This window comes from Hibiscus syriacus, unplaced genomic scaffold, assembly GCF_006381635.1.
Source record: "Hibiscus syriacus cultivar Baekdansim isolate YM2019G1 unplaced genomic scaffold, ASM638163v2 tig00111440_pilon, whole genome shotgun sequence".
In the NCBI taxonomy this organism is placed as follows: domain Eukaryota; kingdom Viridiplantae; phylum Streptophyta; class Magnoliopsida; order Malvales; family Malvaceae; genus Hibiscus; species Hibiscus syriacus.
In genome coordinates, this window is record NW_024063094.1 from 583,878 (window position 1) to 655,966 (window position 72,089).

Genomic DNA, 72,089 nt, shown 5'->3' on the forward strand with positions numbered 1-72,089 from the left:
TACCCCTTCATAATATTCAAATATTATGACCGTTGGGCTGATGAACAGTGAGGGAATCGGTACCCTCAAGGGGGAGTCGGTTCCCTCTGAGTAATCTGTTATTTCTCGGAGCCAAACCATGCAGGGGAAATCTGTACCCGGGGAATCGATACCCCTGGGGGGAATCTGTTCCCGGGGAATCGATACCCCCTGGGGGGAATCTGTTCCCCCCGTACAATCTGATTTTTCTTGAAACCCTTTAAAAAGAAAATATTTTTGGCTCGATTAAGGCTCGATATACTTTGTAAAATTGTTTTAAAATAGTTTAACTATAAAACACAATTTTACACTTTAGTAAGGATTAAAATGAACTTTGAAAGACTTGGAGTAATATTTTGATATTCGAATAATTACATCGAATATACTTAGAAAATCTTTTGTAAAATCTTAAAATTCATTTAACTTAATTTATTATATCGAAACATCAAAATATTTTCAACAACAACCCTCTCATTATCCCATTAACACATCCCTCTCTCTCCCTCCATAATTAATATTCATTCATCATGACTATGATTTGTGTGATAACAATGATTGCTTTGAACCTTAACAAAATTCCAAAATTAACATAGGGGCTACACAGAGACAGGCCTAGAGAGATAAAAACTTTTGTTATAATTATGGACCCCAAAATGAATTGACTCATTCCTTCCACAAATTGAAATTAAATGTTGTAATATGGACTTGACTTGTTTGGTATGTAAAATTGGGTTGAATTTAGTGGATCACTCATTTAAATAATTCTAAGAGTATTAGAAATTTTGATATAAATTAAAATTTATCGTACTCATCATGTGGGTATAATTATAATGAATAACTAATATATGTAAATTAGAATATATTATAAACTAGTCCATAGCTTCAATGTCTTAATGGTTAAGTGACAATTATATGTATTCATTTAAGTTCAAACTTTCTCTCTTTTTAATTATAAAAAATATAAAATATAAATTACGTTTAGTGAGATTCAAACTTGAATACTAAACCTCAAACTTTATCGATAAATCGCTCTAAACATTAAAAAATTGTTTCTAGGTTTTAAATTCAGATTTAAAATTTTAGTTTTATTTTATTTTACAGATGTGATTTCAATATAAAATTAAAATAAATTTAAAGTTTTAGGTTTAGGTTTAGGTTTTGAATAAATGCCTCAAATTTTAACAAATGATAATAGGCCCAGAATATATAATAGAAAAAAGGCTCAATTACATTTGGGCTATCGCACTTCAATTTCAATTTTCTTTTCACAATTCATTACCATTCCAAGAATTTAATATTATAGGTCTTCTGATATTTTCGAGTGAGATGAGCATCCAAACATTGAGAGTCAGGGCTTTACGGTTTTTGTTAATTATGTTAGTAAGAGGATTCGTGTTTCTTCTTTAAAGGAAGTGTTTCAGGCTTATGGGAATGTGTTGGATGTGTTCATTGAGTATAAGAGTATGAAAAGAAAATCTGTGGGTTTCACTTTTGCTTTTGTAAGGTTCAGAAATAGATTCGAAGCAAACCTGGCGGTTAGGAGAGCGGATGGTAAGATTGTTGACAAAAAGGTTTGGAAGCCAGCTTTTAGGGAGGCTAGGTCGTTCAAAGAGATTGAGGGTGGTGTGCTACCAGAAGGTGGGAAGCCAGCTCTGAAGTCTGTTGGCCAGCAGGTTGGGTATCATAATGGTTCTGCTGCAGTGGTTCATGTATTGGTTGAAGATGATAGTGTCGCTAGCTCTTCATCAAACCCTGAGGTGGGTAGCAGGAGTTTTCTAATCCCTAAGAATGAGCTTTCATGGAGGTATAAGTGTTTGGTTGGCAAAGTTAAGAACAGGTTTAATGTTATTATAATTCAATCAGCTTTCAGAGCTGAAGGTTTGGATGTGAAGGTGAGCATTTGGCATGACTTGTTCATGATCTTCCAATTCAAGACTGTTAACGACCGTCAGGCTTGTTCGCTGAAAAGAGATGATTGGATTCGTCTCTGGTTTGATGAGTTGGAGTTGTTGGAGGGTTATGAAAATAAGCTTAAAAAAAAAGTATGGGTCTCTTTGAAAGATGTTCCTTTTGCTATTTGGAGTGTGAAGCTTTTCAATGATATTGGATGCTTGTGGGGAAGAATTGTCATGTTAGATAAAGATAATTCCGAGAGAGATAGATTTGACGTTGCTAGAATATTGTTGGAAGTTCAGTCCGAAGCATCTATACCAGATAAAATCTCCATTATCTTTAATGGTCGTTTATTCACCATTAAAGTCCAAACTGAAGTTTTGGAGGAGGATAGGGTTGTTTTTTTATGGAGCCTTGGTGGATGGTGAAGTTTCGTGTACGGTAGTTGAAGAAGGAACAAACTTTCCATCCTTCGAGGTAGTGGGTGCGGCAGGTAGTGATCTCGAGGGGGGAAATGTCGAGCAGGAACAGGGAGTGTTGGTGTGTCAGACGCATGATTCTGTCGAAGGTTTTTTGGAAGCTGGGTGGGAGCATGCATATATTCTCGAGGTTTGTAGGGGTGCATCTGTAGCTGGGCTTCACGAAGCTACTTCTTCTTATTATTATGGGCTTGGTGAGCAGCCTGTGTTGGATGTAAGTGTTGGGCAAGTTGGTATTAATAGGGATCCGGTTGCTGCTAGGGCGACCCAATCCTTCACCTTCAGCTCAAGGATCTTTGAAGAGCCCTTTGTTGAGGTGTCTTCTCCCCAGGTTTTGGATGAGGTTCACTCGGTTGTTGTTTGTGGTATCAGCTCTGGGATTTCTCACATGGGGATTAAAATCCACCGTCTTCGGGTGTTGATAGTTTTTCAAAGTCAAGCTTGCTGGGAGCGAGTCTGTTTAGCCTTAAACTGTCGTCGAGACTTAAATATGGGAAGAGGAAAAAACTTGCTCTTAATGGTAGGAGACTCTAGTGGTTGTTGTTTGTATGGGGGTGGAGTTTGCTGGGCTGTAAAGCGTTTCGTTTCAAAGGTTGGGAGCTATTGTGGAATCTGGTTAGTGTTGACTTTGATTTCGTGTTCTATCTGCTCGTGAAGATGCAGTTTGGGGTCAGGAAGTTCTACCTTTGACCACTACTGATTCCAGTAGTGATCGTTTTTGTGTGCATACGGAAGCTTCATTTGTGGGGTGTTTATTTCTATTTCTGGTGTTGTGCTTTGTAGGCTTGGGTTAGCTGGATAGTCTTGAATTGCTATTGTTCTCTGGATTATGCTTCTGTTCTTGGTCGTGTTTTTAGAGCTTCAAGTCCTTCCTTATACATTGGATCTGTTTCAGCAAGTGTGTTTCGCTTTGTTTCAATGCTTGGAGTCGTTCAAGATCTGGTTGCTGTCAATATTTAGTTAGAGGTGTTGGTTCTTTTCGTTGGTTTTGTTGTATGTGTTTATTTCCCTATTTAGTTTCTTTTTATGGTTTGTCTGGGATGGCTTTGTTGGTTTGTTAGGGGGATTGTTGTAGGACTGGGGAATGTATTGTGTGTTGTAAGTCTTTGTGTTTTTAGATCCTTAAGGCTCACACTCTTTTTTCTCTATTTAAGATTAACGAGATTTTTTAACGAAATTTTTGAGATGGTGTGCTTTATAATCTTTTTCAATACAAAGTAATATTTTACAAAAAAAAAAGAATTTAATATTATATTAAATTTCATCACATTTACGATGAAAAAATATATTATAATATTTTTAATATAGAATTTATTTTCCTTTGCATCGTGAATATGATAATAATCCGTTATTAATGAAAAAAATATAATCTAAATTAAAATGATGAACTTTTTTTGGTTAATATAGAAAGAGAAAGACTAGTTGTTTTGTAAATATAATTGAAGTAGCATCCTCAATAAAATTGAATTGAATAGTTGGTCATCAATGGTTGCCGTGAAAGGAAAAATAACCCAAAATGATGAATAGTTGAGTTTAATTTAACAACAGAAAGTCAGCTTCTAGACAATTTGACTGACCACGAAAAAGAGTCATTTAGCATAGATTATTTCTAACGCTTGAATTGAATATTTTATTTGTACAGCTATCTTAGATTATAAAAACGTATGCTCTTATCAACCTATACAAAGCTCGGCTTCACCAACCACACACACATATATGAATGATTGTGTTACCTACTATAAAATTTTTAATTTAAATTTATTGAGTGGTTAGAGTGGTAAAAAAGAGTATTATTTTTTTTAATATTTCGAATTTGAGTAATTATGTCTGTAAGATAAGTGTCATCAATGATTAAAAATAATAATAAATGTATGCTATCTTATAATCGATGGCTAGTAATCTATTAAAATTTGGAGTAAAATTGGTGAATGATTAGTTTGGTATAACGAGTTTTCATATCACTTGACTGCTTGCTTGCGAACTATTTTATTTGCTTGAAAGCTCAGTATAGTTTTATTCTTTTTAATCATCAAGATATATGCCAAATAAAGAGAGTTCCTCACATTTCACTTTCAGTTTCCCTGCATCTTTTTATTCTCATGGCTATGATCTCTTCTATAATAAAAAAACATGGTAAATTATGTATTTAGTCATCTAATTATTTTCGTGACTTTATTTAGATCACTCAACTATTTTATTTATAAAAAAATTAACATGACGTTTCATTTTAGTCACCCGTCATTAAAAAACTAGCAGAAATATTGGCACGATAATTTTTTTATTCTTTAATGATAACATGGTATTACCTTATACTTATAAGTCATCATCACCGTTAATTTTTTAACAATAGGTGATCAAAATAAAACCAAAATGTAACGTTAGATATGATTTTAAAAAAATAGGTGGATGACGAAAAGAAATCACAAAAGTAATTGGAAGACTAAATACATAGTTTAACCTAAAAATTAATAACTCATATTAGATACATCTTCAAATTAATATAAATAAAGTAAGATTTTTAAGAGTCGAAATTAAATTATAACTTTTTTATGAGAGTTAAAATATAAGTATATTATTTTATAAACTTATAACATTATAATTTTTAAGACTAAATCAGAATTCTATCGTATCAATGGCCAAAGTGCAATTTATCTTGTATTAACTTAAAATTTAATATAATCTTGAGGGGACTTGTTTACAATTTTACCAATTTAGTGGCAGGGCTACGTCACTAAACAGTAATACACAGCCTAACTGCTTAACTTATTTAATATGCTACAAACTCGCTCTGATCACCTCATCAATAACTGAATTTAAGTAGTCGGCAGCCATTGGATGATTACTTTAATTTTTTTCACTTTCGGTTTTCAAAGTTTTTCCCAATTTATACGGATTAATCTGAATCACGGACATGATTTTAATGGGTGAAATTTTTAATAAAATTTTTTTATATACATAATAACTCAAACTCGAATATATAAATATACACTTAATTATACTTAAATATACCAAACGCAAATACCTAACATCAAGCACGTTTACAATGTTTTTAATGTGTGAAAACAATAAATATTTGTTTTCTTTCTTAAATGTGTCTTGAATACATTATTATTTGTTCTCTCAATAATATCATTTTTAATATTCAATTTTAAATTATTTATTTAAGAGTATAATATATATAATCATTATATCCGATGCTTATTTTGATACTACTCTTGTATAAAAATCACAAATGAATTATCCCTTAAACCCTCTAACTTTTGAAAAACAGTTAATAAAGTCCCTAAATTTATTTGTACTTAATGTGGCTCTTAAATTAAGAAAAAAAAATTAATATAGCCTTTTGATCAATAGAAAGTAACATCGATTGTTACAGTATCGATGTGACAATTTACAGTGAATGATGATATGACAAAATGACTTAATTGATTCTTTTAAAAAGTTATGGATCTTATTTAATTTGTTAGTAATAAATTAAAAATTAAGAAATTATTTAAATATAAAATGTACAAAATTATTAAAATATTTAAAAATAAATAAATATAAAAATACTTAAAAATTAAATTATTAAAAACTTTTATTTTTTTTAAAAAATAAAATATCGTAAGCTATAAAATATGATAAATTATAAATTATTAAAAAATATTTTTTTTGAATACTTTACTAAAAAATCTTTGATTGTCTCTCATCGGCGTCAATCTATTGTTATTTATTGAAAAAAAAAATTTGATAGAATCCACTAATTTTATTAAAAATAGAAAATATTCAAATTACAATAAAGGTTTACGACCACAACTATAAACTAAACATATAATAAGAATATTTTCCTAAACACAAGAAAACTAGTCACTTAAGATCACACAATGACCATAAAAGAAAATGTTAAAAAATATAACCAAATAAACTCGAACAAGATATAAATACAAATAGATATGACTGCATCGGCAAATGAACAACAAAAGAGAATAAAACTATTAAAAAACCACCAACATACCGTAAATTAGAATCGAGCGATGTGAAAATACTATCCACGAATACAAATTGCATATTCAAATTCATTCCGAGGGTCTAAAGCGGGGAAGATCACTATGATAGCAAATTAGCACAATCTTTATCAGTCATTGCGATGTCAAATCCAACCCTGAAAAAAATTAAACGAAAACAACGACCAAATAACTGAAAACGTGCCATAGAGACAAAGAAAAATGTTACATAAAGGTAGAAGAATACATGCCAAAAAGGTATAATTATTGAGAATAAAAAACAAGATAAAACAAACATATGCTATAATAAAGCAAAGGAAAATATTAAATACCAGTCGCCGACAATCAGTACTAAGACTAATATTGCCGCCGACGATCACAAAGTTGAAGAAGAAAAGAGACTAGTGGCTACTGTAGAAAAAGAGAGAAAAATATAACAAACCCTAGTTTTATTATTGTTATTTGATAAGTTAAACATTAAGTTGAAAATATAATAATATTTTTTTATATTTTTATTTTTAATATTCTTTGAACATAAAGTCAAAATAATAATTAAGAAACTCAGAAGCTAGGTTATTGCACTTTATATACTAGTTTATTATACAATGTGACATGAATTGAGAATAGTCCTTCAAATTGTCTGAAATGTGATTAGATGTGTGTATAATTACTCCAAATGACTTGCAATCTTCTCTGACTATGTTTGAATGCAAAATGCTTAAGTTTCAATTAATCTGTAAAGAATACTTTATGTAAGTGTTGATAATATGAATGTAAGATAATGAAATCATATTTAATATGCATGCATGTATGAGATAAAAGTGTGAGATATGTGGAGTGACAACTGATATATAGATGAAATTAATAGAATGCTAGCTTTATAAATTCAACTATATGAATATGCTTAATTTGCCTCTGGACCTATATGTTACATGTATAATATATAATAGGTTGATAGTGCAATCATATGATGTGACTGAAATATGAATTATATACTAAAATGACAATATGCATATGTTTGACATGCTTATATGCTTAAATGAATGAAATGAGGTTAAGTCATAAATAGGAAAAAAAATTAAAGTAATTTGGTCACAAAAGTGATTGAATATGCTTGCCTTTCTTTATGTCATAAATGGTGTGAGTAGAGGTGAATGAACAGAATGTTTGACAAAATGTTCACGAATCATTAATATAATGTTCGTTTATTAATATAATGTTCATTAAATAAACTAGTATATATGAAAAAAATTTATATGTTCATTTAATAAATGAACAAGCACGAACATAGGTGTGTCGGTTTGTTTATGTTTACGTATAAGATCGTTTATTGGCTTGTTTATCGATTTGTTTATTGACTCATTTATAAAATTGTTTACTCGATTCTGTTTTTTCTTTTTCTTTTTTTATTACGTTTTAAATATTGATGAATGTGTGGACTAAGGTGAACTTTGGAGCTCAAACTGTAAAGCATAAGGAACTTAAGGATTAGTGGTGTAATTTCATCATTTTATTTGACTTACAAATAAAAGGATTAAAAGAGAGTGTTGGTTGTTTGAATATTAAATGAACATTTAACATGCATGTTTGTGAACTTTTTTTATTAATATGTTTGCGCATTTTGAATGAGCCTGTTCGCAAAACTTAAATAAACATGTTTGTGAACTCTAAACAAATGACCAAGAACATCTTCAAAAATTAAAAAAACGAACATGAACTGAATATGAATACTTTTATAAATAAACAAACGAACATGAATACTTGTTTAAGCTCAGTTCATTTAGACCCCTATGTATATATATGATGACTATATGATAAATTACATTGGCATTCTGCCTAAATGTATCTATAAAGTATTTAAAAATAAAAATAAAAATGATGAAAGTGTTCATATTTTCTAATATTTAATTTTTAATAATTTATCTTTTATAACTTTTGATATTTTTCAACTATTTAGAACTTTTAATAGTGTAGTATTTTAATAATTTAATTTTAATTTTTTATTTTTATTTTTATTTTTATATTTGTTTGTAAAAAAAATCTTATTTTTTCCTTAAAAATAAAATAAGTTCTCAAATTTTTCTAAAAAATCAATTAAGTCTTTATGTCACATCATCATTTATCATGAACTATCACATCAATATCATAGATTACCTTATATACATCTTAGACTATCATATCAACACTGTAAATAATCACATTATTATTGTAATGATAAATATTAGTTTTCGTTTATCAAATGGACAAATTAATTTTTTCCCTCAATTTAAAAGTCACATTGGATATAAAATAACGTTAGGGGCCACATTACTCTTTCTCTCGATCTAAGATTTATATTAGATGCAAAATAAGTTTGTAGATCACATTAATTTAGAAAAAAAAAATAGAGGATTTCATGTACCATTAAATCTAAAGATATTATACTTTAAATAAAAGAATTTAAATTCAATTTTTTATGTATTATAAAACACATTAAATCTAATGATATTGTACTTTAAATAAAAGAATTTAAATTCGATTTTTTATGAATTATAAAACAGATATAAAAAATCAAATCGATTTGAAAAAAATTCACAAATGAAGTATGAAAATTAAAATTATATTAAAAGTAAATAAATGAAAAAGAATGGAATCCATTCTAAAATTCAATGGATGCCATCTTCAATTTCTAAAGGTGGGTCCTCTGAATGTAACAGGTCTTGCATAGATGCCAATGGCCTACTTAATTATATTCGACGCACCATTAATCTTGGAATTTGATTCTTCCAGAATACCACTTATATAGTAATAATTATCAATGCTTAAAGCTTAATTTTGACTTTCATGTTCATCTTTTACAATTATTGAGACTAGTAATATAGTTTTTATAAACTTTTTAATGTTAAATATTAGTAACTCTCTAGTTAAAGTTAAAGAGTAGACCAATGGTAAAATATTATATTATAATGACTAGAATAAATCCGATAAAAATTATAAAATCAATAACTTTAAGCACGTCCAAATACAAATGTAATCTTACTTAATTAAGGGCGAGTATTTGATAAAGTTGGATAAAAAATCAAATTAGTTGAGTTTATAAGTATATTTTATCATTCAAATTATATTAAATAATTTCGAATCGAATTGAGTCAAGTCAAATCAAATATATTTGTTTGAGGTTCTGTTCAAATTTAAATGTAATTGCTTATAATGGTTGTAATATATATATATATATATATATATATATATATATATATATATATATATATCTTTTTTACATGTGCAAGTAAAATTTGTAATTTATTTAATAATAAAATATCATATAAAATTATATGATATATTTGTAATGTTATTTTTTAAAGAAGAGATTTTGAGGCTAAAATGATTGATGAGAGACTATAAAGGAGTCAAGAAATTGATGAAATAAATGAATTTGTAAAGAGTTATACTTGGAGGTTCAAATTGAGTAAAATATAAAATTGAGAGATTAAATTAAAAATGAAAAAGGAGAAATGAAATTACACATGTATTTTAGGATAGTTGAAGGGCACTTGGTTTAAACTTGATCAAAATAGACTTAAGACAAATGAGAAATTGAAAGGAAAAAAATTAGGGACACAAATCGCAAAATAAATAAATAAATTACTCAGTTAGAGACCAAAATAACATGGTTTTAATTTTTATTTTTTTTAACTTTAAAAATTTGAACTCAATTCGAATTTAATTTGCGAATCAAAAATTCAACTCGACTTAAATAATTCAAAATTCAAATTAAAATTTTAAATCGAAACAAGTTTTCCTATTCTATAATTTTATTTTTACAAGTTTAAATTATTATTATTATTATTATTATTATTTGAAAAGTTCGCCTTGCTAGACAGGTAATGAATTTTTAAAGCTTTTATTGAACCCAAGACGAAGGTCAATTAGATGTGTAATGACTAAATTGTCATACGAGGATAATAAAATATCAAGGTTGGTTCTTTTACATCGAGCTTTGAGTATACTTCTAGGATTATCAAATTCTCAATTAATATATTAAATAATTATCAATTTTACTGTGTAATTATGATTAGAACGTCAAACTTGTTTAAATTTTTAATGAAAATAGAAAAATAAAATAAAGAGTGAAAATGAAACGCAAATTTAGTCTTATTTTTAAAATTGTCATTTCCGCGTCCCACATGGTGAGAAAAGTCTGCATTTTCCATTGTGAAGCTTCCATGATCATCAAACAAGCGACTCAAAAGCACCACCATTCCATTGTGGCTGCCACCAATGAACCACCGTAGAACTTACACTCTTCATATTTAAACCCCCACCACACCCTTTCTTTCTTCTCACTCTCACAAATGCTCCTTCCCTCACCATGTCGTACACCACCCACCATGGAATCTTCTCTCTTTCCTTCTTACTCCTCCTTCTCCTCCTCTCTCCGCCGCCTTCCGCCGCTCAGTTCAACCAAAACGAAGAGCGTTACTCCTACGCCCGTTTCAGCCCTTCCCTGGCAATAATCATCGTCGTTCTCATCGCGGCCTTGTTCTTCGTCGGGATGTTCGCTATTTACATCCACAACTGTTCCGACGCCAGTGGCACCAGACGCGGCGTCCGCCCCGGCAACGGAGGAACCGGACGTTCGATGCGCGGGCACGGGCTCGAAGCGTCGGTGATCGAGACGTTCCCCATCATGGTTTACTCCGAGGTTAAGGATCATAAGATCGGAAAAGGAGCGTTGGAGTGTGCCGTTTGTTTGAACGAATTCGAAGACGACGAAACGCTGCGTTTAATTCCCAAATGCGACCATGTTTTCCACCCTGAATGCATCGACGCCTGGTTGGCTTCTCATACTACCTGCCCCGTTTGTAGAGCTAATCTCATTCCTGAACCCAGTGATCCCGTGAGTCAACTCACCGCGTCGAACAACGCCGTCGCTGAGTTGGACCTCGAGGCTCAGAACGGCGGCGGCAACTCGGAACCGGGAGAGGAAAGGAGGCTAAATAATAACGATGATAATACAGAGGCAGAGGTTGAAGTAAATGACTCAAACGCAACTTTAAATAGAAACCGTACACGTGGCTCAAGATCAGACCCTCCACGTAAACTTTCTTTCCTACGATCTTACTCGACCGGACATTCTTTGGTACAACCGGGTGAGAACACTGACCGGTTCACTTTACGATTACCGGTCGATGTTCGGAAGCAATTGATGAACCGTAAGTTGAACCGGGCTACAAGCTTGGTGTTGCCTAGGGAAAGGAGTTCACGTCGAGGATATCGAACATCCGAAGACGGAGGGAGTAGTCGAGGGAAGCTGGACCGTGGAGCTAAGTCGGACCGATGGGTGTTAAGTAATAAACCGCCATTTTTCAGTCGAGCATCCTCCATGAAATCACCGAAGGTGGCCGCTCATGACGGTGAAGGAACCTCAAGTTTGCCGGTTGGACCCGTGCCTGACTCAAGCCGTCCTCCGGTTTGAAGGTTTAACGTTTCTTAATAGTTAATAAACATATTATATTCGACTTGAAATCCACAACGACCTTTGTGTAGATATGTACATTTCTATACAATGTTTTATTTATTTTTAATAAAAATTTGGTTAATTTATTGATTATCTATATACAATGTTTTCTTTATTTTTACTTAATTTTTGGGTTATTGATTTGACAAGATTGGGATAAGATAAAAAGAGGTATGGATGTAATTGAAATACCTTGTAAGTTGGTGGACTTTAAACAATAATTCTAACTTGTAATGCTAAGACTTTACAGAAAGCTGCAACTTTAGACAAAAGCCACTGCCTTTGTAACCGAACAAATAATTGGGCGTTTTTCCGGAAATATCACCCTAATTCTATATATTTTCTTGTCAGACACCGTTCAGATTATATTTTCTGATCTAACACCCTTTGCAGGAAGACATGTCTCTGCACCGCACCTTACAAAATGTGTAAAAAACTCGAATATTAATTTTGTAAATATTTTTAAATGGGTGTCAAATATGTAATTAAGTTCTATTATGGTGACATTTGTGTAAAAATGTCAGTATTTTTAATTGGTTGAGTTTATTATTATTTTAGTATGTCACAAGTTTATTTTTTATAATAATAAATATTTTATAATTTAAAAAATTATAAATTTCATACATTTTTAAAAAAATTATTACCTTTTAAAATTAATTGTTTATAAATAGAAAAAAATATTAAAATAAACTTTTAATTACAATTGAGTGATCAAATGAATTATTATTCATTAAATAACTAAGGCCACTCGATACTAAATTCGCTTAATAAAATATAATAATATTCATCCTAGATTTATCATAATTAAATGATAAAATAATAATAAAATTTATACGCATGTAAAACGATATTTATTTTTAGAGATGAGATATATGACAACTGTATTCAAAATACGCCAGTCGTGCTCCTCTGTCCATTCTTAGGAGTTTTTCCCGAAATATCACCTTAACCTTATATATTTTTCTGTCAGACAGCGTTCAGATTATATTTATAAGGAATACTTATTTATAATTTTTATTAATCATTAAATATATATATATATATATATATATATATATATATATCATGTAGACATAGTTTGAAGTAATTATTTATAATTTTATTAAAAATGAATAAACATTATTAATTTTTGTTAAAAAATAAAAATTAATGAATAATAATTCATTTAATCCTTCAATTGTAATTAAAAGTTTATTTTAATATTTTTTTCTATTTATAAACTATTAATTTTAAAAGGCAATAAATTTTTAAAAATATATAAAATTTATAATTTTTTAAATTATAAAATATTTATTATTATAAAAAATAAACTTCTAATACACTAAAATACTAATAAACTCAACCACTACATACACTGCCCACTTCATTAACTTGTGATAAAACTCCAGCTAGTTCACAACCTGGCGTGCCTTGTGTGCGGTGTCTCCACAATTCAAAATATTGACGGTTTTACACAAAAGTCACCATAATATAACTTAATTACGTATTTAGCACCCGTTTAATAATATTTATAAAACTAACACCCGAATTTTGTACACATTTTGTAAGGCGCGGTACAGGGGCGTGCCTTCAACCACGTGGCGTAAAGCGCGGTGTAGGGAAACACCTTCCTGCACAGGGCGTTAGATCAAAAAATATAGTCTGAACAGTGTCTGACAGGAAAATATATAGGGTTAGGGTGATATTTCGAGAAAATGCCAAATAATTGTACCGTAATGTTTTTTTTATGGGGTTGTGCTCGAATTAGTTATGATTAGGGATTATCATTAAATATGACTAGTTTCATTTCGTCTTATAAAATCAAATTATTTTTCATAAAAAATTGAAGTTCTAATTTATTCATATTAAATTTTTTTAAGGGTCAAAATTATGAATTTCTCATTAAACTAAAGGTTTAAAGGACTAAATTTAATTATTGATATAGAGATTAAAATTACTATTTTCTGGCAAGTGAAATGGTTAACAAACCTGGAAGGTGATTGGAGATATGAGAAGGAGGCTCTAGAGAAAACTCCACACCTTAGGACTGTTGGTAGCGTGTCATGGAAGATAAGACTCGGTCCTTTACTCTCTAAGGAACGAATATTTATAGTGCCATGGAAATGTGTCATTTAAGAGCCGTCATGTCTCTGATTCCGACTAGATATTCTAAGGGTACACTGTTCAGACTAAGAAGTCGCAAGTATCGACAAATGGTGGCTGGTGATGTAGCAGAGGTATGTTCACAGGAATATTGGGTGGTTGACATGTGGCTGTTTGCTGAATGCTCTTACTCGAGTTCGAAAGTTCACATGATATTGCATTCACGTCCCTTAAGTTCCATGTTAGAGGTGTGACCGCTATTATGAAAGATCTTAGGAGAAGAGGCTCACTTATATGAGGGTGGCATGGGTAAATAGTAACACTATTCTACCATTAAACCTGCCTCTCCTGGATTCGCCACTACAAGTCTACAACTAGCTACCTTGGCTAACAGCTAACCAGGGCTTTTCATGTGGTTTGAGATGTAAAAGAAACACCATTTAAGTCTTGTTTTTTATTAAACTTGTAGCAAATCTAAATCATGAACCTCGTGGGTCAGACTTTAGTGTTTAGTCATAATCGTCACGGATGGTGCGCATTTAGTATTAATGGAACTGCATAAATATTTAGTCAATGTTCCAAATCCCGCTGGCACCAATGACAGTACAATTGTTGATTCCAAACGGTTTATGGAGAATTCCATTCTTGATTTCAAATTGTTTAGGGAGAATGCCGATGACAATACAATTAGGGACAGACGCAAGATTTTATATTAGGTGTGAATTTATAAAATTTTAAGTATAGGAAAACTTATAAATTTTAAGGGGACGAAAACACATTTTCAATAAAAATATATAAAATATATAAGAATTTTAAATTTTAAGGAGAGTGACCGCCCCGTATGTTCCTCTAAGTCCATCCCTGAGTACAAAGTGATTTCAAATCGAGTACAAATATTTTAGGAACACAATATCGATGATTAGGGTTGGACATCTTATATCAATTATCATCTCATCCAATCACTGTTTTATTATTTCTAAGATCTTGTATGGCTTACATACTCTTATCAATCATATTTCTAGCACATAACTTTAAGATTTATTCATATTGTATTTATCATAATATAATCAGTATTATATTAATACATTTATTTAGCATTCATAGAATTTATGCATGTATTCGCTATAATAGTTGTAGATTACATGGAATCCTTGTTACATCAGGTAATATAAATAACAACAATAATAATAAGATATCCAAAATCACTTCGCATCTAGTATAGTGTGCAATATGTTATGATACCTTGAATCACGACGCATTAGATATTATAGACGATATGCTATGTTACCTGGGATAACTACGCATCATGTAACATACGAGGAACTGATATATAAAATCATTACGCATCAGATACCAGAAATCTTGACTATCTGAACAGTCTAACACATACAGACATACCACAAATACAAATAGGTACTCGTAGGCATCCATAATCACATTGCATTAAAGGCTAATCACCATAATACATGTCTCACATTTACAACCATTATTCATAAGCAAGGTTCAAGCCTTTTATCACAATTCATCATACATGTCATTCTCATTTTATAGCTTATCAATTGATAGTACATCATGTAAAATAATATATTAGTCCTTTAGTAGCCGCTGACCCTTGTAGTAGAAGTATTTTGATCATGTTTATCATTTCATGAACTAGGATCCTTTTCTAATCTTGTTCATTCATTTCATGGCGATCTGTGGATATTTGGGTGTAACAGAAGATGTTTCTATTCTTCCAATATAGATACTTAATTAGGGAGTATGGATACTCAATGTTAAAAGTAATGACCAGGAAATACTAAAATACCTCATTATCATATATCACATTTAATTTACAAACTAAGTATTTATATACACTACTGTTGAATAAGCTAAGCAAACTAACTAACCACCATCTAAAAGAATAACACACTCCACTCAACTAGGGACCACATATATTTTAGTATCGATACTTATTCAATGATTTCGATATCAAAGGAGTATCAATACCAAATTGATGGTAACACGTGTCAACAAATTAACTCTCAAATCATGTGATGACACGTGTTATAATCAATTGACATGTGGCATCTCTTTATTGGAGGGATAATTTTTTGAATTAAATTAGAATTAGGACTAAATTGTTAGAACGTGTAAGTATCAAGGACCAAATATATAATTATACCAATTTTATTAACTGTCACCTTAACACTTCCGTCAAATGTTAATAGTAGGTGGCTTGATTGAAACCACTTAAATAGTTATGTGGTTATATTGTCAAAATTGAAGTATAGTGGTCATATCAACACCAACCATATTGTTAAGTGATCATTTGGATAGTTTACCTTTTAATTTATTGTTTTCAATTAAGTCCTTATTTTACCTAATAAAAATGAATATATATATATATATAGGTCGAATTTTGACCTAAAAATCACGTCAGATTTTAGGTTGGGTGAGACGCTCCTAAGCCCGAATCGAGTCAAATGCAAATGGAAATATTTAATTGTCTGATCAAATTCAGATGGACCAAAAACTCAACCTAACCCGACTCATGGTAATCCTACTCTGGGTACTATGTCCGAATTACATGTGAAAATGGTGGAGCAACAATAATGTTAAAAACAAATCTTGAAATGTAAAAACAACCCATTCTACTTCTTCAGTCACCATCCTCACGGATTGTGTTTAGTTCAATGGACATTTTTGTTGTCTATTATAACCAAAACACAGTGTGTTTTTGGTACAGTCCTTTTTGCTGCCTTAGTTCTTGTTGTTTTCAACAGCAAATCATGATGATTTACCGTCACCATTATGTATTCAAACATCAATTATAGGTCTCTATCTTCTGAAATCACCATCGCTCCACTAACCATAACGTTTGTCTCTTACCTATGAGTCAATCAAATAGACATAATGTTGAGGGATAATTTTTTTTTTGAAAATATATAATTAGGACTAAATAGAGAAAATGTGTAAACGTTGAGGGGTAAACGTGTTATTATATCCATATAAAAATGGAGAAAAACATCAACTTATACGGGCAATATGAACGTCTAAAGGGAAAAATCACAGTTACATGCCATGCCATGTATGAACTCATCACTTCACCAGTGGCAATGTTGATTCTTATTATTCTTTTTTCATGCAACCAGAAGAACAGGAAAAAGAGTTATCTAGCTCTGCAATTCCCAAACATATTACTAAGACTTCGGACTGGTGCTTCGACGATTAAATCTAGAGAAACCGGGGGATTTAACCGAACTGAAGTTTTTAACTAAAGGGATCAGTGACTGTACGACGTCAACCATCAAAGGTCGATAATCGGCTTCCGGTTGCACACACATCGCAGCAATAGCAGCCACCTGTAGAACATATAAGGGAAGATATATCACAAGTTAAGCACCAGCCATGGGTGAAGCTGTTCAATTTGATGATATATACTGACAGTAAACGTCACCTGAACTAGATCCTTCTTGGTATACTGTCCTTGTATTGCTGGATCAACCATTTCTTCCACTTTGTCTCTGTTTGTTAATCTTGGAAGTGCCTGTCAAATTATCAGAAGTTGGAACCATAACTTAAAACAATTCTTAGAGGGGGCAAGGAATATACCCATGAAACTAGGACATGTTCTCCGGGAGGCCGCTTGATGTCGACCGGGACTCGACCGGTTAAAAGCTGTAAAAGCACTACTCCGTAGCTGTAGACATCTGATTTTGTGGTGAGCTTGCCTGTTGATGAATATCTGCAAATTTATAGAAAAGAACAAATTCATAAGATTCTGAATTTTGTTCCTAGATAGGCATTTAATGCAAAATCATTCTCCAAATGGTCCAGGGGTATGGAGTTTTTCTCTTCTCCCAAGCAACTTTATTAAATAAGAAAATGACAGCCGCCTAATAAGGACCTTTGGTTGCATATTCACTGGTATGGCACTGATAATATGCATGTGCATGAGACATGATTTGAGGCACTCACTCTGGAGCTATATATCCTGTGGACCGCAGAGTGCGTGTCGAAATCTGACCGTTGATCTTATCCGACCCCATTTTCGCCAATCCGAAATCGGACACCTTGGCTCGCAGGTGTTGGTCTAGTAACACATTGGTGCATTTAAAGTCACGGTGGATAACAGTAGCATGCTCATGGAGGAACTCAAGGGCTCTGGCACAATCAAGGGCTATCCTTAACCGGCTTCCCCAATCCAACAGCTGATATTCGTTGCCAGGATGATGAAGATGCTGTTGCAGGGTACCATTGGGCATGAATTCAAAAATCAGAAGCCTATGATGCTGGTCAGCACAGTAGCCTAATAGCTCCACTAAAAAAGGAGAGTCTAACCGGCTTAGCAGATCCACTTCCATCCTGAAAGAACGCTCCCCTTGTTTTCGGTCACGGTGAAGCTTCTTAATGGCTGCCACAGTTCCATCAACAAGGACCCCTTTATACACGATGCTCGACCCTCCGTTTCCGATCACATTTGCTTCACTGAAGTTATCGGTGGCCAATTCGAGCTCCTTGTAAGTGAAAACTTGCACCCCTCTACATCGACTTATAGCAGGTTTACGCATACTTCCTCCATATAAACAATTCGCCTTCACATCTGCTCCATTTCGCATCTGTTAATGGTGTGCGTTTCAAATTATGCATATTACACGAGTTTCAAAAACGGGTACTTACCTGGACTAGAGTTGAAGTATATGACAGTATGAGCAACGAAGCTGAAACTGGGATTGTGGATGCCACCATTACTTTCTTTGCAACTACCGCTTTTTCGGACAGATTTTAGTCTACGAAGCATTACTATAATCAGAAAGCCGGCGAGAATCAGGAGAAGCGAGACGATTGATACGACAATTACGATGATCGAGTTCAAGGGAAGGATGTTGGTGGTGCTATGTAGATGGCTTCTAGATGTATTAGAATGGAAACGACTATGCATGTGATCATAGCCAAGCTCTGGTGGCATTGAAGTAGCACTACTAGTTTTGCTGCTACTATCATCCATGAAAAGCAAATTAGCAATATATTTGTAAACAAAAAAGAGGGAGTAAAAAGAGTAGAATGAAAGAGAGATAAGAGAGCATTAAAGGTGATGGGAATTGGGTAAGGTTTTTACTGGAGAAAGGGAAGTTTGCCTTCCTCGGAGGTCAGACTAACTGATATGTATGGCCAAAAACCAGCTCTCTCTCTCATCTCATTCTTCCTTGTGATAAAGGTCATCAAACAAGTGTGTTTATGTACTTCATTCGTCCATTCTCTTGTTATTTACTATGGAATTGTCATTGTCAATTGTATCAGACTAGCATCTGAATGTCTTTGGCCACCATTTCACATCGGTTTACTCATTGGATCCCAATCATTTGCTAATAATCGACCTTTAAACAACTTTGCACCCTTGATTACTGTTTCGTAACCCTTAAAAGAATATTGTTGATAGGAACAAAATGGTTTCGTCAGCCATGAACGATTTACTATTTTAATTTGAGTAGAAAGTCGTTGCGGTGAGAGAACAATTGTTGATCAATGTTTTTGTAGGAAAAAACATTGGTCATGGAGGATGGAGAAGAAGAAAGAGAAGGGCCATCGTAAAGGGTATCTGCCCCCTCCTGGTTTGAGTCCAGAGGTTATTAATATTGTACATTAATGCAAGTGACAACCGTAGGATCATTATGATTATTAGTAGATTGATAGACTATGTAAATCTGGTAGTCAGACCTTGGATTTTACACTCAGGGATTATGTGGGTATGTTATTTGAAGGAAGGTTCTTTGGAGGCTCAAGTGGTCGGAGTGGCCGGCCTAGAACTTCTGATTGGCGAGAGCTAGTAGTTTCCGGAGGCATGACATGGATCTATAACAAATATCATATATAGTACTGCCAGCTAGAGGAAAAAAATCATAGATATGAAGTGTTCGATCTCGTTTTAGTTCTAAGTTCATTTTAAGTAGTTTGTTTGTATTGAATTTCTTAGAACATGTTTGGGGTTTGTTGTAGGACTGGGTTTGGGTTTGTGTGATGTTCGGCTTTGTGTTTATTGAATCTTACTACCTCTACCACCTCAAGGCACACTATTTTCCCTCATTTAAGATTAGGGGGATTTTTTAATGAGGTCTTCGAGATGATTTACTTTGTAAACGTTCGTAATACAAAATATCCACTTTCAAAAAAAAAATCTGAAGATGAGTTGGCCCCCAAGAAAGAGAGGCCATGCTGGATTTTGTCACCACCAACCAAATTGTAGTTTGAACATATTAGCAGGAAAATTAACCGAAATGGTCTAACCAGATGAGTCAGGGCTCAACTAAAGCTTCCTTCAAAGGAATCTGAAATGGAAAGCATTGGATATGTCGGGGCACGCAGGAAAATAGGATTAAAACATGGCACACAAGAGCACCAAGCCATAAACAGCAATGGCTGCATAGAATTCAGTGAAACCGTGAAATGAAATATTGCTGAAAACAATCTGCATGCAATTATATGAACTGAAAGTTGAGTAACTATATGACATATGTAGCTGTCTTCAACAGTGTTTTTGCATGTGAGAATGTGACCTTTTACCATTGCCTTTGAATCATGGTTTTTCAGAACCGGACCGGTTAGCGAATCGGTCATACTACCGGTTCACTGGTTCAATCGGTCGAACCGATCTGACCGGTCGGAAGAAACGGAAGACGTCATAATTATTTGAAAAATTAAATAAAAATACCAAAAATATTTAATAAAAAATAATTTTTTATATCACAAGTCATATTCAAAGCAAGTCATAACATTTATAAGTTAAAAACCATAAAATCAAGTGAAACAAAATGATTCAAATTAACTACAACATAATATTTAAGGTAAAACATATTAAATAATAAATATAATTACATAATTATAATTAAAAAATAAATTTAGGGTTAAAAAATCATAACAAAATGATATTGTTTGGTTTAATTTTTTTAAAAGACAATCTCACATGGCTAAGAAACATAGAAGAGCATCCCAAAAGTCTAAAGAGTAAAAATATGAGAACAAAACAATCTCACATTGCTAAGAAACATAGAAGCGCGTCACAACTAACTTCTATAAATAATAGAGGTAATTTGGCATTCAAAATCATGGAGCCTTTTGGTGAGCATTGAGTGAACTATTCTTTCACTTCAATCAAGCTCGATTTTTAGGCTTCAATCGAGCTTTTAATTTTTTTTTGAGTTCAAGCCTTTTTGAGTTCAAGTTTCAATATTATATTTCGAGTTTGAGTTGAACTTGCTAATTTTTAGCTTGTGAGTTTGAGTTGAGTTGAGCTTACTTTTAAAGTTTTTAAGTTCGAGTCGAGCTCAGCAATACTCGAGTTCGACTTGGCTCGTTTAACAAATGACATTGTTTGGTTTAATTTTTTTTTTTAAAAAACAAAAATCCCGGGTTTTCCCGGTTTTCAGCCGGTCCGGTTCGAACGGTTCAACGGTTCTAGCCGGTTCACTAATAGCGGTTCAAACCGGTTTAGATTGAACCGGACTAAGCAACGATTCCCGGTTGAACCGGCCGATCCGGTCCGATTTTCAAAACATAGCTTTGAATGCTCAATATCTAAAAGGCTCTCCCTTTCATATGTATATGACACCAAACCCTGAAAATCATGTGACATTATCTGTTTTGCTGATGAATACAATCAGTACTTCACTGATTACTAATTGTAATAAAACATTAGCACATATATACTCTCTTGTATGCTTAATAAAAAAAAAAGCGCCTAAACTCCACCCAGGTCAAAATTTTCATATTTTTACAAGGTAGAAGTGGCTAGTTTTATTTAAAATAAAAAAAATATTTAAATTACAATAAAAGTTCACTAAAAGATATATTGCAGAAGAAATCTTTGGGTTTAGGCCCATTGGGTTTATTAAATGGAACATCAAAATGCCCGCTACTGCAATATTGAGCAATAAAACATAGCATGAGGTTTTACCCAGTCCTTAGTTTTGTTTTCCGTAAATTTTCTGCATAAGGTTAGGCCTTCTCACTTTCTTATACCATATACACTCCAATCAATCTTCTGAAATACCAAGAAATTTGGCTACTATTGCAGCATCTGCTGGTGAGTATTCAAGGAGACACAGCGTCTGAGAGGATGAGCACAACAAACTGCAGGGTCTCAAATATGAACAGTTGGCAAACCAAAGAAAACCATAGATTTTATTTTGCTAGGAATGTAACAAAATCTAACCATGTTTCTTAGATCTTGTCATATCTGGAACAGGTTAGTGTCTCATCTCCTGCTCACTATCCATGTCCCTCTTTTAAGGCTTGTGGAACAGGAAAGGCAGACAGAATATTTGCAGTACAAGCAAGCAAAAGAAAAAAGATGCTTGGAATTTCTTAAAGTTTATGGTGACAAGGGGGACAAAAGTGAAACCCCGTCTTTGAGATAGCATGTTAAAGTGAAAAAGAAACTGAATCTTTGTTGGGATTGTTCTTTTCATTACAGCAGAAATGTTGGCATCGATTCCCATGTCAGCTGCAGCATTTGAATAACTTGAGAACCCCTTATTTTTCTCTCTCACACACAAGTACTGTTTATTGTTTAAGCTACAATTCCACCTACAAACAGGCCAATGGTCTAAAGAGAGAGGAAAAGGACTTGTCTTTCATGTCTATTTTATTCGTATTCAAAACTCGTTTATTATTCATTTATCTCACTATTTTTAATCTATAGATTCAAAGATCATATTCCTAAAGAAAGATTATATGATTTGTGCATTACCTACAGTGAAATTAGGTAACAGGAGGACATCAAGCTTCTGTTCTATCCTCGAGGATTATCTGTAAACATCACCAAAAGAAAGGTCAGTGCATGTACAGTCAATGGGTAGTGGAACACTGGATTAGTTGGGAATTAATTAATATCACCTCAAACAAAATAAAACAGGTTCAAAATGCTAGCTACCTAGCCATGGTTCATGGTCATGGGTCCAACACGGGGCTGAACCACTGAACCTTATCAAATTGCTCACATTTGGTTGTCACCACACCAACCATACCACAAATCTTATCTGAAATAAGAGGCTGGGAGTCACATGAATGCCTTATTCTCGAGTTCATAGAAAGTATTTTATAATTTGGAGTTCTTCTACGAAAATTGTTCTCAATTTAATATTGTGGATAATCTACTATCTTACCTCTCTTTATCGTATTATATAAGAACAAGAAGAAAAAAAGTGACTGTAACGGGGTACTGGTAGTCTAATAATGCCCATTGTTTAGGGGGAATATGGGGACCTTCAGAGCTTGTCTAATCTCATAAAGGGTCACTGCCCTTGAATGGGTTTATTGGGGAATGTCTCAGGAAAGGCGGGTTAATATACGGCTAATATACAGCATTACCGGATACATTAAAATGTATTTAATAAATTCGGTTTAGCGGTACCTATTATGTTGACAACTAATAATGTTTTAGGTAGAAAATATGAAAAACTATTAAAAAATTTGGTAACCGGTAAACTTTGGTTATCGGTAAGTATCTATCCTTTTTATAAAAGTGTCCATACGTTTAACATATCAAGTAAATTTTACCGGTTTTGTCATAATGAATCTGGTTTTGTCATATTTTTACCTGTTATATTGTAAATTATCTATCCTTTTTATAAAAGTATCCATACTTATTTCACTGTGAAAATATATTTATTATTATCTTTAGTTAATATTGTTAAATTTAAAATCTAAATAATATTTTATAAAATATCAAAACAATCAAATAATTTTTTGTGTAAATGAAATTATTAAATTAATATTGTAGGTGGAAAACATGAAACACTATTAAAAAAATTGAAACATAAATTACATAACTTTCAAAAAAGTATATATCATTTTTATAAAAGTGTCCATACTTATTTCACTGTTGAAACATATTTATTATTATATTTGGTTAATATTGTTAAATTTAAATTCTAAATAATATTTTATAAAATATCAAAACAATCAAATAAAATTTTGTGTAAATTAAATTATTAAATTAATATTGTAGGTGGAAAACATGAACACTATTAAATAAATTGAAACATAAATTACATAACTTTAAAAGCAGTTTTAAATCCTAAAAAGTGTCGATACTTTTAAAAATATATCGATCCAAAAATATACCAGGTAAAAATATGATAAAACCGGTAACAAAATGATAAAACCGTAAATTTAAAAGTGTCGATACGTTATATAAGGATCGACACTTTGTGAATTTAAAAGAGAAGCAGTTATAGCGCCTATAATGTGTCGATACTTTAAAAAAATATATCGATCCACAACGATATAACAGGTAAAATATGATAAAACCGGTAATAAAATGATAAAACCGGTAAAATGATACCGGATATATTGAAAGTGTCGACACTTTCGTAAGTACGTGTAATAAATTATCGACACTTTCAAAGAAATAGGTAATTATCCTTTCGAAAGTATCGACACCTGACATAAAATATCGACACTTTTGTATTTGTATCGATTAAATATAAATAACATATCCGATGAAAATATAAAGGCCATAGCTAAATATCCTCTGAAAAAAGATAGAACGGACGAGTTTTTGAAATCGAAGAGTAATTGTTGCTGCATTTCAGAAGGCGTTTCTAAAGCGAAGTTTGTTTGTTTGTTGCTGCAGTCGAATCGAAAAGTATGTTGTCGAAACCCTAATTTTTTATTATTACAGTAATCGCGATAGGGTTTTTTATGTGTTGTTTGGGGTTTTGGAGTAAGGAAGCATTTGGGACCGATTGCAGGTAGAAATAGATATTCAAGGAAAAATATAAATGTCGATACTTTTATTAAATATTATAGGTAGAAAATGATATTATAGGTTGTATAAATGTGCCGACACATTTTGGTGTGGCCATTCAAATTCTTTTGAAGAAAACCGTTTTACCACAAGAGTAGTTATCTATATTTGTATATTGAAAAGTGTATGTAACAAATAATTTGATTTGCGTAAACTGATATATGAAGGAAAAATGGAGTCAATGGTTGGAAAATTGTTGGTGGAGCAGATGACTTTGAAATTGAGGCCGAGACTCGAAAGCAACCAAAGGGTGGATATATGTACTTCTAGTAAGTATCAATGTCTTTTGTTATTATTGTTGAAATGGTAATTGGATTAAAGTATCGATAAACTTTAAATTGATTACAAATTTTAAATGTTAACAGTATGGCCGAATGCAAAAGGATGAAGGGAGATGGCACACAGAGCGGTTCGGTATGTAAAATGAAATTGACATTGAGTAGTATTAGTATTTAGTGTTAATGTATTGATTAAGAAACGTTTATGTTTAATATTAGGTGAAAAAAGATGTGAGGTCCAAATGGAATTCAATGAGTGATGCTGAAAGGAACCTTACATCACACAGTCAAGGAATGATAGTAAAGAATACAAAGAACGGAGGAAAGCACATGAAAATAAGGTATTCATTAACTTGTAAATACGTTTGATACAAAATATATAAGAACTATAACATTATATATTGTTAAAAAATGTAGGAAGTTTCGACAAGGTGCAGCATTAAAAGGGTGAATTTATTAATTAAACACCTTAAGGAGAAGGGTCAGTTGAATGTGCTGGGAGAAATAGGTTTTGGATCGTTGATCGGAGTAAGGGATCGACCTATTCGGAGGGAATTGTGTCGATCCTTGATGGCACAATTTGACGTCAGTCAATGTATGGCTAAGTATGGTGATTATTCATTCCCTCTGGGGTATCGACTGCTGCAGCCGTATTGGGGTACAAAACAAAGGCAAAAGTGTTATAGAAGTCTGTAGGAGTAAAACTGGAAAGCACTTGCCTCCAAATATGGTTTGAATCATAAGGTGACATATACTGAAGTTGAAGAGGATATCAAAAGTGGATCTTACTTGGGGATGAGCTGAAGGCCCGAGTTCTATTGTACCTTGTCGGTATATTTCTTTGTCCAACGGGTGATACGTCAACGAACAAGGAATATATGAAGCTCATTTGCGATGAGGCTTGAAGGGTGAATTCAATTGGGCTGAATATATCCATTCGAGATTGATTGAATCAATTATCACCTTTAAAAAGGGCAGCCAGAGATACCTCAAAGGGTGCATAGCAATCTTAGAGGTAAATGAGTTGAATCACTTTTTTGTGTTTTTATATAAAAATTCTAATTTTATTATAAATGCAGGTTGCACTGTTCGATTTTTGGTCGGGCTGTGAGGCAGTGCCGGCTTATGAAAGAACCGGAGTGGCACGCATCCGTGCATGGGGGAAGGAAGAGGTGGTTAGAGTGATGGTGAGTTGAAGTTGGATAGAGGGAAGAAGCAAGAATGGTAATAAATGTAATTAATAATATTAAGAATATAATCAATGTCTTAATATTGTAATTTAATTTTTTGAAGGTTATTGGCAAGGATGTAGAGGCAGTGGAGGCAGAGGAGAAGAAAGGAGGGATGGTTGTATTGGGGGATGAAGGTGAGTGGGACGACGGTGAAGCAAACAGAGTAACTTCGACATTTTGATGTCTGAATTGGCTGATATCAAAAAATCCAATTTGAAATCATGCAAAGACAATCAAGAGTCGAAGAGAAACTTGATCAAGTCGTAGAGAAACTCGAGAGGCATAAGGGGGTAGTGGAAGGAAAATAGAAGGAGTGGTGAAAGAAGTAGAGGTGTTGAGGGTGAAGTGGTGAAAGAAGTTTCGGTGTTAGGGTGATATTAAGATGGTGACGGGAGAAAAATTTGAGGGAGTGGTGAAGGAGGTTGTTGATTTGAGGAGTGAACTTACGGGGGTGAAGGGGTGGTTGATAAATACTCGGATGAAGGAGCTCAATTGAAGGGTGAAATAAAAGATATGAAGCTATGTAGAAAAAAGTACGATGAACTGAAAAAATATGAAGAAGAAAGAGGGAGGAGGAAGAAGAAGATGGAAGAAATGAGGAGGAAGGAGAGGCCCAATGTGCTTTATACACCGGAGAGTGTCATAGCAGCAGTTTTTGGATTCGGAATGTCCTGCACCCCAGAAGAAGAAGCAGAAGGTAAGTTTAATAAAGAATACTTAATTTGATTTTTATTATTTGTTGTGACAAAAATTTGTATGCAAAATTGTAGGTTGAAAAAGCGGACATTCCAACCGGAATTGATGACATCGAAGCTGCAATTTGTGATTATTTATGGAATAGCGAGTTAGAATCGGGGTAAGTGAAATATTGTTTTGTGAGTGATATTTAAATATTTCATGACAAGATATTAATCCTAATGATTCATACAGATATTCTGTAATATCAATGGGAAATCAATTCGCTACTGTATACGACGTTGCAACGTTGAAGCCTACAGAATGGGTTGGCGGTGTGGTAAGTAGAAAGTAGAAAATAAATAAAACTTATTGAATATGTTCTGATTGTGTAATTAATTTTGTTAGGTTATCGATTTGCTCGCCTGGACCATATGCTACGATTCTCAAAAGTCACACCGGAGGATTGGCTACCTTCCATACCTCTTAGTGGTGAGTTAAATTAATAAATATTGAAAAGTAGTGTTATAGACGGTAAATTAATAATGTTTGTTGCGTAATTACAGCAACAGGCGTTGGAAGCCAACAATAAAGAAAGTGTTGAGAATATTTCTACCTTCTGGGGTGTCATATTGGATAACTATGTGAAATTCACCGACTGTGAGAAGGTAAGACACCATACCAATTGCAAATGATGTTTCGGATATAGAATGTTGAATTTTGTCAAATTGGGTGTGAAATTTGTTGCAGATAATGATCACAATAAACTACCATAATTCACACTGGTATCTGTTGGTGTTGGATATGGTAGATCATGTTGTAACAATATATGATAGTATGTTTACAACTGAAGCAGCTAAACAGAGAGTGAAGGATGCTAAGAGATTGGTATGTATGTATGTATGAAAGGACATTATGTAAATTATAATGCATAATTTTTTTGGTGCATAACTTCTTCTATTTTAATGCAGATTAAAATATTAGATTCTTATAATAAGAAACGCATTTGGGTTGAGTCATGTGGATCTCTAGGAAAGTATCCCTTGAAAAACTTCAAATTTGTGGAGCATAAGAAGAATAAGCAATTGAATGGGTATGAGATGTTATCACAAATAGAAAGCTTAATTAAAAAGTGTCGATATAGGTTGTAGACCTATTCGCGCATAAAACCGGTATATTTATACCGGTTATATTACAAAATTATCTATTACATTATAATTATGGGTTCCGATGTGTAAAATGTCGACACTTTTTTAAATCGTATCGACACATTTTTCTTCCAATATGGATATAAAGTACCGACACAATATTAAAAAGTGTCGATATAGGTTGTAGACCTATTCGCGCATAAAACCGGTATATTTATACCGGTTATATTACAAATTATCTATTACATTATAATTATGGGTTCCGATGTGTAAAATGTCGACACTTTTTTAAATCGTATCGACACATTTTTCTTCCAATATGGATATAAAGTACCGACACAATATTAAAAAGTGTCGATATAGGTTGTAGACCTATTCGCGCATAAGACCGGTATATTTATACCGGTTATATTACAAAATTATCTATTACATTATAATTATGGGTTCCGATGTGTAAAATGTCGACACTTTTGTAAAAAGTGTCCATACTTTTTATAAAAAGGATCGATACTTTTTTTAAAGATATGTAATTTATGTTTCAATATTTTTTAAGTATGTTTTCATGTTTTCCACCTACAATATTAATTTAATAATTTCATTTGCACAAAAATTAGTTGATTGTGTTGATATTTTATAAAATAATATTAAGAATTTTTAATTTAACAATAATATACCGTAACGTAAAAAATTAATCATTAGACGCCTATAATTACTAAATTAATATCTTAAAACTCACTCAAAAGATAACCTTAAATTAATGTTTTCCACAGTGAAAAAAGTATAGACACTTTTATAAAAAGGATAGATACTTTACAATATATTAAAAAGTATAGACACTCAAATGTATATTACACATAGAAGCAATATGGAATAATTAATGAAAATATACATACAATATAATCACACCAAAATTTAAATACACAAGAATGTTCAATAATGTACCGACAAACAAAATTAATCCGATGAAAAAGGGTTGTTTCTAACGAAGTCCGGAACATTAGAGGCCTTCAACAAATTTTCCAAATACTCTCGTATGTTTCCGCCTTTTTCTGAGGACATACATAATAATTTCAATTATCAAACTAATGAGGTGCAATTTTACTAACATAAATTAAATTCGCATAAGCATGAATAAATTTGTGTCATACCTAGAGCTTTGTCGTTCGAATGGGAAGCAGCGTCAAAGGTACGTGGACATATGTAATTGTATTTCTATATAAACACATAAGTTGTTAAATAATCAATGTCTGAACACCTGTTCAACTGATCAGAAACATATTGCATAAATGCAACCTACCGGATTATAAATCATTTTTTCCGTTGAATCATCGACCAAAAGTGTATTTAGCTCGTTAAAATCTGGACACGCGTTCCAAACATCATTGAGATCTTTACAATAGGTAACAGAATCGTATGTTTTGCATTTTTTTTGATCCTGTTCACAAACAGTCGAACATAAATATGTAGGAATCATAGACAAGGAAAAGTCAGCAAACTGTAATGACATTCATCTTACCCACACGAATAGAAAATGCTCGGAAATACAGGTAGTTTCTCAAGTACAACGTCGACGTTATGCCTGAGATTGTAATCAAGTTTGAATGTTAACATTCAAATGTATATTAACGATTTTGACTACAGTAATTCATTGCCTCAAACATGTTCTAACCTCATCTTTGAAGACCAAGGGCAACAACAAAATTGTCGACACAAAATTGCATAAATTCAAATAATCCTCTTCTGAGGACAACATCTACAACATGAAAAAATGAGATTAAAGTTCTACGCTTATATGTTAAAATAATGGATACAAAAGAATAGAATTAAAACCTGCCGGCAGTCTTGGGATGTAGGCAAGGACACCATTGAGATCAAAAATTAAAAGTTTTCTTGAAGGCGGCGTTGCAGACACGATATACTTGTTTGGATCATCATCTTCATCATCATCATCATCATCGTCATCATCTTCATCGCCAGCTTCATCGTCATCATCATCATCATTGTCATCTTCATTGTCAGCTTCATCTTCTGCGACCGATTGGTTGTCCACATCTGTTAAAAGAAAATAAAATAAAGTTCAGAACGTGTAAATGTTAAGAAACATAGATAATGAATTACCTACTCGTTTGATGTCGTTGACGTAATTCGTTACGCACATGGAGACTTCACGTTGCAATGATGAAATATCGATCGCATTCCACTCACAAGGGAATCAATATGCTCCCGAAAATTGACCATGTATTCCATCACGGTCTTAATTGTGACATCCCCTGCAACTGTTGCTTCTTCCATCATTGCGTCTCCACTTGGTTGCTCTTCTTCATGGCCAACGGGGTCCATTTCCTCCCTCTCTTGATCTAATCCGACCTCCTTGACACCTTCCAACCGAGTTTTTCAACAAAATCATATCCCGCTTTTTTAATAAATACCATGTCAATCTTGCGGGTTAATCGAACAGGGGCGTCATGCGAAAAATCAACTTCCTTCTTCTTCAACAGATGGGTGATGACACATCCATATGGTAGTGTAGTTGAAATTGTTGCTCCCTTTGTGACCATATATACAAGCAATGTTTGGAGCCGTTTTTGGATTTATACTTTGCTATCCACCAATAATCGCTGTCTCGAAGCGTTGAATGTTTTCCCCCACTAGGCCGGATATACCATGTGAGCATTTTGTGAAACACTCTCGACTCTACATCGAGGTGAATTGGGCTATTTCTAGTAACCCGTTTAATTGTAGACCAATCTACACATTTTCATCTGAATCCCCTGTATTCGCTACACCTAAACCCTCCGCAATAGTTTCTGGAGATATATATATCCTTCCCCATGACAGTTATTAATTCCTATTATATTAGTCTTATTAGCTCGTGCTGTAAGGAAGCATTGTTGTAGAAGACTCTAACTAGTTGGGATAATATCTTGGTTCTACACCAAGGAATTCAAGCCAACCCCAAGATGTAAATGTGGATTTAAAACTAAATGCATATTTATCATCAAACAAGAAACCCAGGTCAATGACACGTTCGGGACGAATCTTCCTTACTTTAAAACTCGTCTGCCATCTTTGTTTCTCCATGTCGGATCTAAAGTTCAGAGTTTCGAAGGACCTGATTTCCTCAGAAGAATCGTTTGTTACAGAAGGAGGTGGTTGAGAAGAACTGGGTTGAGAAGAGCTTTGAGAAAGACCTCGCTTCTGACGCTGACGTTTTGGAGCCATTTTGGTTGGATGCTACCCCTATTACAATGGAACACAAACACATTCAGGATAAAAACTACAATATAGAAATCAATCAAACCCATAAAATATCGATAAATTTACCTGAATATCTGATCGTCACTTATGATAACGGTAGAAGGAAGAAAGAGGAGAGGAAGATCTGCCTGCTTGCATTTATGTTTAGGGTTTCTCGATTAAGAGTACTATATAAACGGTGGAAAACACTTGATATTTAAATTAGTATCGACACAAACTATATTAGTGTCGACACATTATTTAGACTTATTCTCTCATAAAACCGGTATAATTGTACCGGTTAGATTAAAAAATTACATATTACATTATACTTTTGGGTTCGATGATTTTGGGATCGACACTTTTTTATATGGATCGACACTTTATTGATGCACCTTGTTTTTAATTCATTCTGTAAAAAAAATATCGACACAAACTATATTAGTGTCGACACATTATTTAGACTTATTCTCTCATAAAACCGGTATAATTGTACCGGTTAGATTAAAAATTACATATTACATTATACTTTTGGGTTCGATGATTTTGGGATCGACTTTTTTATATATGGATCGACACTTTATGGGTGCACCTTGTTTTTAATTCATTCTGGGAAAAAAATATCGACACAGACTATATTAGTGTCGACACATTATTTAGACTTATTCTCTCATAAAACCGGTATAATTGTACCGGTTAGATTAAAAATTACATATTACATTATACTTTTGGGTTCGATGATTTTGGGATCGACACTTTTATATATGGATCGACACTTTATTGATGCACCTTGTTTTTAATTCATTCTGTAAAAAAAATATCGACACAAACTATATTAGTGTCGACACATTATTTAGACTTATTCTCTCATAAAACCGGTATAATTGTACCGGTTAGATTAAAAAATTACATATTACATTATACTTTTGGGTTCGATGATTTTGGGATCGACACTTTTTTATATATGGATCGACACTTTATGGGTGCACCTTGTTTTTAATTCATTCTGGGAAAAAAATATCGACACAAACTATATTAGTGTCGACACATTATTTAGACTTATTCTCTCATAAAACCGGTATAATTGTACCGGTTAGATTGAAAAATTACATATTACATTATACTTTTGGGTTCGATGATTTTGGGATCGACACTTTTTATATATGGATCGACACTTTATTGATGCACCTTGTTTTTAATTCATTCTGTAAAAAATATCGACAACAAACTATATTAGTGTCGACACATTATTTAGACTTATTCTCTCATAAAACCGGTATAATTGTACCGGTTAGATTAAAAAATTACATATTACATTATACTTTTGGGTTCGATGATTTTGGGATCGACACTTTTTTATATATGGATCGACACTTAATGCAGTATCACAAATAGAAAGCTTAATTTAGTAATTATAGGCGTCTAATGATTTATTTTTTACGTTACGGTATATATTATTATTAAATTTAAAATTCTAAATAATATTTTATAAAATATCAAAACAATCAAATAATTTTTTGTGCAAATGAAATTATTAAATCAATATTGTAGGTGGAAAACATGAAACACTGTTAAAGTATCGATCCTTTTTATAAAAAGTATGGACACTTTCAATATAATATAATGTAATAGGTAAATTTGCAATGCTATCGGTATAAATATACTGGTTTACTTATAAAATAGGTAAATATAAGCGCTACCTATTACATTATATAAGCGCTACCTAGTATGTTATTGTACTTTATAATATTTCCGGTTAAATAATATAACATAACCGGTCTAAATTTTAACCGGTCACTTGTTTAACCGGTCACGCCGTATATTAGCCGTTTTTTAGGCGCCGCACCGCAGAACGACCCGTTTATTGCGTCTCTGATTTAAGGGTAACCCTGTGGTTGGGGGGACCCAAACCAGCTGTGAGTACGTGTCACTATCCTCCCAGTAATATTTATTTTAACCACTTCTTTTAGATTTCTAAAAAAAATATCTTTGCTTTCTTGTTTCTTGCTTGCTTTGCTCAATTCCCTCTTTTTGTTTCCTTTTGCTTCAAAGAGAAGATGGCAATTGGCTGTGGCAACCATTTTGCTCCACTTATTTCAACCTTACGATTTCCAAACTTATTCATATAAACCATCATAAAATATAATTTAAATAAGATTATTTTAATTATGAGACAGTCTGATTTAAGATAATTTTTAACATTAAATATTATCATGTTCAACTTAAAAAATTATATAATTTATAGTATTTTCAAAAATAATATTATATTATAATAGATTTAAGAAAATTATACAATTTAGATAATTTTTTAAAAAGAGAATATAGCAAGCAGAAATCACATCCATCTGAATCTATCAACTTAGGTTGACTGCATCAGACATCACATAAAACATCGTCAGTCCATAATTTCTATTATAGTGAGCGTTTTTTTTTCAAAATATCACCTTCAAACCCATTAATTGTATGTCTGACATTCTCTCTCCTAATATTATCAATTTAATATTTTTTTCTGATAAAACGCTAATAAACATCCGTGCCTTAATGAGATTCTATCCGAGCTGACGTCATATAAGAAAAAGTGTGAATCGTCATCCGCGCCTTCGTTAAACCTCTAACATATACGAAAGGCGCATGTCAAAAAACACGCCTTCTGAGAAATGTTGACATGGTGCCACGTGAAAATGCACGTTTTAAGGGACACGCCTTCTAAAGTTCATATCATCCCTCAAAGCATTTTAAGAAATATATGTTTTAAAAAAATTTAAAAAATAAAACTATAAAGACTAACATCGTAATTTAATATATATTAGTTCTATAAGTTGAAAAGCTTAATAATGTTAGCTTATATAAATATATTGGACTGTTTAGGTTATGTTTCTTAACAACATGAGATAAAAGCTAAGTGGTGTATTCCTTAATTTTTTTATATTTATATCTAATGAATCTACTTATACACTATTGTTAAATTACATTAGGTTAATATTTATTATTAGGGTTTATATTAATTAAGATTAAATATTTTGTATATGTTAATATATTTAAATAATTACATTAGGTTAATATTTATTATTAAGGTTTATACTAAATTAGATTTTGAAGATGATATATATCAAAGGGGAAACAATATACTCATGTAAAATCTAATATAAGATTAATTATATTCGGGCGGCTCAAACTCCTTAAAATATTGTATGTTCTTTTGTTTTAAATCTAGATTATGTGATAATGAGTAATTTTCATGTAATTTATTTAAGTATATATTTTTGCTGTATTAATTTGATATAGAATAAGCTTAGACAGAACCTCTCGAAGACACGGATGATGATCCACGCTTTATTGTCATTTTATCAGAAAAGATGCTAGATGGGTAATATTATGAGAAACTATGTCTGGTAGATAATTAATAAGTATGTGGGTGATATTTCATTAAAAACGTTGTTATATTGAGTCTATGCCAATACTTTGTTGGTAATGCCAAGAAAAGACATATTTTATTATTTTACTTTTAAATTTAATATGAAAATAAATGTTTAAATTATATCACTTATTTTGTAACACCCCAACCCGTACCCGACCCGAATACGAGTCTGAGGTGTCACATTGACTTTTCAAACTTTGACTCTTTTGAAAAACAGAGAAATTTAAAACTTTGTTTAAAATAAAATAAGTTAATTTTACATAAAAATGACCACAAAATACAAACTCGATCAGAGTACTCGTAATTAACGAATTATTACATGCCAACACTTTATACACAACAAATACCTACTTTGTCGATTACTTCTGATCTGATCTCTTAGTAGTAATGATATTGTATTTGCCACTTCTATTCTTGTTCTTCTCGTCTCTTGGTACCTACGTGTAAATCACTTACACGCTAAGTCATAGATTTAGTGAGGCAATAAATAAACATTTAACAACAAATTCATGAATGTGCATTCTTATCATTTGATCATGACATTTCAATATGCATGTATCTATTAAACGATAACATATATAAGCATGTCATGCACATGTAAAACTTACCTTCTTGTGCCACTTTCACTTTAATTTATCTTTCAATTATATTGTTGTTGTTTTTGTTGCCCATGTATATTATTGAGAATAGAGGTATGTGAGTACATTGAGGTTGTGCACTAATGCTGTCACCACAGCTCGTATAAATTCCCTCATGGGGCACCGAACATTTGTTCAGTATTCGTCCCGAAGGACTGCTATATATGTCCCGTAGGACCACTACATCCCGAAGGACTACAATACCCTCTACTCTTGGCATGCCAACTATACCTATAGCTCTCGTATCATATACTATGGGCATTTATTATGAATATATTTCTCATCACTTATTCTTTCTCTTCTGTCACATACCACATGTATGTGTAACTATATATTTCATATCATATCACATATTGCATATTCATATGTCATTTCATATATTCACATAGCTTATTTCATTTCACATTGGTCATATCTCATAGCATATATCACATATGCATATAATCATGTATATCATATCATATATCTTATGTTTCATGCTCTTATGTTATGCATATCATGTATTCATGTACATATAGAATCACATATCAATAACATTTTAGGAGTCACTTCTTACCGTAGTAACTCCATCATTGGCTCATCGCAAGCCAATGTTCGTTCAATAATATAAGTACAATTAAAATTGCACTCACCTTAGCCTTGCTTTGATTCGATTATAATCCTTTGATTATTCCAGAACTTGTTTAGGCTCAATATCTACATAAATATATCATTTCAACAAACTATCAAAGCCTAAACTTTAAACTTGATGTTAATAACTTAAACCGATTTAATGAATCAAATTCTATTTTTTCATTTAGGGGGAATCGATACCCCCCAGGGAGAATCTGTTCCCGGGGAATCGATACCCCCTAGGGGGAATCTGTTCCCCCTGCACATACTGGAATTTTCGTCCAAGAGGGGGAATCGATTCTCTTCACAGGGTATCGGTTCCCTCTACCCATAAATTATATTTTAACCCCGAAAATCATCAATTCTTCACTTAATTCTTCTATTTTAAACCCCTATCATGTCATTAAAATCAACTACCATTACTTAAACCAACTTATATCCATGAAAATCATCTATAACTTCAAAATTCTATCATTCATATGTAATTCAAGAATCATACTCAAATTTCAATATGTTCTAAATACAATTTTAACACTTCATATTCCTTAATTAACATGATGACAAGTCAAATTTAACTTCAAATTAAACTTATCAACTCTTTCCCATAATTTCATATAAAAACTCATTTTCTTAAATCTATTATAACTTCTTCATCTTTTGATTATAAGACAACTTAAGCTTTCCTTAAGCTTAGTTATCATCTAATGATCAAAACCTAACCTTTAATTTAACAAATAATCAATAAATCAGAAAACCCTTACCTTTGCCTAGCTTTCACGGTTGGGAGAAGAAGAAAGGAAGAAGAAAGAGTTTTCAGATAACTCTTCTCCCCACCCCCACGTGATTCATTCATATTATTGGGAAAAATATCTTTCATGCTAAATGACCATTTTGCCCTTTAATTCTTTGGATAATTACTATAAAATTTTAGGAAATATTTCTGAACAAATCATTGAACTATTCAATCATCTTACTTTAATCACCAAATTCTGAAACTTTACAATTTAATCACTAACCCGTATTTTGGGATGTTACAAATCTCTCCCCCTTAAGAAAATTCGTCCTCGAATTTTCACTGTACAAATATATGGGAACTGTCTACTTATATCATATTTGCACTTCCATATTATACTACAGATCCACCTCTTTTAAAGATCCATAAGGTCCAATGAATGTAGGACTGAGTTATACTATACAGAGAATCTTATTCGGAACAAGACATTAATAAATACTTTATCACCTATCTAGAAATCTCAATATTTCTATTCAACTAACTTAATAGTTTCCAGCATTTCTTTTACACAATGTCACAAAAAAACTATTTTGATATCTTTCTTTACTTGCAAACCTACTACTCATTAAATAAACTCACTAATAACTCTTCCTATGACAACATTATCTGACTTTAAGTCTTTAACTTTCCCTTCGTGGTTGCAATTACTAAACTTATTTTCAATCAACAAGGAATTACATTCATTCCTATCTTTTCACTCATTCGATTCTACACCTTTTAATCTTTATAAATTCGTATAAATATAATGTCGTTCATCATGGAAATAATAAGGTTCCATCCATACGGTAATCTCAATCCTTATCACTCAACATCATGAGTCCGTTGATTTCTTTCATCAATCTCTAATGACTTACAACATAAACCAAACATTTATTCTTATACCATCTTCATCCAAATTATTATACACCTTTCTTTCTAAATTTTACTCATATCAATCTTGAAATTGATGCCAATACTCTTTTTTATCATCTCAAAAGTAACATGCTTATCTTTAACAACTTAATTAGAGAGAATACTATCATTCAAATATATCTCAAATTTCCTTCATACATATAAATAAATCCTTATCTCTTTTACTATATTTACATGGCTAAGAAACACAACCTTAAACCAATACATGTTACACTAGGTTAACTTAGTCTGACATTCTTTTTCCGATCTTTTAAACTCTATTATACGCTCCCCTTTGCATAATTATTTTTTTTTCTAATACGATACTTTAAGAAAACTTTATCGTCTTCATAAAATTCAATTTATTTCTGCCTCAAGTCTGCCTAATACTTCTGTCGATTAGATGTCATCTTGAAATTATCTTAAATTATCTTTACTTTATCCTCAACCACTTTCAATAAATCATGGAAAATAAAATTTTGATCCTTTAACTTGACCAAATTAATGATGTCCGACATTTTCTCCCAAATAAAACTTCATACAGAGTCATCTTAATGCTCAATTGATAATTATTATTATAGACAAATTCTACTAAAGATAAATAATTTTTCCATGATTCTTTGAACTCAATCATACATACCCTTTTTAAAGTATGAATAATCTGTTAAACTCACTATTTGTCTATGCATAGATATCAATGCTACAATTAATTTAAATTCCTAAGACCTTTTCAAAGATTTCCACAACTTTGAGATAATCTTAAATCTTCATCAGATATAATTAAGACATGCAATTTACAAAATCCAACAATCTTTTCATATAACCTTACATACTTATCCAAGAAATATTTACCTCAGTATGATAAAGGATACTAACTTAATCAGTTTCTTCATAAACCTCCAAATTTAGTCTCTACTGAAATTCTGATACAAAATTCATAACTCTTTATCCTTTCTACTTAGAATTGAAAAATTCTTACTTTTATACCAAACTTATACTTTACACCTTATCATAACCCTTTTCATTCTTAAACCTTTAAACTCTATCATTTAATTTCCTTATCTCTTTATTCCTTCACAAATCAAAATCTCCTTGCAATCTAATTATTATTTTTTATTCCTCAAAGCGCCTTTTAAAACATGTAAATACTCTTCTCATTGCCTTAATCATATATATATATGATCCAAATACCTAACCATATTCAAATCCATATCATACTTGATTAATTCACCTTTTATTTTCTTCCAATCAGAATTATCTCAACAATTGTTTACTTAACTTATCAAATCCACATTCATTCTCATGTATCATGAAATTTTATTTGTTCACTCTCAACAATTCAACATCTTCCATCTTATAAAATAATTACTGACATATCTATTTATTAAACTTTTTCCGAAACAATATTCACATCAATAAATCTTCCATTATTCCCATTACAACATTTATTTACCATATTTTAGCTCAACTGCATAGCAACTAAATTATCTCATCTAAATTCCCCACTTTATAATAGTGGATATCCTTTAACATTATTTAATAGCACCTTAATTTTTTTAAACGAAATCTTTAATTTTTAATCTAGGGTACAACCCTTATCCACTAAATCATATACCATATTTTCAATCAAATTATATATATATATATATATATATATATATATATATATATATATATATATATATTATATATATATATTTTTCCAATGATATCTTACTCAACTTTTCAAACTTGGACTTTACTCACACGCAATATTATTTCTCTGATTAAAATCGAACATTATAACTTCCTTTATCTTATAAATTGTTCACCGACTTACTCATTCTCAAACTTTTCTATTACTCTATATCTTCTCTTGAACATTCAAATCCTTATCTCACATACACATACTTAAACTTATTTATATCCCTTTAAAATAATTTTTTTTCTTCAATTTTCATAACTTCTAACAGAGCTTTTAACCCAATTCACAAAGATTGTCTTTAACCCTGACTTATCATCAATTAAATCCTTATTTAATATTCAAATATCAGACCCTACCGCTTTAGTCTGTCTGACTCTCATCTGATTTGATTCTCTGGTGGAGAATGCAACTAATTCATATCTGGTTTGAAGTTGAAAGCTAGAATCTCTATATTTCTTTAATGGTGCTTAACTCTATTAAACACTAATTCTCTTAATCATCTAAAATTTTTGTTCTCTAATCCTTTTATTCTTAGCTCTCTATAGAATTTTAACGCGATTAATCATTTCTTGAATTGAGAACAATTTCAAAACCAATAACACTCTTTTAATTTAAGGCGCAAGCCCTAAACAACCAATCACATGTTCTTCCTTATCCTTCATAATCAAAATCAACACAACAATAAATATGTTTATCTTATTAAACTTATACTCATACACATGCATGTGTAACTTCTTTGTTAATCTCATATATTCGAGCTTCATTTGTTTTATGAACTGATCATTCATGTACTTATTCATAAATTCTTCTACAAATGATAACCACGTCACTTGATATTTTAACCCTCTTATGGTGACATTTATTCACCATACTTCTAGCTTACCTACGTAGTAATAAAAGTACTCAATTTAACTTCTCCACTTTAGAGAAATGAAAATTTTCTAATATTATCTTCCTACCATTTAATCAAATTTCCATAACAATGGAACATTTCTCAAATTCACCCTTAAACTCAGGTGTTCTCAACTCTTTTCAATACATTTATTCTATGAATTATAGAAGTATAAAATTAAAACACATCATAATATCATCACATCATGAATCACTCTCTAATCTTACAGCATTCCCTGAGTTTTCGCTCTTCTCCCTGCCTGGCCAGGGCAGGTGAATGCTATTACCTTCAGGTCTATCACCTTGTATTTCACTTTAGAAACTATTATGATCATATATCTAATATAACATAGTATTTTAATTCTATTAGCAAGACATTACACTTACTATTCCATCAGATCAGAAGTTTTCACTATTTTGTTGGCATTTATACCTTATAAAACGCTCTAGACTCAGGTTTATACCGAGAATCAACTAAACCTTAGCTCTGATGCCATTAAATGTAACACCCCAACCCGTACCCAACCCGAATACGAGTCTGAGGTGTCACATTGACTTTTCAAACTTTGACTCTTTTGAAAAACAGAGAAATTTAAAACTTTGTTTAAAACAAAATAAGTTAATTTACATAAAAATGACCACAAATACAAACTCGATCAGAGTACTCATAATTAACGACTTATTACATGCCAACACTTTATACACAACAAATACCTACTTTGTGTAAATCACTTACACGCTAAGTCATAGACTTAGTGAGGCAATAAATAAACATTTAACAACAAATTCATGAATGTGCATTCTTATCATTTGATCATGACATTTCAATATGCATGTATCTATTAAACGATAACATATATAAGCATGTCATGCACATGTAAAACTTACCTTCTTGTGCCACTTTCACTTTAATTTATCTTTCAATTATATTGTTGTTGTTTTTGTTGCCCATGTATATTATTGAGAATAGAGGTATGTGAGTACATTGAGGTTGTGCACTAATGCTGTCACCACAGCTCGTATAAATTCCCTCATGGGGCACCGAACATTTGTTCAGTATTCGTCCCGAAGGACTGCTATATATGTCCCGTAGGACCACTACATCCCGAAGGACTACAATACCCTCTACTCTTGGCATGCCAACTATACCTATAGCTCTCGTATCATATACTATGGGCATTTATTATGAATATATTTCTCATCACTTATTCTTTCTCTTCTGTCACATACCACATGTATGTGTAACCATATATTTCATATCATATCACATATTGCATTCTATGTCATTTCATATATTCACATAGCTTATTTCATTTCACATTGGTCATATCATAGCATATCACATATGCATATAATCATGTATATCATATCATATATCTTATGTTTCATGCTCTTATGTTTATGCATATCATGTATTCATGTACATATAAGAATCACATATCAAATAACATTTTAGGAGTCACTTCTTACCGTAGTAATTCCATCATTGGCTCATCGCAAGCCAATGTTCGTTCAATAATATAAGTACAATTAAAATTGCACTCACCTTAGCCTTGCTTTGATTCGATTATAATCCTTTGATTATTCCGGAACTTGTTTAGGCTCAATATCTACATAAATATATCATTTCAAAACAACTATCAGAAGCCTAAACTTTAAACTTGATGTTAATAACTTAAACCGATTTAATGAATCAAATTCCATTTTTTCATTTAGGGGGAATCGATACCCCCCCAGGGGGGAATCTGTTCCCCCTGCACATACTGGAAATTTCGTCCAAGAGGGGGAATCAATTCCCTTCACAGGGTATCGGTTCCCTCTACCCATAAATTGTATTTTAACCCCGAAAATCATCAATTCTTCACTTAATTCTTCTATTTTAAACCCCTATCATGTCATTAAACTCAACTACCATTACTTAAACCAACTTATATCCATGAAAATCATCTATAACTTCAAAATTCTATCATTCATATGTAATTCAAGAATCATACTCAAATTTCAATATGTTCTAAATACAATTTTAACACTTCATATTCCTTAATTAACATGATGACAAGTCAAATTTAACTTCAAATTCAACTTATCAACTCTTTCCCATAATTTCATATAAAAACTCATTTTCTTAAATCTATTATAACTTCTTCATCTTTTGATTATAAGACAACTTAAGCTTTCCTTAAGCTTAGTTATCATCTAATGATCAAAACCTAACCTATAATTTAACAAATAATCAATAAATCAGAAAACCCTTACCTTTGCCTAGCTTTCACTGTTGGGAGAAGAAGAAAGGAAGAAGAAAGAGTTTTCAGATAACTCTTCTCCCCACCCCCACGTGATTCATTCATATTATTGGGGAAAATATCTTTCATGCTAAATGACCATTTTTCCCTTTAATTCTTTGGATAATTACTATAAAATTTTAGGAAATATTTTCGAACAAATCATTGAACTATTCAATCATCTTACTTTAATCACCAAATTCTGAAACTTTACAATTTAATCACTAACCTGTATTTTGGGATGTTACATATTTATTGTAGGTATCTAATGTTTTTTCGTTATCATTTAAGATATCTAAAGTTTCTTTCTATTATCATTTTAAGATTATTTTTTCATCGACTGTTAAAAAACCTATTGACCAATGATTATTTGACCCGTGATATTAATTTCTGATTAATATTAATTTTCTATAAGTAAAAACATTAAATTTCTAAAAACAACCAAATCTTCTAATTTCTCAAAAGCCCCCTAAATCTCTAATCCCTAAATTCTTCAATCCTCAAATCACTTAAAGATAGGAGATTTGGCCGTGAGTAACGGCCAAAACAACTCGATTTTGGTTCAAGCGATGGTGCAACCTTGTCGATGACAACGAACATGTGATAACTAGATGAAATGATTTTGTACAATGAGATTTAGGGATGATGTGCGACAATGTACAATTTCATGCTACAGTAAGAGAGTGACCGATCGTATAGGGTTTGACGATAGAAGAGGTCACCAGTGGTGGCTGATTTAATATTTAGAGATCTAGGGTTAGGTATTTTGGAATTTTGGACAATTTAAAGATCTTTTAGGATTTTTAAAATAAATAAAATATGCTACGTGCCAAGCATAAATTAGATAACATATTTTTTTACAGTTAATAACGACCAGACACCTTAAATGATAACTTTGATATGTTAGATACCTATTTTGAAAAAAAAAAACTTTAGAAACCTAAAGTAGGCAAGAGATATAACTTAAGTACTTATTTTTCAATTAAATTTTATTTTTGAAATAATAATAAATAAAATTTGATTTTTAAATTAAAACTTTAAACCTCTACTTCAAAAAAATTAATTAATTTTTCGTTTATTATAAAACGAAATTCATTAAAGTAGCTTAATCACGAACGAAGGTATTATTCAGGATGGATATGTGTCCATTCTAAAATTCAAATTTTTTATATTAATTGTTTATTTTATTAAGGTATCTATCTTAAAATTTTATTTATATTATTCTAACGAAACATTTAAGTTATTATATATATGTATATATATTTACTCTTAAAATTATGTTTGAATCCATCAGAGGTAGACCTTTAAGAAATTTCAGATTTTGGTGGATCTTTTTAGGTAGCCCTTCAAGAATTTACAGTGTTTGGTATTCATTTATTATAAGACCGCCTACAATAAAAGGAAAAAGTTATGGAATGATTCTTATTTGTTAGGTAAAAAATAAAAGCAATTTATAAATCTGGTGCTTGTATGATCCAAAAGCATTAATGAAATCATAATACCCAATGTGATAAACACAACTTTAGAACAGTTTGTCACTTTGATCTGATCTACTTTAATTACTAATATATATATTCAATGTTGCTTTTAAGCAATGTTTTCTTTCAACATCTACCACTGTTCAACTAATATATTTAGATAACTTCGTGACTAGGGATGAGCATGGGTATGGTTTTTGGTTAACCCGACCCGACAACAAGGGAGCTTTCACCCGAGTCCCGATCCGACCAAAACAAGGTTTCATCCGACTCGACCCGAAATAATAAAAAATTATTTTTATTCAATAAAAATAATGACTTAATTGAAAAAAATTATATATAGAGGGGTATTATTATAATTATTCCTAAATATAAGGTAAAATTATATATTTTTTGGGTCGGGTCGGGTATTTTTCACCCTAAACCTAAACCAAACCCGAACCGAATATCACACTTAAAAAAACTCGATCCGACTCGAGCCCATTTTTTTTTTAAAAAAAATCCGACCCGATGGGATCGGGTCGGAACCCGTCGGGTTCGGGTTGAGTGCTCATCCCTATTTGTGACTTTATTGAACCTACTTACTGAATTTAATGGTTAAAGAAAATGTTATTTTTTTTTTGTTCAAACAGTTGGGATAGGGTATATTTTTAATATTTAGGAAATATTATGAAATTGTAATCACTCCAAACTATTTAAAAAGGGTAAAGTACATAAATGGTCCCCTGATTATAAGGTGACACTTTGTTGAGTCCATTGACTATAAGATGTTACTTTGTTGAGCCCTCTAACTATTAAAAGTTACAAAATAGTCACTCAACTATTCATATGTTTCAAACTCATCATTTTCCATTAAAAATTGAGCATTAACTTGTTAACTAAGATATGATAAAATCATATTTTAATAATGTATTTTGGTACCATTGTTGCTTTCAAGCACTGACTCGACGGTATAATCTTTCAAGCACTGGCTCGATAATATAATATAAACAAAGAGTCGATCTATAAAATATAGCTCAAACGGCTCTGTGATTAGATTTTATCATATCCTAGTTAATAAGTTAATGTCCAGCTTAGACGACTGTCAGTTTTTTAACAGAAAAGGATGATTTTGGAATATATAAATAGTCAAGTGACTATTTTGTAACTTTTAATAGTTTGAGGACTCAACAAAGTAACATCCTATAATTAAAGACCATTCTATAAATTTTAATAGTAATGAGACTCAATAAAATAATATCTTATAGTTGAGATATCATTTATTTACTTTACCTTAAAAAACTTAAGATTTTATTTACACGAGAGATATGCACATTTTACAAGTAAGATATCTTAGTAAATAAAGAAGGTTTACCAGTCAAAAAGTTTTATATCCCAAATGATTAAATGTAGTAGATGTCCTTACGTTTCAAAACATTAATATAGTTTAATTTTTGAAGTATCTATATTATTTCCATAAAATTATTTTGTTTATAAATTAGCTTAAGTGTTAATTTCGGTTTAAATTTGAATCGAAAACTTGCATACGAAGTGTTAAAAAAATAGTAAGCAGTTTGATATCGCTTAAGTATGTCTCAAGTTTGAGTCAATGTGTATGCATAAAATCCCATTTAAGAGACTCATCTACCACAACCAAGTTTGCAATCCAGGATAAAATCCAGGTCAGTACGGATTAATCAAAACGAAACCTTGAGAACTGAGAGGGCAAAAAAAAATAGTACCTCTAAAACTTTGTCATGATAACTAGATTGATAAAATGTGACGATTGATATAATTTTGATACTTTAAGGACTCAAGTATTTTTTAAAAAATTTTAAAGACTACTTCTAAAATCTAAAGGGGAAGCTAGGGACATTCGATACAATTAATAGAAAATGCAGTATTTTTAATGAGAAAATAGTATTTTTTTAGTTCCATCTTCCAAAACAATTTTGGGTTATATAGTTTTTTTAAGGTACGTACCCTATGATGGAGGGACCACTTTTGTCACTATTCAAACACAATTTGTAAAAAGCAGCAGAAGAAGATATTTTGGGGACAACATTTACTTTTATCTCTCACAAGTTAAATTGATCATCCAACTCAGTTGGTAGAATATAAAATTTTTATTTTTGGAGTCATGAGATTGAGTCTAACGGAAGACATTTCATAATTCGGAGGCCTCTTACGGAAGCTGCTCTCAACCTGACGTTGAGGGCAGTCTACTATCCTACCTCTCCCTTATCCCATTACATATGAGAATAAAGATAAACTATTTTTTTCTCACAAGTTAGGCTTTTAAGGTGAACAAATAAAACAATTATTTTTCTCGATTGCCCAATTAAATTTGAAATTAGTTTAATTAATTTTTATAAAAAATATAATATTACATACATATAAATTGGTACGGGATATTTATAAAAAAAAATTATAATCAGCAATATCAGTTATAATTTTTTATCAAAAAATATCAGTTATATATTGATTATTTAATTGAGGCAAAATTTTTAAAATAATGTTTTGGAAAAAATGGTTCAAATAATGTGGAACAAAAATTATTTCGTAAAATAAGATATTGTTACAATTTGGATCCAAGACGCATTGTGGACTTTGCGTCACACTATGAGACCTGCTGCACCCCATGCGTCACCTCTCCGCATTGGGTGCTATGCATCTCCAATAAGCTCCAACTTAGCAAATTGCAAATTGCAAATTGCAATTAGCATGGTGCAATGCCTCATTTGAAAGCTACATTTGCAATTTCAGGGGGAGATGCATTGAGATCCTGGCGTCTCTCCCAATTTATTCAAAATCACATGATCCTCGCGTCACATGTTAATTGTCGAGAGTATATAGTGTTTTTAGAGTCATACTGTAACAAATTTTTATTTAAATAAATAATTTTGGTTACCCACTATTCAATGAATTTTTATTCTACAGTGTTATTGTAAAACTTTTGCCATTTAATTGATATACATGATTAATTATAATGATATATAATTTATAATTTTTTTAACAATTAAATTAAATCATTTATAATTTTTATAATTTTTAGCAATCTCAGTGAAATGGTTAATCTATATATATTGAAATTACCAGTAAATTTATCATTAATATAATAAAAATTTAATAATAATACAAAAATTTTAAAATAAAAATAAGAGATTAAAAAAACTAACTTTCGGTGGTTGATTTTCCATTTCTGACCGTGGATAGTTGTGAGGGTTGCTCTGAGAGATGAAGATAGACGGATTTGGCTGGAGATGGGGGCAGATTTCGTCGGAGATAGGGACAGATGTCGCCGTAGAGAGTGAGAGATGGAGATAGGGCTGAGTTGTGATTTAGGGTTTTAGGTTATGATTTGCGATAATACTGTTTACATTTGTGTTGCGAAATTAATATTGTGTTTAGAATTCAAAAATAAAATAAAATCCGCGTTACGAAAATAAACGCGCTTTGCGAATTTAACTTTTGTGTTGCGAATTTGAAATTCACTGTTGCGAATTTGACTATCGCGTTGCGAATTTGACTATTGTGTTGCGAATTTGACTTCTGTGTTGCGAATTTGACTTCTGTGTTATGATTTACAAATTCGCGTTGCGATTTACAGATTCGCGTTGCGAATTTGACTTCAGTGTTGCGCATTTGACTATCGCATTGCGAATTTGACTTCTGTGTTACAACTTACAAATTCGCGTTGCGATTTACAGATTCGCGTTGCGAATTTGGAAACCGGGTTGCAAAATTGGAGTTCGCGTTGCGAATTTGTTGGTCATTTTCGCAAATCCAAAAAAAGTTGGTTAAAATCGTATATTATAAGGTATTTTCGGTCACTGAGGTTATTTTCTCTTATTATAATGTAACATATGTTCTTAATTTTTTAATTATTAATAAGACACACATTATGCAAATATAACTATTTAGACATTAAACTTTTAGGAAAAATAATGTTACATTTTACTATCGAATTCATTTAATAATTCTTATATAATCATGGTGTTTACGAATAGAACAAATTAGATTGGAAGGGTCACTTTTATCTCTACGATATCTGATTCAAATTAGTCGATCAATAGATCGACATATAATTATATCAAAAAAATATTATAAATATTTAACTAAGAGTTCACAAGATTGGGCACACATTTATGATAACACACCTTTACCCATGAATTGTATTTAATTTCATTCACCCACTACAACAATAGAAAGTGAAAATATTAAAGTTTATTTAATATGAAAGATAATATTTTTAAAAAATAGTAAATGTGATAAGAATGGAAATTCATAATTCAAGTGGAATTATTGGGGAAAGCACTGAAATATTTAATTAGATGATGGGTTTTGGCATTTAGGATAGGGTCCAAACATAATATCATATCTTCTTCATTCTTTTGTTTTCTTTTATTTCATTGATGTTTAGGGGGCAAAATTTATACAACAAATGAGAATAATCTGAAAAAAAAAACAAGTCAAAATAATTATTTTAATAAATGTTAGGACTGATTTTAGAGTTATAAGAATTTAATCGGAGGGTTTAGAAATTCAATTATCTGAATTAATTAATTAATAAATCAAATATAAGTGATTAATTAAAAAAATATTTATGTTTGCATGTTACAAGATCCAAAGTCCAAAGTGTGTGAACTGTTGAAACATCTGCTTTAAGAATTCAAATTCAATAGAAATAAAAACACTAAAACAGCATGTGCAATTAGCTAAGCAAGTTGCTTCATAAGTCGAACCAGCTAAGTCAGAAACTGTAGTAATATTAGCTGTATGTTTGTTTCATTGAAAATATTTTTAAAAAAATATTTTTAACTGAAACTGTCTAAGTCAAAAACTGCAGTAATACTAGCTGTTTGTTTGTTTCACTGAAAATATTTTTTAAAAAATATTTTTTGTAAAATGAATTATACTTTCTGAAAAACATTTTCTGAAAAATATTTCATGGCATTTGGAAGATGTTGTGTAAATTATTTTTCACTAGTTGATAATTTTTTTAGAAATTATTTATTGTAAATATAAAATATAATAAATAATATTATTAATTATAAAAACTTAATATTATTATTTTAAAAACTTAATATTATTATTTTAAAAATATTATAATAATTTATTTAATACTATTTATGCCAATATTATTATTAAAATATTATTTCTATAATTTTATAAATAAAAATATTAACTCTAGTATATTCTATTACAATAAAAATATGATGAATTATATTGAATATCTATAAAAATAAAAAATAGTATATTATATTTTAAAATTATTAATAAATATATTTAAAGAAATTTTTATAACATTATTAGACTATTATATTAATATTACATACATAAATAAAATTTTTCACTATTAATAATTCAATAATATTATTTTTAAGAAATTAATAAATAATATAACTTTTATTACTAATTTATTATATATTATTAAAATACGAATATAATAGTATCATATATTATTATAATATAATTGAGTATATTATTGTAATAATAATATTATTATATTATTAAAAATATTAATAAATATATTTTTAACATGTTAATAATTAATATTTTTATTAAAATGATACTAAAATATTATATTAATATTAAATTTACAAAATAATATTATTTTGAGTATTTATGCTTTAAAGTGAAAATTTTAGAAAATGACTTATGAAAAATTAAACCGTAAGTCATTTTTCAGAAAATGCAAAGGAAATTATGTGGACGAGGAATTTTTTTTACATTGTCCAATATGTTCCAACTAAATACTGAAAAGTGAGAAAAATATTTTTCGAAAAATATTTTACGTGAATCAAATAGATTCTAAAAGGCCGAACCGGACCACGCCGACCATTGGTTGACAACAAACAAGTGTCAAACACAGTGCTTCGCCTTGGACTTATACGACTTTTTTCTTCTTCTTATTTCCAGAGTTTTGTCCGGATTAATTTAGATCGATCCATATTATACACTTGATTTTAATGAATAATTCTCTTAGTAAGGACTTTCTACTTACACAATGATTCAAATTCGAAAATTACTTAATCGATATTAAGTTACTTATCACTTAAACCAACTTCCATTGGACTTATACGGTTACAAAAGCATCATACTATTTAAAATGCTCAAATTTTGATTTTAATCCTTCTATTTTGTTAAAATTATTTGTTCAACTCAAAATAAATATGGATTGGTGGAGATTTAGACTTTTGATTATTGGTATTCAATCTATTGATCAATTATTACAAATTAAATTTTGCATAAGCCACTATGTTATAATTTTCTTAATCTAGTTCACTTCGTTTACAAATAACAAAATTCAAACGCTTAACCTTACTTAAAGGATCTAATATTTCATCGTACTAATCTTCTAATTGTTAATATAATAATATTTAATAAAATATAAATTCGAAGACTTTTATAGAGAAAATCTACATTTGAAAGATAATATTATTGAACCTTAAGAGAAACATAAAAGATAGGGTAAATTATATATTTAATATATCTAAATTTTAATTTTTTTTTAAAATCATACCTAACGTTACAAAATAAATAGAACTACTGACATGATTTTTTTCCAATTATGACATGACATTACCTTAGGATGACACATCAACATCACCGTTAAGTTTTAACTACGGAGTACTAAAATAAAACCTAAACTAAATATTAAGTATGATTTTGAAGAAAAAAATAAAGTTTGGGGTACCAAAATGGAATAAAAGTAATAATTTAGATACAAAATATGTAGTTTACCCTAAAAGATATTAAAAAGTAAATTTTTTATTGAAAAATTAAAAAACCTAAGTGTTCCACTTTGGCACAATAATTAAAATTTTCTTTAATTTTTATTTTAAAACTTGAAATTTGCTGTAAATTACTTGAAATAGTATAAAGCCAAGCCAACTGATCTTAGCGATAGCTCACACTGTCAAGCTCCCTGAGATATAGCTAGTTAGCTAGCTATTCTTCATTGTTTATTTATTTTTAATTTGCTCTTTTTTATATATATTTAAATCTTGAAGATACCTTCAACTCCTCTGCTGAACCGCCTTAGCCTTATATTTCTCTCTCTTTCTCCTTGCTTTCTTCTCTAAAAGAGCAGCATTTTAATGCCCCAACGACCGTCTTTAAGCTCTACTAGTACATGCTTTCTTAAAACCTTGTAGCAAAAGGTTATTTTTTCTTTCCAATTCCTTGTTTAACTGGACAAAGAACCAAAAGTTTCACTTCTCTTGGATATTTTCTTTTTCTCTCTCTGTTCCTTGAAGGATGAATAAACAAGATGTCATGAAGATGCAGGTACTGTTAACTTAATTAGTTCGCCTGAGGGTATTTTTTTTTTTGGGAAAAATAATGTTTTTTAGTTGATTTTCAACACTGTTTCTGGTTGTGTTTTGTTTTCAGACATGGGTTCTCAAAGTGAATATACAGTGTAGCTGTGATGGGTGTAAGCAGAAAATAAGGAAGCTGCTGCAGAAAATTGATGGTAATTTGTAGTTAAATGTTCATCTTTTAGCTAGTTATTCGAGTTTCCTTTCTGGGTTATTGATTATTTTGTTTATTGTTTTGGTTAGGGGTGTATACGACTAGTATAAATGCAGATCAAGGGAAGGTGACAGTGACTGGTAATGTCGATCCGGCTGTTCTCATCAAGAAGCTGCAGAAATCAGGGAAACATGCACAGTTATGGGGTGTTGCTCAAAAGGGGGGTCCAAATAATTTCCCCAACCAGTTCAAGAACATGAGTATGGATGGTGGCAAAGGTGGGAAAGACAACAAATCTCAAAAAGGTGGAGGCGGTGGTGGTGGTGGTGGAAATAACCAGCAGAAAGGTGGGCTGCAATTTGCACCACAGCATCTGCAAGATATGCAGCAGATGATGAAAGGGTTTAACCCTCCCAAAGACCATAAATCTGTCAAGTTTCACTTGCCCGAGGATGATGGGAGTGATGATGATTATGATGATGAGTTCGATGATGAATTTGATGATGAGTTTGATGATGACGATGATGATTATGATGATGATGAGGAATTTGGTCATGGTCATGGACATGGCCAAGGGCAAATGCAAAACAAGATGGTGGCTATGATGGGAAAAGGCCATGGGGGGTCAAATGGTATGATTAATGGCCATGCCATGAATGGTAAAAACGGAGGTGGTGGTGGGAATAATGGGAAGAAAGGTGGAGCTATTGATATGCCCATGGTGATGAAAGGCATGGGGGAGAACAAAGAAGGCAAAAAGAAAGGAGGTGGGGAAAAGAACAAAGGAGGTGATAAACATGGTGGTAAAAAAGGGGGTGGGGGAGGAGGTTTACTTGGGTTTTTCAAGAAGGATAAAGGTGGAAAAGATTCTAGTAAGAAGGGTAAAAACGATTGGGATGATTATGATAAAAATAAGGGCTCTTCTCATAATGGAAATGGAGGTCGTGGTGGTGGTGGGAACAATAATGGCAATGGAGCTAAAAAAGGTGGGGGCAAAAATGGTGGTGGTGGGGGTCACCATGAGATGATGAACAAAATTAAGAGTGGTGGGTTTCAAGACATTGATGCTATTAATCATGGCAAAGGAGGTGGTGGGGGTGGGGGTGGGGGTGCCGCCCCTGGTGGTGGCCACGGAGGCGGCAATGGAGGCAAGAATATGGGGCAGATGGGCCAAATGGGCTTTAACATGGGCCAAATGGGGAATTATCCAATGAACCAGATGGGCAACTTTGCTGCAGTACAAGGACTACCAGCACCAGCACCAGCACCACCAATGAACAATGGTGGTGGGTATTATCAAGGGATGGGGCCAGGGAATCCCTATAATCAGCCTCAGTATATGGCTGCCATGATGATGAACCAGCAGAGAGCAAATGGGGGAATGTATCAGCCAATGATGTATGCTCAACCATATCCTCCCCAAGCAAGCTACGGCCCTCCGCCGATGCATCCCCCCCACTCCGAATCGTATGCTCATTACTTCAGTGATGAGAACGCAAACAGCTGCAGTATCATGTAAAATTTTCCCAGTATTAGTGATGTTTTTTTTCCCATTGTTCTTTTTTGGCTTGCTCTAGGGTGCTTCATACAAAAGCTTGCAAGGGAAATATTTAGTTTTCCCTATAGTCAAATTCCGCCAAACCCTCTTTTTCAAGTCCATGGACAATGTAGAAGAAAATTTAGGTAAAAGTTTGAGGTATAAATGATGAATAGATATAGTTTTAGTTTTGCTTTTTTCTCAAAAGGTGTCCCCAAATATATTTCTACGTGAATTGTTGGTTTCAAATTAAAAAAAAATGTTAGGCATCAATCCCCATCATGCTCCATTTTTCTCCAAGCTTTTGACTGCAAAATTATCTCCAATGATTGCAATCTTCAATTATTTAATTTGAAGAGGCACCCAACTTTTACTTTTTGAGTTTACAACATGACTGTTTTCATACTTGTTGATGTTCCATTTGTGTTTAGTTTTTTATGCTATGAGCCCATGACCTATCTTTGCCACTAGTTTCTATTAGCCATTTTATGCTATGGAAACCCAAGTGGAGTTGTAGTATAGTCATCTTCTTTTCATGGTATAATTATTTGCATCTAACTCATTGATCGATCAATTGATATTCGGAATAATTATCTTAACTTAATTTGTTCCGGTCACAACATCAGATTTGAGCCTACTTGTGAAATGCGCGAGAACCGGTTTTTCATCTTTCTTTGCCCATGAAACTACCCATATGGCAAATAAAAAGTACAAGATGAAATTTACATAAAAGGGCTTTTAGGTGGTGATGTAACGTTTATAGATATGAATGGTAAAACGGTGTATTTATAGAAAAATTATTTTTTATTTATGTGTTAAACATCATTAGAGAAAATATTATTGATCTAGCATCATTTACAGAAAGGCTCAGATCATTATGCTGATGTGACGCCACGTGTGGTAAGACGCGTATCGCGCCAGAAAATAAAATCATTCGCTTGATAAAAAAACACTAAATGATAAAACTATTTGCTTGAATTAAGTAATAAACAAAATTAACAAAATAACTTAAGTATTAAATGACAAATAATTAAAAAAAATTACAATTATTTGTCCAACAAACAAGTAAATACAAATAAAATAAAATATATGAATCTATTGATGCCTGATTCTTAAATGTGTTTCGTAGGGTGATGACTCTCTGTCTCGAGGAGGATTTCTTCGTATAACTTGTTCTGACTCCTCACCGTCATCATCATCATCATCATTGTCATCGTCGTCATTAGGAGCAGATACATTTTGTTGATGAAGAACTGATGACGATGTAGCACCTCCATAAAATAAGGACCCTGGAAGTGTATGACTGATTATCCCACCGCTCATAGAAAACTGGGAAAACTGAGAAAAGATAGACATCGATGAGTGAGAAAATTGTACAAGAGGTGTCTGTGCGGCGACCATCGGTGGTGAGGCTGAACCTGCCAAATAACTAGCATATGAACCCCAAGTTATATCTACAAACATAGAACCATAATATCCTCTAAGAGGGGTCATATAACTCTGGAGCGGTGGCGGCATCTGGTATGGGAACGGCGGTGGTGGCATCTGATATGGCTGCAGAGCCAATATGAACTGGCTGCGGGGTGTACATCGTTGCAGATAGTGGATGCTGTGAAGGTTCCGATACTACAGCTAACGACGAACTTGAAACACATGCTCTCTGTCCACGAGTCGAGGGACGATGGGGTTGTGACGGTGGACGTCTCTGTCGACGTCGATGGATGCTCGCTCCTCTTGCTTCCTCGGAAAGCAGGAACAGTTTCCTGCTACTGTTGAATCACTAGTAATAACCATCTGCAACCGTCAAATGGTATACATAAATGGGTTCTCTATAGGGAATGCGCAGACGTCGATCCTCCCATATCATGACCCACTCATAATGCTTCAGCAGCCAATCCATATCTTTTTTTACCGCTTCGATCGGTGTTATGCAACTCGTCGAAATTTTGAGGTGCTTCTGGAATTGATTGTACAAAACCAAATTACCGGAGCACTCGATCAGTGGATGTGGTATGTAAATCCTCATATCATCAGTACAATAATGAGGTCATTCAAACTAAAACAAATATATATAATTCTTATCAAAATAATAATCTAATTATATAACGAAAATACAAAATAGATTTTCAAACATTTAAATACATACCTCACTGTCAGCCTTCTGATCAATTAGTAGCCTAATTAATTCTAATTCATCAGGTAAATCCCGATGATCTTTCATTGTAGTAGACCACCTATTCAATGAAATAAATTTTATTATATACTAGATAAAATGATTAATATACGAAATCAGTATTGTAATTACCTCAATAATAACAGAAATACAAATGAGTTCTTCACAACCGGACATAAAAAGACCATGCGATACCATGCTCAAGACTGCAGTAGAAGGAGACATCCGCCGATAACATTTTTCCTATAGTCAGTAGCTCGACACATTTCTTGATACATGAATGTCAAAACTACCGATCCCCAATTTAGTGTTCTAACCAGATGAAAATCGGCGAGATGCTGCAACCACATACATCGAACTTGGTTGCGCGATTTGTCCGGAATCAGGAGCCCTTCTATCAGCTGTAGTATACATGCCCGTGCATACATTTTTACATGATCCTCCTAGGCGTCCTCACTCAAATTCTTGAAATTTGCATCCAACCAATTTAACGGAATCCGACCACCGTTAAAATTTGGCGGGAAACTTCCTAGATATTCCTGGCACAATGAATTTCAGTTACCGTGTGCCACCCCTGAAAGCACATCTCCATCTATAGGAAGCCCCAAGTGCATGAAAACATCCTCTAGCGTAATCGTGCACTCTCCGCACGGAAGATGAAATGTGTGTGTCTCTGGTCTCCACCGCTTGACTAATACATAAATCATGTTGGATTCTACGTTACAGTTGGCCTTCATATCTAGCTACGTAACCGAATCCAGCCTCGACTAAATACGGCCAGACACGGATTGATAACTCTAACTTAAGGTTGCGGATAAAATGATATAATATAATGTCTCTCTCCTAATTTAATAATATTACAAAATTAATATATAAACTAATAATAAATAAATAATAAATAAATTATTACTAATAATTTAAATTAAAATAAAATTAAAAATATTACCGTATCAACAAAATACCTCGAGATATGATTTCCATTTAAACGAAGTAGATCACATTCCATTTTATTACTATAAAAATATAATATAAGATAATTTAATAAAGTACTAAAATATTAATTTAATAGAATAGAATATAATATATTACATTCTAAATAAAATTTGACCGGTATATAGCTTTAAGAAGGTTTGGTTTTTTATATGGTTTGAGAGGATTTGATGTGGTGAAAATAGTTGAGAGGGGGTATTTATAGGTTGGGGATGGGGTTTGGGTGGATATGTATCATTAATTGGAGTGTGAATGACTGAAAATTAAATGAAAGGCGTGGATCTTTCTGGCACGTGTGTCAGGTTGGCAGAAAGACACAAATGATGATTCGCGATGTGACGCCACATGTTATATCTACAAAAGATGTTAGATCGATAATATTTTCTCTAATAGTGTCGGGCTCATAAATAAAAAAATTATGTGAATTTTCGGTAAATACGCCCGGTAAAACAGCAATGACATCTGATTCCAGGCAAAGTCAGGTTTAGCATGTGTACTTGCTTTTCCAAGCACTCATTTTGAGGCTTCATATGCAAATAACGCCTAAACTCTCACATGAGCAATGCCTCACATGAGCAATGCTTTTAAGAACTAAATTGCCTATAAATAACTAAATTTACCTTTTATCTCCTTGGCCCTTAACCTTTTTCTTTCGTCAATGGCTTCTTTTTCCCTTCGTTTCCTTCTCAGCTTTCTTTCAGTCTTGTATGTCACCGTTCTATCTGAATCTGGAACAACTTCGAAGCCGGATAAGTTCGTTTTGCCGGTACACCAAGATGACAAGACCAATCTCTATGTTGCAGACATTTATAAGAGAACTCCACCATTGCAAATCCCATTTGTTGTGGACTTGAATGGGAGGTCGTTGTGGGTTACTTGTGAAGAAAACTACTTCTCGTCCACGTACCGTGCTCCTCGGTGCCATTCGACTCAATGTGCTAGAGCCGACGCTCACGATTGCCACAGTTGCTCCTCCAAGGCCAGACCGGGGTGCCACAACAACACGTGTGGGCTTGTGTCGGTGAACCCTGTGACAGGCCTAACCTCCATGGGTGAGCTTGCACAAGATGTTCTGTCAATTCATTCCACCCCAGGGTCTAACCTCGGTCCCCTTGTTAAGATACCTCAGTTCTTGTTCACTTGTGCACCTTCTGTTTTACTGCAAACTGTCTTACCAGGGAACGTTCAAGGGGTGGTTGGATTGGGGCATTCGCCGATTTCTTTATCCACTCAACTCGCCTCGTACTTCGGATTTGCCGGCTTTGCCCCGACATTCACCTTATGCCTATCAACTAATGGGGTCATTTTCTTTGGGGGTGGTCCTTATTATATGCATCCTGGTATTGATATTTCACGCCCTTTAAGCTACACACCACTGATCATAAGTCCACAAGGAGAGTACTACATAGAAGTGAAATCAATCAAAATAAACAACAATGACATTCCGATAAACGCAACTCTGTTATTGGTCGATAGACAAGGCCTTGGGGGCACGAAGCTCAGCACAGTCAACCCTTACACCATTCTTCAACACTCGATCTTCAAATCAGTCACCGAATTTTTCACCAAGGAGCTCTCAGGCATCCCCCCCGTAAATCCGGTGGAACCATTTGGTGTTTGTTTCAATTCAAAAAGTATTAACAAAGGAAGCAGGGTCGGATCGAGCATCCCTGATATAGACCTAGTGCTGCATGACCAGCATGTTGTATGGAGGATTTCCGGATCGAACTCTGTGGTCGAAGCTGCACCGGGAGTCTCATGCTTAGCCTTTGTTGATGGGGGACTCGACACTCGAGCTTCGATCGTTATCGGAGCTTACCAAATGGAGAACAATCTTCTACAATTTGATCTGGCAAGGTCAAGGCTGGGTTTTATCTCTTCCCTGCTGTTTTTCAGGACCTCTTGCAATAACTTCAACTTCACTGCTGTTCCATAAAGAGAATGAGGGAGTTGTATTTTAACCTATTGCATATATTTAGCTTGTGCATGAACATAGTTTCATAATTTTAATCTTATTAATTTAGTATTTTATATATTTTAAGATAAAAATTAAATATACTAATTTGAAGATTTAAATTATTAACAAAATGATAATTTATTTTAAATAAAAATAAAAAATAAAATTTTTAATTGTTCAATAGTCAGATTAATTTAATATTTCGTTTTATGAAGGGTAACAATTTATCAAATATTGTCTGTCGCATACAATAGAACATAAGAACTATATATTTCGGTTCTCAAGGATTTCCCTTGACTAAATCAGATCAATCTGAATCGTACATCTGGTTATGGTGAGTGAGTTTCCGAGCGGGAATTCTTTGCATACACAAGGACTCGAACTCGAGACATGTTTAAACGATATCAAGCTGCTTACCATTTGAACCAACCCTCTTAAAGAAATTTTTGATTTGAAAAATGCCTTCGAGGCATATTTCTTCCAAAGATATTTTTGTCATAATCAGAATGCTTAATACAAATATTAAGTGCCTAAATTTTGTCTCGAAAAACGTTTTAGTGCCTAAAGAAAATTTCATTAAAAATATGCGTCTAACGTTTTCATCAGAGATTTTTAGGTATCTGGACCATAACAGCCGTTAAATTTGACCGTTAAGTGACATATGTCACATTCTGATATTTTTAAGAATTTATTTAAAAAATAAAAAATAAAAAATAAAATATTTTTTATTAGGAAAAAAACCAAACAGTCGCCCGCGTCCCCCTCCCCTCTTCCCCTTTCTCCTTCCACTTTTCTCTTTCTATTGTCGTCGACCGGCCGTCCATGACTGTCACCGCCACCTTCATCGGCATCGGCGTCGATCATCGATCAAACTCCAATTAGTCTTTCATCGTAAAGTGTCATCATTTTCTGTAGAGAAGCATTCAAACGTTCGTCAGATTTTAAACATCCGTTATCATTTTCATCGATTCTGGTTGATCCCGAGGTCCATAAGTCACACTGCCACCACCATTCGAACCACCGTGCAATTCCGACCAAAATCCAAGTTCTCAACGACGATAGTAGCCGGAGATGACCGGCGACGGTTGGTAATGGGGTTGAAATGAGATATTTTAGTTTTTAAGAGTTTTTTTTATAATTTCATTAAACGTTTGGGTGTTTTATAAATAAATTAAGTTTTTTTAAAGTTTTTTTAAAAATAATATTTTTATTATTAAAAAAATGTAAAAAAATAAAAAATATAACGGTAGTCACCTAAAAGTATAATTGAGAAAATATTAGGTATCTATTTTTAATAAAAAATTTCTTTAGGCACCAAAATGTTTTCGAAGCATTATTTAATCACTTATTTTTGTATTAATCCTAATCAAAATCATAGTATTTTATTTATTGCTTAAAACAAATTCAAAAGGGAAAGCAAACGTTTATATAGATATTTAGTGATCAATCTAGTTACCTATGCGTTAAACGTTGCGGAGGGAATAAATATTAGTAAAAAACATCAACATACTCAAAGATAATTAGTGGTGAAGACTCGAGTAAATGATTGATGGCTATCCAAGAGGAAATATAATCTCTACACAATTTGATAATATAACGCTAACACTGTGGACACGGGAGATGATGTTTCAAATCAAAAACACATATTTAACATTAGTTAACTAATAATTTCAATAAAAAAAAGGATCATTTTAACTTAAAAACGTTTACTTCTAAAGTAATTTTCAAAAAAGTATATGGACAAAAAAACTATTCAAACAAACATTAAGGGTTAATTTTGACATTCTAAGTATGAATTTCATGATACGGTTTATGTTTACCTTGCATTCTCGAATCTCAGTAATTAATATATGTGAAAATTTCAAAGCTTTAAAATATAAATCAACCGAAAGAAGAAATAAAATCATGCCGAAATACAATAAAATGAAATTGATTCTAAATATTTTATTATTTTTAACCCATGAACAATGATGATTAAGATTTTATTAGATTATACAAAGATTGAAAGTATAATCTAATAATTCATATTATATTTTCTTAATTATTATTTAAAAATTTTCCTTAAAAATATATCTTATTCATCATTTTAAATATATTTCAAAAATCTTTTCATTTTAAATAATTTCTTAATAAATTATATTTAAATAAATAAAATAAAATTTAGTAAAATCTCTAACAACTTATTATAACAATCATTTTAAAGTATTCTCTAAAAAAATATTCAACTAACTAAACAAAATTCAGATTTAGTAAAATCATTCTATAAGATTATTTGGAAAAAAAGATTATCATTAAAAGTACATGTTTAAACTTAATTGTTAAAACATAAAAAATAATTTAATTATACTTAAACTTGTAACTGATATTAATTTAAAAAATTTAAAAAATGTTATACATAGAAACATATGGGTAGTGAACTGACAAATTTAGTTAATATTTTTAAATGAAAGAGTGATATCAAATTGTTATCTTAAACCTAATTTATAATGTTCAATTTAAAAATTTAAAAAAAGAAATAACATTTTAGATAGATTATACATCTTGTACTTTTGGTATATAAAAGCAAAGTTACATATACAAACTTAAGTTATAGTAATGTTGGAAATAGAAAAGAGTGTGAGAAGTGAAAAGAAAATGATGGTGCGAGATTTATTGTTAGTTTTGGTGTTGTTTACATCCATGTTATATATAGGGGATGCAGAATCGAAATGTAGTACTGGTCGTGCTACCTACAATACAATCTATCAAAATTCAACATGTATTACGCATTATACTTATAATTGTTTGTTATCGCCTCCACATCCCAAATTAACCCATTGCAGCCACCACCATCACGAGGGATGAAATCAAACCCAGAGCCCCAAAATCCACCAATTGTGGTTAAATCAAATTCATCTAATGGAGCACCACCAGCAACGACTTAGGTTAGCCTAATTTCATCGACTTCCTTGAACATTTTCGAAGTACCAATATATTTTTCATATTTTGTGAGAAGAGAAAAGCAGTGTTGGTGTTCGATGGAGAGTTACAACAATGGGTGCTTTGAAAAGATTTGGAGAGCAGCATCAACATATTATGATTTCATGGAGGTTGATAAAAATTATTGTGATGCTATTTGGGTAGTGGATGAAATTTGTGATGTAATCTTTGTGCGATATAGATATTTTCTTTATCGACTCAAACAACATTGTTCTCAGTTTTATTAGAATTAAAAATAATTATTATTAGGATTTTGAGATTGTTTTATGCATCATATTATTTGTTTTTAGGTATGAATTTTTTTACTTCCTTTTAATTTGGTCTTATAGTTCTAAAAATATCAAAAACTTGATGTGCTATCGTTAAAAGCTGCTTTATCTTAATAAAATATATACGTGTTTTTTTTAATTTCTTGGAATGATTGTTTTTTATGTGCGTGTTATGACATAATGCAAAATAGTTGTATTTTTAATTAAAGATTAAAAATTTATCGATGCATGTTGTCGAAATGATTTTTCTTTTAAAAAAATTAATTTTTAAATGATTTTAAAAGTTTCGTCTCGATTGATTTGTAACATCCCAAATACCGAGCTAGTGACCAAAGTGTAAGCGTTTAAAACTTGGTGATTAAAATGTGATAAATTGAAAAGTTTAGGGACTTAATTAGAATTTCTTTATGTAGGATTGTTTAATAAAGATTGAGAGATAGATGGGTTATAATGGTCATTTGACAAGAAATGAATTTAAAATTCATTCCTTGGGTATTATATGTCCACGTGGAATAGAAAAGAAGGGGTAAAAGGAAATCCGAAATTTTCTTCATCTTTCTTCATCCTCTACAACGTGAGTCTCCATAGCTAAGGTAAAGAATGCTCAACTTGGTTATTTCTTGTAATTTATGATTGGTTTTGATTCTTAGGGTGTTAGTAAAGCTTAAACAAGCTTTAAGGGAAGTAAAAACTAAAAGATGGATAAGTTATGAGTGATTAAGTAAAAAAGGGTTTTTGAGTGAATTGATGAGAAAGAGTTAGTAAATAAATTTTGAAACCATATTTGACTTGTCATAGTCTGGAATAAGAAATCTAAAGTGTTAGATATGGTTTTGAGACATGTTGAATAATTGGTATGATTTTTGGTTCCAAATGTTCTAGTGAGATATTAGATGTTTAGATGTGTTAAAGTGATGTAAGTTGATTTGAATAATTGTAGTTGAGTTTAAAAACTTATAAGCAGAGTAAAGGGGGAAATTTATGTAAGTTTTGGTTAATTTTTAGGTTAAAATGAGTAAGTTCTGGGTAAGGGGTATCGACATTGAATAAACAAGACCGATACTTCAAAGCAAAAATAGGTGATATATGGGTTTGGGTATCGATACTGGAAGAACAATATCAATACCATATGGTGAAATTGTACGAATCAATAGGAAAATATTGATACCAAAGGAGTAGCATCGATACCAAGGGTATTGATACTAATGGACAAGTATCGGTACCATTTTTAGAAGAAGAATTCCATAATATAGAATAGGTATTGATACTGAAGTATAGTATCAATACCATAGTGAGGAAGTATCAATACTGGGTCTAAGGTACCGATACTATTTATACTAAAAAATTGAATTAAGTGCTTCGTTCAACTTAAGTAAATGATGATTGAGTAATAGTAATTTGAACTCCAATATTCATTTAGATCATATATTTGTGTAGATATCGAACGAATACAAGTTCCAGACGAATCGAAGATATAAGACTGATCAGGAGAGAGATATGAGTTGTGCTTTGACTAAGTGAGGCTAAGGTGATACTATTATGATATATTGCTATATGGAAAGTAGACTTGCGATGAGTCTATTTCCAATGTTTCGATGTTATGAGTTCATGAATACTAGTATGTTATTGATATGTTTCTATGTGTACATGAATACAAGCATATGTCTACATGTTAAATGCATTGTTTTACATGATCTATGTATTACATTTCATCGTATATGATTTCATGAAAATGTGATATAAGCTATGTAATATTGACCTATGTGATTATATGAAAAAGTGATAAAAACTATGTGGCATTGACCTATGTGATTATATGAACATGTGATATAAGCTATGTGACAAGAATATATGCGATTATATGTCTATATGATATGGAACTAGATGATTATATGAATATGTGAACTGTATAAATGGTAAAGCCCAAAAGTGTGTAATATGAGAGCTAAAGGTATAATTGGCATGACAATAGTCGAGGGTTCTATGCGGTCCTTTGAGACAATTCTACATGGTCCTTCGAGACATTTCTATGCGTTCCTTCGGGATAATACTATGTGGTGGACATTTCTATGTGGTACTTTGGTGCAATTTCTACGCGGCACTTCAGTGCAATTTCTACGCGGCACTTCAGTGCAATTTCTACGCGGCACTTCTGTGCAATTTATATGAGCTGTGGTGACAGCATTAGTGCGCAACCTCAATGCACTCACATACCTTAAGTTCTCAATGATGTACAATGGGCTATTAAAAGAAAAGAGATAAATGAACAATGTATGATAATGATGTTGATGATAATGATAACGTTGTTGATGTTAATGATAATGATGATGATGATTTGTATATATATACTTTTGTGATATGATGTGTTGCATGGTTTATTTATATGATTTTATGAAATACTTAGAATATGTTAATTTTTTTAAGATTTTATTACGCACTTTATATGCCTCACTAAGTCCATGACTTAGCGTTTGAGTGTTTCACACGTAGGTACAAATAATCAATAAGATCAAAGTTAGGCAAGTCAAGTCAACATATCTTTCTCGAAGATCAGATCAGATCAGAAACGAATTAAACCGTATGTATTTTATTATACTGAATTTGGTTGGCATGTAATTAAAGGTTTGAATCGTATATGCTCTGATCAGTTTTAAAAACAAACTTTATTGTATTTATGCAAATTATTGAGTTTTAAAAACTTTATTGTATTTATTGAGTTTATGATTTCAAATTGAGTTTGAACTTCTATTATTTACTTTTGATTAAAGATTTCACTATTTTTATATAAATAAAAGTTTAATTTTTTAACAATCTTTTAAAAGTAAACGATTTGAAAAGTCAATGTGACACATTGGATTCGTATCCAGGCCGGATACAGGTTGGGATGTTACATTTAATGGTATCAGAGCTATGATTTAGCTGATTCTAGGCTTAAACCGAAGTCAAGTGTGTTTTAGAAAAAATATACATGCAAAAAAAAGTGAAAATTTCTGATATGATAGTGTAAGGAGTGTGTTGTTTTGCTAATAGAGTTGAATGATTAGGTTTTGTTAGATGTCTGACCACGACAACTCTCGACGTGAAGTGGGAGATGAAAGACATAAAGGTAGTAGCTATTCACCTGCCCTGGCAAGCAAGGTGAAGAACAAACACCTCAAGGAGTGTCTATACAAGATCAGGGGATGTTTTTCAGGACGTTGGACTCTATTCTAACGTGTTTCCAACCTCCTGCTCCCTCAACTCCTAGGATGAATATAGAAAAAGAGTCAAAAGGATTAGGAGCTTCTGAATTCAAGGGTGAATCTGAGGAAGGTCCTGTTGTTGCAAACCTTTGGTTAAATGATGTCAAGATCATGTTGGAAGGTCTCCACTGTTCTGAAGTAAAGAAGTTAGATGGAATGGCCTCGTTGCTACGAGATCAAGCTAGGGTATGGCGGACAAATGTCTCCATGATCAAGTGATGTGGTCATTATTTATAGAAAAGTTAAAGAACAAGAACATAGGTGATCAGTTTGTAAGGCAAATGAAATAAGAATTCATGAGCTAGAAGTAAGGGAATCGCACCATGTATGAGTAAAAGTGCGGGTTTAATAAGTTGGGTAGATTTACTGTTGAGTTAGTTCTGAATGAAAAGGGATGCACATGATTGGTTTGTTGAGGGCTTGAGCCTTAGATTAAAAGAGTTGTTGCTGGCTTTGAATATGTGCTCATTTCAAGAAGTGGTTAATCGTGCTAAAGCTCTAGAGAGAGCTCAGAATGAGAGTTATGGAGAACAAAAAACACAGATTAATAAGAGAACTTGTACTTCATCAAGTTTAGCACTATCAAAGATAGACAAAGGTTCTGGTTTTCAACCTTAGACTAGATTCGAATCAGCTGCATCCTCTGCCAGAGGATCAAATCTGATGAGAGTCAGACAGACTCAATTAGTAAGGTTTGGCGATGGGAAATCAAATGAGGAGTTGGGAATGGTTAATTGATAAGAAGTCAAGTTTAAATATGAATTTTGTAAAATGGACTTGAAGATCTGTTAGAAATTGTGCAATTTGAAGTAAAAGAAGTATTTTAAATGAATTAGGTAAGTATTTGAATCTAGTTCTTGATAAATCAAGCGGAGAAAATGCAAGTATAAGAAATGATAAAGAAAAAGGTTATGTGCAAGTAGTGTTGTCTATCAAGGTTATAAAGATGTGATAAAAATTGGTAATCAGAGATGATTATAAGTGATATGATGATTCTTCTTATACCGATATGATAAGAGTAATGGAGTATAAAGAAAAAGAGATGACCTATGTTGCAAGGAGATTTTGTTTTGTGAAGAAATAAAGAGCTAAGGAATTTAAATGATTGAGTTTAAAAGATCCAGTATGATAAGGGTTATAATGAGGTGTAGAATTGAAGGAGTGAAAAGAAAGTAAATGGATTGAATTCCTTGGAGATTGAAGACAAGTTTAGTAATTACAACCACGATAGGATAAAGCAGTGACTGATGTATAAAAAATGAAAGACATCTCTATTTTTAAGAGTTCTGAATACATAAATGACTTTTGTGATAGATAGTGTTTTGGATTGTATAATTAAATTGAAACTTTTATTGCAGGGTCGATTTAAGGATCTTAAGAGAAAGATATAAATTTCATACGGGTAAAGTATAGAATAGGTAGGAAAATGAAGTGTAACATCCTCCATACCGGGTTAGTGATTAAATTGTGAAATTTTAAAGTTATTGATCAAAGTAGATAAATTGAAAGTTGAAGGAATTGATTGAAATATTTAGTTTAGGATCAATTAGCAAAGCAAAGGGAACTAAATGGGCAAATAAGTCTTTTGACAAGGAAAAATAATTAAATGATAGTGGAGGATATTTAAATCCACATGGAAAGTTAATGAGAGAAACAAGGTTCTAGATATTTCTTTCTTCTTCCTTCTTCTTCTCTGCCGTGAAGCCAAGCTAAAGGTGAGTTTTCTTGTGATCAAATTCTTGATGAATTTAAGGTTGCTTATTGATCCTTAGTTGATAACTAAGCTTAAGGAAAGCTTAGATTATCTTAAAACCATAAGATGAGGAGAATATGAAGAATCAAAGAAAGGAAGTAGAAAAGTGAAATCTTGGATTAGAGTTTCTAATAAGAATTAGAAGTGGGATTTGACTTGTCATAAAGCTAACTAAGAAGTAGGAGGTATTAGAATTCAAATTAGAACATGTTGGAATTTGGGTTAGATTCTTAAATTCTATATGGACAATTGGATTTCTAAGTTTTAGAGGTATGAAATGGATAATAATTAGTTTAAGTAAGCGTATGCAAGTTAAGGATATAAAAAGATGGGATATATAAAGTGTTGAGAAGATTAAGAAGAGATTTAATGACATTTCTGGGTAATGTGCATCGATGCACATTCATTGTGCACCGATGCATCAAGGATAAATCCCAGAAATTGTTCAAGGTGAACCGATGCAAATGAAGTGCATCGATGCACTCTTTTAAAATACAAACATCGAATGCCATCGATGCATAAGGAGTGCATCGATACACCCCATTAAATACAAATATCGAATAGGATTTATGCATCGATGCATGGTGTAGTGCATCGATGCATACCTCCATTAAAAGATGAAAATGGCTTTTCTTTTAGCCTAAGAAATGATAGTTTAGAATATACTAATTTGTATACTGATAAGTACTATGTAGATATCGAGCCTAAACGAGTTCTGGAACAATCGACAAGTAGGATTGATCGAGGGAAAGACAAAGAAATCTAGGTGAGTGCATATGCATAGCATGAATATGTATTCTATTCAGTTCTAGACTTGTGATAAGTCTAGATTCAATATTTTGATACATGATCACATTTCATATTATGATACATAACATGAATTCATACCATATGCATTATGTGACATGAATATGCAAGAAAAAGTTATATGTCTATGTGATAAAGGTATGAAAATAATATGTCTACGTGATACAAATTATGTGAATGGTGAAACCCCATGTTATGTAGATGAGAACTATAGGTATAGTTGGCATGCCAAGGGTAGAGGGTCTACGCGGTCCTTCGGGATATATATATATTCTTTGGAACATGTGTGAAGTCTTATGAGACACATACTTGATCCCTAGTATATGTATATGATTCTTAAGGAATGATATGTGGTCCTTATGGACATTATTATATGGCACTACGGTGCAATTCTATGCGGCACTCTGATTCAATTCTACGTGGCACTTCAGTGCAATTATACTAGCTGTGGTGACATCATAGTGTACAACCTCACAATACTCACATACCTTAGGTTCTCAGTATGGTACCATGGGCTACTGAACTTAATAAGGTGAACTTATGAATGTGAATTTGATAAGTATATGTGTAGGAAACATGGTTATGGTTATTGCATTTTTTACATATATCTTATCATTGCAACCCATCTCATTTTGGCAATTCCTTTATATTTTATTGTTATTATTATAATGCCTCACTAAGTCGATGACTTAGCGTGTGAGTTTTTCACACGTAGGATCCGATAAAGTAGACGATCGAGGTTAAGCAACTGGACAACATTACTCCTGCAACTATCAGATCAGAAGCAACTTAATCAGTAGGTCATTTTGTTATGTAAATGGATGTTGGCTTGTAACTAAAGGGTTAAGTTGTATATGCTCTGAGTATTTTGATAAACTTGTATTAATATATGTATATTATTCTATTTTAATAAAATAGGTTTGAATGTTTTATCGGTTTTTTAAGTATTGTTTTGTTTAGTCAATGTGACATCCTGAACTCGTATCCGGGTCGAATATGAGTTGAGGGTGTTACATGGAGAGCTAAAGACTTAAAGTCAGATGAATGTTGATATGCCATGGAAAGAGTTATCATTGAATGTTTTTGTCGTACGTCAGCAAGTTAAGAAATGTATCAAGATAACTTTAAGTTACGTAAAAGAAATATTGGACACCATTAGGTTGGTTTGAATTGAAAGATTACGACTTGGTGCAGACAGATTGGATCAAAGAAGTTAATGAAAAAGTGAAGATTAATTAAGAAAATTTATTTCAAAGTAGAGGAAACAACTTGGGAACTTGAAGATGATATGCATAGACAATTTCCCCATCTCTTTGTGCAGTAAAAATTCAAGGACGAATTTTATTAAGGGGGAGATTTGTAACAACCCAAATATCGGGCTAGTAACTAAAGTGTAAGAGCTAAAACTTGGTGATTAAATTGTGATAAATTGAAAAGTTTAGCACCTTAATTAGAATTTTTTTATGTAGGATTGTTTAATAAAGATTGAGAGATGGAAGGGTATAATGGTCATTTGATAGAAAATGGATTTAAAATCCATTTATTGGGTATTATATATCCACGTGGAATGGAAAAGAAGGGGTCAAAGAAAATCCAGAATTTTCTTTATCTTTCTTTATCATCTTCAACGTGAGTCTCCATAGCTAAGGTAAAGAATGTTCAACTTGGTTATTTCTTGTAATTTATGTTTGGTTTTGATTCTTAGGGTGTTAGGAAAGCTTAAAGAAGCTTTAAGGAAAGTAAAAACTAAAAGATGAACAAGTTATGAGTGATTAAGTAAAAAAGGGTTTTTGAGTGATTAAGTAAAAAATGGTTTTTGAGTGATTAAGTAAAAAATGGTTTTTGAGTGATTAAGTAAAAAAGGGTTTTTGAGTGAATTGATGAGAAAGAGTTAGAAAATGAATTTTGAAATCACATTTGACTTGTCATAGTCTGGAATAAGAAATCAAAAGTGTTAGATATGGTTTTGAGCCATGTTGAATAATTGGTATGATTTTTGGTTCCAAATGTTCTAGTGGGATATTGGATGTTTAGATGTGCTAAAGTGATGTAAGTTGATTTGAATAATTGTAGTTGAGTTTAAAAGCTTAAACGGAGAGTAAAGGGAAAATGTATGTAAGTTTTGGTTAATTTTCGGGTTAAAATGAGTAAGTTCTGGGCAAGGGGTATAGTATTGAATGAACAATATTGATACTTCAAAGCAAAAATAGGTGATATCTGGTTTTGGGTATCGATACTGGAAGAATAATATCGATACCATATGGTGAGATTGTATGAATCAGTAGGAAAATATCGATATCAAAGGAGTAGCATCGATACCAAGGGTATTGATACTAACGGACAAGTATCGATACCATTTTTAGAAGCAGAATTCCAGAATGTAGAATGGGCATCGATATTGAAGTATAGTATCGATACCATAGTGAGGAAGTATCAGTACTGGGCCTAGGGTACCGATACTAGTTAGACTAAAAAATTGAATTAAGTGTTACATTTAGCTTAAGTAAATGATGATTGAGTAATATTCATTTAACTCAAATATTCATTTAGATCGTATATTTGTGTAGATATCAAAAGAAAGAAAGTTCTAGACGAATCAAAGATATAAGACTAATCAAGAGAGAGATAAGAGTTGTGCTTTGTCTAAGTGAGGCTAAGGTGAGTGCGTACGACTATGATATATTGCTATATGGTAAGAAGAGTTGCACTGAGTGTATTTCCACTGTTTTGATGTAATGAGTTCATGAATACTAGTATGTTGTTGATATATTTCTATGTGGACATGAATACAAACATATGTCTACATGTTAAATGCATTGTTTTACATGATCTATGTGTTACATTTCATCCTATGTGATTTCATGAAAATGTGATATAAGTTATGTGATATTGACATATGTGATTATATGAAAATGTGATATAAGCTATGTGTCATTGACCTATATGATTATATGAACATGTGATATAAGCTATGTGACAAGAATCTATGCGATTATATGTCTATGTGATATGGAACTAAGTGATTATATGAATATGTGAACTGCATAAATGGTAAATCCCAAAAGTATGTGATATGAAAACTAAAGGTATAATTGGCATGCCAAGAGTCGAGGGTTCTACATAGTCATTTGGGATAATTCTACGTGGTACTTCGGTGTAATTTCTATACGGCACTTCGTGTAACCCCCTAGACCTAGCCTATACGTTTCGACTAAGTCTAGCGGATTACATTAAAGATTCTAAAAGACATTTTCCCAAAACATTATTCGATAATATATATATCATATTATAAATGACATTTATAAAAGTATATAATAAGTAACGATAAAACTAAATTCGTAAATATAAAACATGAAAGAGACTAGGTAAAATATTACATGTAATAAATCCGGAGCATCGAAAATCAAATAGTAGCAACAAAAGTAGAAAACGTCATAAAACGATAAATACTTCAAAAATAAGGTACATATCACCATAATTAATAACAGTTCGGAAGACAAAATATTACAACAAAATAATCTGAACTAAATATACCAATCCTCCAAGTGCCTGATACGGAGTGTCTATCCGAGAGTATCGAAAAGGGGTTAAAACAATTTGAAAAGTGAGCTAGAGGCTCAGTGTGTCCCAACAGTGCAGAAATAAAAACATACATTTATGATTTTTAAAACAGTACAAATCACAGTCATTAAACCATCAGATAAGTTTTTAATTTAAAAACTCCGCATTGTCCTCCAACCGAACGCCATGTGCATATCCCCAGAATTGCACAACCTAAGGGAGTACTGTCCGCTCGGTATGAGTACTATAAATGGTGCGGATATGTGTGCAAGTATACACAATCGAACAAGTAATAAAGTGATAAGTTGAGTATCGTCTCCACAGGGAATTGGGGAAATCAAATAGGTTTGTCAAGGCATTTTACTTTATCACCTAAGTAAAGTTAGTGATGGTATATACAAATGATAATGCTGTGGCAAAATGGAATAACTGATGTGGAAATGAGATAATGGCAGTGTGGTAACAATTGATTATGTTGTGGCAAATTAAATTGTGACGTATGCAAACAAATTGAAATGTCAAGGAAAAATAAAATTGCAAATACTGAATTTAATATATAGGACTTTAGCTTCCTCACAAGACAAGTAGCAATGGAAATGAGTGGTAGGAGTCACAAGGAAAACCTAAGTCTATTTCTTTGAATGGTTTTTCTTCTATGCTTACCCTGCCCGACAGAGTCTATTGTGGTGCCCTATACTATCTCTAGTAAGGGACTCGACAGATTAAAGATGTCCTGGTAAAACCGATTGGCGTAAACCCCTGCAGTGATCCTATTGGTCCAGATAACAGGATATGTCTCGACAATACCTTTTTACGGCAACATTAACATCTAACCTATCGTTCAAGAACAACTCCTTTTAGTCGAATGAAATCCTATCCTTATCTCTAAGGTGGATTATGCCTAGTTACTCTATAGAACCCGTTGTTTATGTAGTTCCTCCTTAGTTTCTCTCGAATACTAAGGATAATTTGCCAAGGCATTCTCTCGAACCCTATGAACCTCCTAAGGAATGGCTAATCTCGTAGCTCCTACAACCTTAAGGCGTTAAGTTTCATAAACAAGACAGTATAAAGCATAGAACGGAAACCATTCATTAAAATAAAAACTTAAACATCCATGCGAACTCCCACCAAATAAGACTAGTTCATGGTGGGGTTCGAATTAAACAAGCACAAAGCAAGTATCATTCATTTCTTACAACCCAATAACAAAATATGAAAACAAGAACTAAGGGGAGGAGAAAAAGCCTTCAACGTGCACTGCCAAATGCCTTCCTCGGCCACCAAGAACTGCTCCTAGTGAACTAGCTCCTCTATGATGCTTAGAACGCCACTCTCTCTGGCTTGTCAAGGAGATATGCCAAG

General features: G+C 32.0%; 4 protein-coding genes across 5 annotated transcripts; 3 read left to right on the forward strand and 1 right to left on the reverse strand.

Moving 5' to 3' along the window:
* Nucleotides 1-10,704: 10,704 nt before the first annotated feature.
* Nucleotides 10,705-11,861, forward strand: LOC120163282 (E3 ubiquitin-protein ligase ATL6-like). Of its 2 annotated transcripts, XM_039173256.1 has the most exons (2): nt 10,705-11,786; nt 11,820-11,861. In XM_039173256.1, exons 1-2 carry the CDS (start codon nt 10,722-10,724, stop codon nt 11,826-11,828), a joined length of 1,074 nt encoding a protein of 357 aa, XP_039029187.1. In that variant the 5' UTR covers nt 10,705-10,721; the 3' UTR covers nt 11,829-11,861. The 2 variants fall into 2 exon arrangements, with proteins under 2 accessions (XP_039029187.1, XP_039029186.1); XM_039173255.1 differs by having other exon boundaries at nt 10,706-11,854.
* A 5,110-nt stretch (nt 11,862-16,971) lies between these two features.
* Nucleotides 16,972-18,923, reverse strand: LOC120163327 (probable serine/threonine-protein kinase PBL7). The gene is made up of 6 exons (XM_039173297.1): nt 18,873-18,923; nt 18,615-18,833; nt 17,913-18,537; nt 17,547-17,679; nt 17,392-17,481; nt 16,972-17,296 (listed from the first exon to the last, which is right to left on the reverse strand). The coding sequence occupies exons 1-6, from the start codon at nt 18,901-18,903 to the stop codon at nt 17,135-17,137; spliced, it is 1,260 nt and encodes a 419-aa protein (XP_039029228.1). The 5' UTR covers nt 18,904-18,923; the 3' UTR covers nt 16,972-17,134.
* A 32,096-nt stretch (nt 18,924-51,019) lies between these two features.
* On the forward strand, nt 51,020-53,094 carry LOC120163339 (heavy metal-associated isoprenylated plant protein 34-like). The gene is made up of 3 exons (XM_039173308.1): nt 51,020-51,270; nt 51,376-51,457; nt 51,546-53,094. Exons 1-3 carry the CDS (start codon nt 51,241-51,243, stop codon nt 52,973-52,975), a joined length of 1,542 nt encoding a protein of 513 aa, XP_039029239.1. The 5' UTR covers nt 51,020-51,240; the 3' UTR covers nt 52,976-53,094.
* A 3,712-nt stretch (nt 53,095-56,806) lies between these two features.
* LOC120163316 (gamma conglutin 1-like) lies at nt 56,807-58,128 on the forward strand. The gene has a single exon (XM_039173283.1). The coding sequence runs from the start codon at nt 56,815-56,817 to the stop codon at nt 58,090-58,092; it is 1,278 nt and encodes a 425-aa protein (XP_039029214.1). The 5' UTR covers nt 56,807-56,814; the 3' UTR covers nt 58,093-58,128.
* Nucleotides 58,129-72,089: the final 13,961 nt, after the last annotated feature.

What these genes read in the sequence shown, in the direction of transcription:
- LOC120163282 (XM_039173255.1), top strand. Translation starts at nt 10,722, where the DNA reads ATGTCGTACACCACCCACCATGGAATCTTCTCTCTTTCCTTCTTACTC.
- LOC120163327 (XM_039173297.1), bottom strand. Translation starts at nt 18,903, where the DNA reads ATGCCACCAGAGCTTGGCTATGATCACATGC. An exon ending in ATACTTCAACTCTAGTCCAG is followed by an intron (nt 18,538 to 18,614) that starts GTAAGTACCCGT and finishes GAAATGGAGCAG; the next exon opens with ATGTGAAGGCGAATTGTTTA. An exon ending in ACAGGATATATAGCTCCAGA is followed by an intron (nt 17,680 to 17,912) that starts GTGAGTGCCTCA and finishes ATAAATTTGCAG; the next exon opens with ATATTCATCAACAGGCAAGC.
- LOC120163339 (XM_039173308.1), top strand. Translation starts at nt 51,241, where the DNA reads ATGAATAAACAAGATGTCATGAAGATGCAG. An exon ending in AAGATGTCATGAAGATGCAG is followed by an intron (nt 51,271 to 51,375) that starts GTACTGTTAACT and finishes TTTTGTTTTCAG; the next exon opens with ACATGGGTTCTCAAAGTGAA. An exon ending in GCTGCTGCAGAAAATTGATG is followed by an intron (nt 51,458 to 51,545) that starts GTAATTTGTAGT and finishes TGTTTTGGTTAG; the next exon opens with GGGTGTATACGACTAGTATA.
- LOC120163316 (XM_039173283.1), top strand. Translation starts at nt 56,815, where the DNA reads ATGGCTTCTTTTTCCCTTCGTTTCCTTCTCAGCTTTCTTTCAGTCTTG.